Here is a 51,070-nt window from a genome sequence, read left to right on the forward strand (position 1 = left end):
CACACCCAGAAATAATATTTTACCTGCTATCTGAGCACCCTTGAGTCCAGTCAAGTTGATACATAAAATTAACCATCACAGTCATTTACTCTTTCTTCTTGAAGACTCACTCTCTTGCCTTCAGAGACACTGCATTTTCTTGGCTCTCCTCCTTTGCTGCTCTGCCTCCTCCATCTATAGTTTTTCCTAGGTAATCTCATCTATCTAGGAAATGCCAACTCCGACCTCTAAACCACAGACTAATCTTATCTAACCACCTACCTGACATCTCTACCTGGCTATCTAAGAGATGCTTCAAACTTGTCACGTTCAAAATAGAACTATTTTTTCTCAACCATTTCTTACAAAAACAACAACAATAGTCAATCTCTCTATCAAAAGACATTTTCCTTTCAGCCTGTAATCCCAGCACTTTGGGAGGCTGAGTTTGATGGATTGCTTGAGCCCAGGAGTTTGAGACTAGCCTGGCCAACATGGTGAAACCCTACCTCTACAAAAAATACAAAAATTAGCTGGGCGTGGTGGCACATGCCTGTGGTCCCAGCTACTCAGGAGGCTGAGGCGGGAGGATTGCTTGAGCCCAGGAAGTCAAGGCTGCAGTGAGCGATGATGGCACCACTGCACTTCAGCCTGGAGACAGAGCCAGATCCTGTCTCAAACAAACAAACAAACAAACAAAAAAGCTTAAGGATATTCTTGACAGCATTATTTATAACAACAAAACACTGGACACTACCACATGGTCTAACAATAGGGAAATAGCAGCCAGTTGCGGTGGCTCACGCCTGTAATTCCAGCACTTTGGGAGGCCGAGGCGGATGGATCACCTGAGGTCAGGAGTTCGAGACCAGCCTGGCCAACATGGCGAAACTCTGTCTATACTAAAAATACAAAAAAAATTAGCTGGGCATTGTGGCGCACACCTGTAGTCCCAGCTACTCGGGAAGCAGAGGCAGGAGAATCACTTGAACCCGGGAGGCAGAGGTTGCAGTGAGCCAAGATCGCACCATTGCACTCCAGCCTGGGCAACAGAGCCAGACTCCTTCTCAATTAAAAAAAAAAAAAATAGAGAAATGGCTAAATAAATTATGGAACAACCGTAATGCAACTATTAAAAATAAAGTGTTAGGCTGGGAGTGGTGGCTCATGCCTGTAATCCCAGCACTTTGGGAGGCCAAGGCAGGCAGATCATGAGGTCAGGAGATCGAGACCATCCTGGCCAACATGGTGAAACCCCGTCTCTACTAAAAAATACAAAAAAAAATTAGCTGGGCGTGGTGGCAGGCACCTGTAGTCCCAGCTACTCGGGAGGCTGAGGCAGGAGAATGGTGTGAACCTGGGAGGCGGAAGTTGCAGTGAGCCAAGATTGAGCCACTGCACTCCAGCCTGGGTGACAGAGCAAGACTCCGTCTCAAAAAAAAAAACTATATATATATATATAAAAATAAAGTGTTAAAGATTGTAATAAAATGAAACATAATTATGTTACAATGTTAATTTTTCAAGCCAGGTGGAATTAAAATACTAAGCCTGCAAAAGAGAAAAAAAGCAAGACATAAAAGCATACATACAATAGCATCACAATTATTACATTTATTTTTCTGTGTATTCCTAATTGTCTGGCCTGAACATAGATTTTTTTTTTGACATGGAATACTATTTTATTTGTATTTATGCTTTTAATTTACATGAATGGCATTGGGTAATTGGCCTCATTCTGTTTCCCTTTTTACTCAATACTTTAAAAAATTGTTAATAGGCTGGGTGCAGTGGCTCTTGCCTGTAAGCCCAACACTTTGGGAGGTGGAGGTGGGTGGATCACCTGAGGTCAGGAGTTCAAGACCGGCCTGGCCAACATGATGAAACCCCGCCTCTACTAAAAATACAAAAATTGGCCAGGCGTGGTGGTGGGCACCTATAATCCCAGCTACTCATGAGGCTGAGGCAAGAGAATTGCTTGAACCCAGCGGGCGGAGGTTGCAGTGAGTCAAGATCACAGCACTGCACTCCAGCCTGGGCAACAGAGCAAGACTCCATCTCAATTTTTTTAATAGACTTTACTTTTTTACAGCTGTTTTAGGTTCACAACAAAATTGAGCGGGAAGTACAGAGATTTCCCATAAGCTCTCTGCCCACACAAGCACAGCTTCCCCCATTATCAACATCCCTCACCAGAATGGTACATTTGTTACAATAAATGAACTACATTGACACATTGTTATCACCCAAAATCCATAGTTTATATAAAGGATCTCTCCAGGACTGTACAGTCTGTGGGTCTGGACAAATGTATGATGACACATATCCACCATTATAGTACCATACAGCACAGTTTCACTGCCCTAAACATTCTCCATGTTCCACCTACTCATCCCTTCCTCCCCTCTAACCTTTGGCAACCAATGATCCTTTTACTGTCTCCATAGTTTTGCCCTTTCCAGAATGTCATATAGTTGGAATCACATAGCATGTTTTCAGATTGGCTTAGTCATATTCACTTACATTTCCTCCATGTTGTATTTTCATGGCTTGATAGGTACCCCCTTTTTTTTTTTTTTTTTTTTGGAGACAGGGTCTCACTCTGTCACCCAGGCTGAAGCTGGAGTGCAGTGGTGTGATATTGGCTCACTGCAACCTCTGCTTCCCAGGCTCAAGTGATCCAGTGATCCTCCCACCTCAGCCTCCGAGTAGTTGGGACTACCAGTGCATGCTACCACGCTGGCTAATTTCTGTGTTTTTTTTTATAGAGACAAGGTTTCACTACGTTGCCCAAGCTGGTCTTAAACTCCTGAGCTCAAGCAATCCGCTTGCCTCGGCCTCCCAAAGTGGTAGGATTACAGGCATGTGCCACCATGCCCACCCTACCTCTTTTTAGCACTGAATAATATTCCATCACCTGGATGTACCACAGTTTATTTATCCGTTCACCTACTGAAGGACATCTTGGTTGCTTCTCAAGTTTTCAATTATGGATACAGCTGCTGTAAACATCCTTGTGCAAGTTTTTCTGTGGACAGTTTTCAATTCATTGTGGTATGCCAAGGAACACAATTGCTGCATCATATGGTAACAGTATATTTAGTTTTATAAGGAGCTGCCAAACTCTCTTCCAAAGTGGCTGTACCATGTTGCATTCCCACCAGCAATGAATAAGCGTTCCTGTTGCTCTGCATCCTTGCCAGCATTTGGTGTTTCGGATTGTTGCCATTCCAATGGGTATGTAGTAGTTTCTCACTGTTGTTTTAATTTGCCATTTCCTAATAACATACGATGTTGAGAATCCTTCATATGCTTATTTTCTGTCTGTATATCTTCTTTGCTGGGCTATCCTTCCAGCTCTTTTGCCCATTTTTAAATCACATTGTTCTTTTTCTTATTATTGAGTGTTAAGGGTTCTTGGCCAGGCACAGCGGCTCATGCCTGTAATCCCAGCACCTTGGGAGGCCAGGGCAGGCAGATTACTTGAGGTCAGGAGTTCGAGACCAGCATGGCCAACATGGTGAAACCCCATCTCTACTAAAAATACAAAAATTAGCCGGGCATGGTCGCAGGTGCCTATAATCCCAGCTACTCAGGAAAATGAGGCAGGAGAATCGCTTGAACCTGGGAGGCAGAGGTTGCAGTGAGCCAAAATTGCACCGCTGCACTCCAGCCTGGGCAACAAAGCGAGACTGTCTCAAAAAAAAAAAGAAAGAAAGAAAAGAAAGAAGGAAGGGAGGGAAGAAAGAAAGAAAGAAAGAAAGAAAAAATATTTTCAATAACAGTCCTTTATCAGCTATGTCCTTTGCAAATATTTTCTCCCAGTCATGGCTTGTCCATAGACGACTTTTTTTTTTTTTTTTAAGAGACAGGGTCTCCCTCAATTGCCTAGGCTGGAGTATAGTTGCATGATCATAGCTCACTGTAACCTAGAACTCCTGGGCTCAAGGGATTCTCTGCCTCAGCCTCATAAGTAGCTATGACTACAAGTGTGCGCCACCATGCCTGGCTAATTTTTTTTTAAGTTAGCCCTATGTTGCCCAGGCTGGTTTTTAAACTCCTGGCCTCAAGCAATCCTCCCACCTTGGTCTTCCAAAGTACTGGGATTACAGGCATGAGCCACTGCACCCGGCCCATAGATTACATTGTAATCACAATTTAAAGAGTGATATTTAGAATCAATACCAAACAAATCACCCAGGTGTATATCTCAACACCCTGAACACCTCTGTCATCTAAAAGCCCTGTCATCTTTCTGGGTCCCAGACTCTGATCTCCCTCACCCCCTCCCAGTTGCCCTGGCTAACATCTTTCCAACAGCCACTTCCTCGTCTGGCCTCTCTGAGCTCAGCAGTTTGCACTCTCTCCCTCTTTCAACCACACTCTGAGGCTTTCTGTCCTTCTCTAGGGGCAGAGAGTGAGGCTACATTCTAGGGACACTCCTGCAGCTGAATCTCTTCTGGGAGGGGACAGTGGACCAGGAACAGCCTGGGACTCAGGCACCAACCACCTGAGAGTAGAGTTTGTTTTGGGTCTGGGAGTCAGAGCGAAGGGAAGGCAGAGGGGAAGGACCACGGCAGGGATGTCAAGAAAAGACAGGCCTGGAATGAGGGCACGACAGGCCTGGAATGAGGGCACCTCAGCCCAGCTCTGCAGGACTGCTCCCTCCCAGGCAGGCCAGAACACCTTTCCCAGCACCCACAGGGCCAGGCCCAGCTCTCTCCCAAGAGAAATGAAGAAAACTGGCGGTGAGCAAGAAGCAGAGTGGTGAGGGGGGGCGGCTTGAGGAATAGAGCCTGGAACCCAGGAGTCCTCCTGGCTCTGGTCCCTGGCCTTCTCCCCTCCTGCCCTGGATTCTAGGACTGGAGAGTGGGAATAGACCAGCAGAGGGGCCCTCCAGTGGGTACCTGATTTTTTTTTTTTTTTTTGAGACAGGCTCTCCCTCTGTAGCCCAGGCTAGAGTGGTGCAGTGGTAAGATCTCTGATTACTGCAACCTCTGCCTCCTGAGTTCAAGTGGTTCTCGTGCCTCAGCCTCGTGAGTAGCTGGGACAACAGGCATGTGCCACCACGCCCAGCTAATTTTTGTGTTTTTAGTAGAGACAGGGTTTCACCATATTGGCCCGGCTGGTCTCGAACTTCTGACCTCAAGTGATCTGCCTGCCTCAGCCTCCCCAAATGCTGGGATTATAGGCGTGAGCCACTGTGCCCAGCCCTGGGTGCCTGATTTTCATCCCTTTGTGTCTTTAGCTCTTGGGGATCAGGAGTAGGTAGGGCAAGGGTCAGGGAAGTCTGCTGCACACATTACTTTGTAATGACAAAAAACAAGTCTTTTCATCTCTGGATAAGGTTGACTGCTCCCAAAGGCCTGCTTTGCTGGTCTCTATCCCCTTTCTTCGGCCCTTAGGCTTAACTCAATCTTACTGTTTCCCAGTGTAACAGATTTCTCATTTGCAAAATTGGGATAATAATTATCTCTCCCTCCTAGAGTTACTGCCACCATTAAATGAGTCAATATATAGAGTGCTTTAAACAGTGCCCGGCACATGGAAATGCTGTCTGAGTGTTTGCTACTATTCTTACTACAGCACTAGGATTCCAAGGAATGAAAGATGAAGCCGCTGGGTGCAGTGGAGGAGGTGGAGAAGCCTGGGTCAGTGAACAGGAGAGATTGGTAGTGGGGGGCACCAGGACAGGGCCGGGGGGCAAGGAAGAGATGCAAGCGGCCAGGAGAGGAGTCTTACCAGGGGCTGGGCCACAAGGCGCACTCTCACCAGCAGGTAAAGAAGTGAGGAGGCTGGCAGCTGGGAGGAGCTATGCACCATCTGCAGGACTGATCTATTTTGTAGGGCAAAGTAGGCCCCAGGGCAGACTGTCCTGGTTCTCCTGTCACTGTGAAAAGGCACACAACTTGCCCACTTAGAGCAGAGTCCCCCACTCCTGCCCCTCCCTGCCAAAGACCCCTGGACCACCCAAGCACAGGGTAAGGGGGATGGGGTGGTGGGTCAGTGTCAGCACTGGGGACGTGGATCCAAGCCCCTTCTCCTGCACCAACACCAAAGTAGGAACATACCTCAGTGAGGCTTTGGCTTTTGACAGCCTGAAGGCTTTCCACAGGTGCCAGGCGAACTCAGCTGTTTCTTGCATCAGAGGAGTGGAGACCTCCTGCCTGTGACCCCCTCCCCTTCCAGGTCATGATCCCTCAGGTCCTCAGAGAACAGAGGAGCAGCTGAGGGGCCTGTGGCAGGGGGAGGACCACAACAAAGCCACCAGGTCAGCACCCACATGAGGCCTAGTCAAGGGGTCGATGCATAAAGGAAGACACCTTGTGCTCCCTCTGGAGCCCCAATACAGGCCCCCAGCTCACCTCTGCCGGCCTCTCCGCTCCCTGTAGCCAAGAGCCGGGGAGGAACCTCATGGCAATCTCTGGCTCCTCCTCTCAGCCCTCCTCCCTGTCTCCTCTGAGATCTGAGGCCTTCGTGATGTAAGTGGCAGGATTGCTAAATGGCAATGTTGGTGCTGGGGCCACTTATCTCCCTGACCTGTGAGAGGGCCTGTCTGGGCAGGGAGGCTGGGGGCAGGGGCTGGTCGGGGACATGCTCTGTGCCTGGGGCTGCTGGGGGAGAAGAGAGGAGCCCTTCCGATGCCCTCCATTCCTTTTCTCTCTCCCCTGGTCCCCCGGCCCTCTTCTGGGTAGTGGTGGGTGGGCTGCTGGATATCTGGAGTGCAGGCTGTGCGTGCAAACATCTTGTGGTCTGCACGTTTCTGCGCTCCCCACCCCACCACAAGCGGAGCCCTGATTGTGTGGCCCTGTAGGGGTGGCTGGAGGAACCCTTTCTAAGACCTGCCTAGGAATGAGGGCTTGGGTGAAGGGGACACACCCGAAATACTAGTGCCTCCAGCTATTGTGGCAGATTGCTCAAAACACACTTCCTGTTTTACAAGGTGTAATAAGCCATTCATCAAACTCCACCCCAAATTCTGAAATCCTAATAAAGTGTCTGGATCAGCCTTCCCTGGGAATGGAGAGAGCTGTGTTCCAGTTCTGCACTGGCAAAGCTGCGAAGGCCGCTCCACTCTCCTTCCAGGCGGAGTCACTGCTGGTTGATAGGAGAGCGAAGTCATGTCTATGAGGGCCAAGAGCAGGAAAAGCTGGGAGGGTGGAGAGCCCAGAGATGCAGGGCTGGCAGAGGCATGGAAGGTGATGGGGAAGCCCAGTGGAGGAGTGCTCGCTTCATCCTGGTGCCCTGAGCAAGGCCATGCCTGGCCCCCGAGGGACCAGACCCTGCCAGGGAAAGGAGAGTGGGCAGCAACTCCCCCCATCCCCCGCCAGGTCCTCACAGCCAGTGCCAGGGGGTGAAGCTGGCGGGGGGAAGGTGGAGAATGACATATTGTGGGAGCTCCAAAGATACAAATCATTGAACAAATGCAGAGGAGAGAGGGACGGAAGTAGGCCCAGGTCCTCTAGGTCCTCGTATTCAAGGTGTGGCCATGGACCAGCAGCACCGGATGCTTGTTAGAAAAGCAGACTCTTGGCCGGGTGCGGTGTCTCATGCCTGTAATCCCAGCACTATGGGAGGCCATGGTGGCTGGATTACTTGAGGTCAAGAGTTCAAGACTAGCCTGGCCAACACGGTGAAACCTCCGTCTCTACCAAAAATACAAATTAGCCAGGGGTGGTGGCAAGTGCCTGTAATTCCAGCTACTTGGGAGGCTGAGGCAAGAGAATCACTTCCACCTGGGAGGTGAAGTTAGTGAGCTGAGATCACGCCACTGCACTCCAGCCTGGGTGACAGAGCAAGACTCCATCTCAAAAAAAAAAGAGAGAAAGAGAGAGAGAAAGAAAGAAAGAAAGGAAGGAAAGAAAGGAAAGAAAGAAAGAGAGAGAGAGAAAGAAAGAAAGAAAGAAAGAAAGAGAGAGAGAGAGAGAGAAAGAAAGAAAGAAAGAAAGAAAAGCAGACTCTTACCCCCCACCCCTGCAATCTGCATTTCAGCAAGGGGCCGCCTGCCTCACAGACAGATGTGAGCAATCTAGAGGAAACAGCAGGGTTGCACTGCCATCCCTACCCGTGTCTGTGCACACATTCGGCTGCCTTGGTGACGTGCCTTCTCTTAAGCTGGCCCAGAAAGTTCCCCTGCCTTCTGGCCAGACAGGTGTGAGTGGGTCCTTCTGGAATGCACAACAGGTGCGGAGTGGGGGCAGCATGGAGCAGCCTCTCATCCCACTCCCTCTCCACCGTCCCCCACCTCATCCCCTGGTGCTGAGTGAGCCCTGGTGACAGGCAGGTTCAGAGAAGGGAGCTCAGGAAAGGGAGGATCGGGGCAGCCCAGAACAGGGTTATCTTGATCCTTGGAGGTGGAGCTTCCACTGAAAATCTGGTGGAAGTTCTGCTCCCTCTGCCAGAAAAATGGACAGACACACAATGTTGCAAATATGGCAGGGGAATCATAGATCCTCCAGAGCCCACTCGTCCCACAGCCCACAAAATCCTCTGTTTCCTTCCACTCTGACGGTGCCTGAGTGCCTCCTCCTCCACTCCCCATGCCAGGGCCCCTCTGCCTCAGGGAGCTTGTAGGCCACACCAAGATGCAAACCCAAGGGAAGCAAGCCAAAGCAGAGTGTCCGTGGGGGAGCTCCAGGTGGGAGGGGTTTATTTCCAATCTGCGAGGCAACCTTGAGATCGCAACAAGGCCACAGACTTTGGAGTCACCTAGGCTTGCCATATGTACTGTGGGGATCCATGCTGCCCCACAAGGATGGCATGAGATCATGGTAACGTGTTGAGAACTACTCCCTCTAGTTAGGGAGGAGGTCACCATCCTAGCTAGGTGTGGCCCCTACAAAGATGTCCATAATCCAGGACCTGTGAATGTGTTACCTTACATGCCAAAAGGAACTCTGCAGGTGTGATTAAGTTGAAGGTTTTGAGATGAGGGGAGTATCAGAGTTTATCAGGTGGGCCCAATATAACCACAAGGGTCTTTATAAGGGAGACAAGAGTGTCAGAGTCAGTGCAGGTGTGAAAATGGAAGCAGGGTAGAAAGACAGGGAAATTGAAAGATGTTATGTAGCTGGTTCTGAAGACGGAGGAAGGGACAGCCACTAGAAGTCAGCAAAGGCAAGGAAATGGGTTCTCCCCTAGAGCCTCCAGGAGGAACGCAGCCCAGAGGACCCACTGTAGACTTCTGGCCTCCAGAACAGTAAGATTGTACATTTCTGTTGCTTTCAGCTGCTAAGTGTATAGTGATTTGTTACAGCAGCCAAACGAAACTAATACACTGGGCCTTGTCAGGTAGAAGCCAGAGCCTGCTGTGGGGCAGCTGTGTGGCAGGAGGGAGGTCAGAGGGGAATTTTGCAGAAGGGCAGGGCAACGGCTGAGCCTGCAATGAGAGGGAGGAGGGGCCAGGCCCCGAGTGCTCAGCCTATGACCTCACCCTTGGCCAGCTGAAGCTGCCCTGGCACCCGGATGCCTGTCAGCCTGCGCTTATATGCCTGGCTGGACCAGAAAGGGATCCCTGTGTAGCCAGTCCTGAGGCAAGGGTGGGGGTGTGACAAAGAAGTTCGATGCCAGAGAGGAGTCCAGTCAGCCCCAGGGCTGCAGAGCACACAAGGGGAGGGAGGAGGCTGGTGGGGCTGGCACAGGGCCCCCTGCTAGCTCAGTCCTCTACCTCTCTCCTACTGACAGGAAGAACCTCCACCCCACTCTTCTCTTTCCTTTCTCCATCCCCAGGCTATTCTGCCCTACCCCGGGAGAGTGGGAGGAGCAGGGACTTTGGGGCTAGAGATTGAGCCTGTGGGCCGGGCGGTGGCTCATGCCTGTAGTCCCAGCATTTTGGAAGGCTGAGGCAGGAGGATCACTTGAGGCCAGGAGTTCAAGACCAGCCTGGGCAACATGGTGAAACCCCATCTCTACACAAAATACAAAGAAAAAATTAGTAGATGTAGTGGCATGCACCTGTAGTCCCAGTTAATCAAGAGGCTGAGGTGAGAGGATCGTTTGAGCCTGGGAGGCCAAAGCTGCAGTGAGCCATAATCATGCTACCGCACTCCAGCCTGGGTGACTGAGTGAGACCCTCTCTCAAAAAAATAAAAATAAAAATAGAATGAGGCTGAGAAGCTGGGTGACCTTAGGCAAATTACTATGCCCCTCTGAGCCTGTTTTCTCGCCTGGAAATGAGGAGGATCGTAGTCCCCACTTCCCAGGGCTGTATTAAATTGCACCACGCATGTTAACACAGTGTCCAGCGTAGAGTCAACCCTCCAAGTGCCATCTTTGTGTTATGATCCTGTATACACTGTATTACCCACAAATACAAAAGAAGGTTGGTCTCCCCTGCCAGCTCCCCGGTTCCTCAAGAGAGCACGTGTCCTCTCGATATCTTTGTATCCTCGGCCTTGCTGTATACTTCCTGGTGTGGACCGGGTGATGAATATATGTTTTATGTATTCATTCAGCATTTAACCGGCATTTATGGGTGACAGCGTTTTATGGGATAAAAACATATAAGGGAAAACAAACACTCTGCATATATTTATTTATGTTTTAGAGTCAGGGTCTGGCTCTATTGCCCAGGCTGCAGAGGCACAATCAGAGCTCACTGCAGTCTTGAACGCCTAAGCGCAAGGGATTCTCCTGCCTCAGCCTCCTGAGTGGCTGGCATCACCATACCTCCCAATTTTTTTTTTTTTTTTTTTTTGTAGAGACAGAGTCTCACTGTGTTGCCCAGGCTGGTCTCGAACTCCTGGGCTCAAGCCATCCTCCTGCTTTGGCTTCTTAAAGTGCTGGGATTATAGGCAGGCGCCACACGCCGCACAGGCCAGGCTCTATGCATACAAAGAGAGAGTATGTTTGTGTTGTGTTATGGATAAAAATGAAGCAGGAGGGGCAGGGATGGGGTCAGAGAGTGAGAGTGTGTCGGGGGTGGCAAGGGGGTTCAGGGAAGGTCTAATATAATGCCCTTGAGCAGAGACCCAAAGAAAGTGAGGGAGTGAGCCACGGGGCCTGGGGTGAAGAGGAGGGCACTGGCATTGGAGGACAGCAAGGAGGCCAGCATGACCAGGACAGTATGGGTAGGGGACAAGCAAGAGAAAGCCAGAGACAGTGGAGGCCTGATCAGGAAGCACCTGTAGGCCCCAGCAAAGACTGACTTCTACTTTAACCCCAGGGAAACCAGTGGAGTGTTTTAAGTAGAGGAACGACCTGCTCTCACTTACATTTTAGAAGAATCACCTTGGCTGCTGTGTATTGAGAAAATTCTGGAAGGAGGCAACAGTGGGGGCTAGGAAAATTGGAGCCCTTTGCAGTAACCCAGGTGGAAGATGGTGATGGTTGGAGCAGCATTGTTGCAGAAGAGACTGGAGGAAGTGGTCAGACTGAAGTCAGTGCTAACGGGATTTGCTGATGGATTAAATATGAAGTGTGTGCCAAGCATGATGGCTCATGCCTGTAATCCCAGCACTTTGGGAGGCCTAAGTGGGAGGATCACTTGAGGTCAGGAGTTCAAGACTAGCCTGGGCAACAAAGTGAGACTCCGTCTCTACAAAAATAAAAAATTAGCTAGGAGTGGCAGTGCATGTCTGTAGTCCCAGCTACTCAGGAGGCTGAGGTAGGAGGATTGCTTAAGCCTGGGAGGTCAAGGCTGCAGTGAGCTATGATTGCGCCACTACCCTCCAGCCTGGGAGACAGAGCAAGACCCTGTCTCTTAAATAAGTAAATAAATAGTGAGAGAAAGTGGAGTCAAGAATTACTCCAAGGGTTTTTGTTTTGTTTTGTTTTGTTTTGTTTATCTGAGCAACCAGAGGAATGAATTTGCTGTTTTTAAGGTAGGGTAAATTTAAGGAGGACCAGGTCTGGGAGGGTGGCAGGGAGTGTGATGTTAATTATATGTGTCAACTTGACTGGCCCACAGAGTGCCCAGGTATTTGTTTAAATATATTTCTGAGTGTGTCTGGGAGGGTGTTTCTGGATGAGATTTACATTTGAATCAGCTGATTGAATAAAGCAGCCACCCCTCCCCAATGTGGGTGGCCCTCATCCAATCCATTGAAGGCTTGAATAGAACAAAAAAGGCTGAGTAAGAGAAAATCTGCTCTCTCTGCCTGTCTTCAAGCCGGGACATCAGTCTTCTCCTGCCTTTGGACTCTGGACTTACACCATCAGCTCTCCTGGTTCTCAGGCCTTTGGACTCGAACTGGAACTACACCATTGGCTCTCCTGGGTCTCCAGCTTGGCAACTGCAGGTCTTGGGACTTGTCAGCCTCCACGATGATGTGAGCCAATTCTTTATAATAGTCTGTCTCTCTCTCTCTGTCTCTCCACAAACACACACATTTTTCTTTTTAGAAAAATATTGTATGATTGGTTCTGTTTCTCTGGAGAACCCAGACTACTACAGGGAGTCCGAAATTCAGCATTGGTTATGGTCAGTGTGAGATGTGGAGTAGGCAGGGAGAGGAGAGCTCAAGGGAGCAAAGAGTAGGTAATTGAACTGGATTTGAATCCTCCAAATCTGTCCCTTGACCTACTTGAAGTCAGTTTTCTCCTCTACACAGTCCCTGGAATGGAATCCTTTCCTGCATCTCCTCTCCCCAGGTAGTCATGGATTCCAGCTTTGCGTCCTCCTTGGCAAGCTCCCCTGTCCTGAAACCGCAGAGGGGCCATATGACCTCCACAGTCTGAACTGCTATTCCCTGTCCCTCTGTGGTCCTTTGCCAGGAGAAGGCCCCACCACGAGGTCAGGGGAAACCCTGAGCCAGAGGGGTCTCCCCCTACCAGGCCAAACAAGGAAAGAGCTCAGCTGGAAGGGGCTGGATTCATTCTCGCCTCTCTCCAGCCACTCCTGTAGCTCCTGGCTTCCTCACAAGCCTCTCCACCAGCGCCCTCACAGGGCTTGGACACTTCACAGCTGCTGGGAGAAAGAATGGAATGGACCCAAGGACATCCAGGCAGGCCCAGGCCCTACCCGCTGGCGATTCGGGCAAGTCACTTTCTCTCTCTGAGTCTCGTTGTCCCATTCATCATAAAGGAACAGGCATTACTGCTATAGGGTTGCTGAGGATAAGATGCACCCTGTACAGCATAGTAATGAACGGCGGCAGAAAACAGGTCTTTTAGACTCCTCTCCCCACCTAGCCAGCCTCTTTCCTTTCTGGGAGATGAGATTAGTTTGCCCCCAAGCCCCGCCTGTCCTTCGGAAGCCAAATTTTGCTACGGATGCAGGCAACCAGGGAATGGTTGCCAAGGGCCGGGGTTTGAAAAGAAGGGCTGCTTGTTGCCTAGGAAACTGCCCCACTCCAGGTTCCCTGGGGTCCCACCGGTCGATGGGTCTTGGCGCCATCTGCCGGACACAGTACCACACTGCTTCTGAAGCTCCCAGACCCGGAGTCCCACAGCCTGGAGCAGGGAATACTCCTCTTCCCCTGCCCATTCTCCCCCACCACATCTCCACATAAAAGCTCTTTGCTCCTTTTGCCGCCAGACTTTCCCCGAGATTAGAGGCATGGGAAGGAGTTGAAGTACTGTGGAGGGTGGGAGCGATGTCCTTCTCTACACAGAAGGAAAGAGGACAGGGAAGCAGGACTCCTGGTAGCCTGAGGTCCAAGAAAGTCTCTCCCCTAATTGCTTTCCTGAGGCTTGCATCCACTTGGAAACTTTGTTTCCCACGATCTGCCTTTCCAGAGGGAGGGAGCCATGGAAATGAAGAGGTTAAAGTTGAGGTAGGAGAGTGACATGTCGGTCACCGCAAGGTCCTGATGCAACATCCCCTCCTGGGGAACCGCTCAACTCCCACTGCTCCTAGACCCGAGTCCCCTTTTCTTCTCTGGGAGAACCTTCTGACCCACCTGACAGTTGCCAGGTGAACCCCTTGGAGCCTCAGATCGTCCTGCCCACTGGCGGAAGAGGGAGAAGCAGAAAGGTGCCTGCTATGAGACCAGGATTCCTGAGTTCAATACCTGCCCAAGGCAGACCCTGGGCTGGCCACCCTGAGATCTGCCTGCCCTGAAAGGTGAAGGGGGAAGTGAAATATCTGAGGTTGGGATGCCTGGGGGTGGGGGTGTGCCTCTTTCCCTTTTAGGATCACAAGTAGAGAAACTGAGGCACAGAGTGAGCAAAAGGCTGCTCTTTACCTGTCCCAGGCTAATACCACATCTTGCTATCCAGATGTCCCCGCTCCAATTCTAGCTGGGCTGGGGTGGGGATGGGGGGCAAAGTTGACTTGGAAGCTGACACCCTGGCCCTCAGCCCAGAAGATGATGTGGTCAATGGGCTTAAGAGCAGGTGGAGCAGGAGGCTGGGGACCAGGTCTCCTGGGTCCCTGACCCCACCTGTTTTCCCTCCTGAGCTGAGCCAGAAGGGTAAGCAAGGAGGAGGCTGGCGATGATGATGCCTGCACCCTGCAGGTGAGAAGCCCTGCCCTGAGGACAATAGGTGTGATAGGTGGGGCTGGGTGCTCTGGCCTAGAAGAGGCTGCATGTGTCTGGAGGCTCCAACCTCGCCGCTGCCCTCTGCCCAGGTTCCCTGCCTCCAAACTCTCCTCAGCAGGAGGCAGGAGGGCTTCAGGGGTAAGGTGAGGTGGGCAGGGTTGGCCCCCCAACCTCCTGATTAGCTGAGTCTGAGTGTCAGGCTATAGTGGGGTCAGAGAGGCTGAGGTTGGAATGTGACCCTTACAAGCCAGAAGGGATCCTGAAAGAATAAAAAGCTCCAAGGAAGGGGAGAGGGAGGAGCTACCTCCCCCAACCCACCACGCCCCAATGGCTGGGTCCTTCCTCTCCAGCCCTGACTCCAGATGTGAGGAGAGGGGTGGAGGGAGAGACTGAGGGGAGCTGAGTGCCTCACAGCTGGGGCACTGCCCCTGCCTCCCCTCCATGCTGACTGCCCACTTCCTAACTGGCACTGGAGCCACAGAAGCTGAAAGGAGCCTCAGAGGGCTAGTCCAGTCCCCCCGAATGATTGGGTCATGCCATCTGAGGGCCCTGTTCTCAGTCCTTGGAGCCTGGGAGACAGTGAGGCCAGAGGTGAGGGCAACCCACTCCTCCTCTTGGTCCCCCAGGGGGCACCAGAGATGGCCCCAATGCTACCCCCTGTGAGGGCAACTTGACTCTCCTGCTCCACACACCTGCACTGAAGCCCAGGCCTCCCAGTCCCCTGGCTCTACCTGCTGCTTCTGTTCCTGCCCTGGCTGGGGGCGAGGCCAGCTGCCTAGGCTAAGTCCCTGCAGCTCCACCTGGCCTGCAGCTTTGACGCACTGGCTGGGAGAGTGCACTGAGCCTGGTGCGGGCTGCCTGAATGCTGATGTTGCTGCAGGGACCCTGGGGCACTGGCTGGTTGCACGCTGGCAGTGCACCCTCTCCCTGGGTGGTTACACTTTTGCGCAGATGCCGCTGCCCACGAGCTGGAACCTGGGGTACCACAGCAGCATGGTTCAGTGCCTGTGGGGCCACATCTTCGACAACCTGGTGGTGAGCAGCCTGGACTACATGGTGCTGGGTGTGTGCCAGAGGGGTGAGGGGGCACCTGTGCTGCACAGACCTGGCTGGACCTCAGGGGGGCAGGTAGTACTGCTGACCAAGGCATCTCTGATCTGCATTTCTCCCAAATGTGGCTCTGGGCTGCCTCTAAATATCCACCTGCTATGGCCTTCCTACCCAGAGTCTCTCCCTTTGTCCCACTTACACCTCCTGCACTGTGGCTGAATTTGCAACCCACAGTAAGTGTGTTGCCTGGGTCCAGACTTAACATGCGTTTATCACCCAGGCAAGGGGAGGGCCCACAGGACACAATAAGACTCATTTACTCATGCCTGTAATCCCAGCACTTTGGGAGGCCAAGGCGGGCGGATCACCTGAGGTCAGGAGTTCAAGACCAACCTGGCCAATATGGTGAAACCCTATCTCCACTAAAAATACAAAAATTAGCTGGGCATGGTGGTGGGCACCTGTAGTCTCAGCTACTTGGGAGGCTGAGGCAGGACAATCACTTGAACCCAGGAGGTGAAGGTTGCAACGAACCTAGATTGTGCCACTGCACTCCAGCCTGGGTGACTGAGGGAGATTCTATCTCAAAAAAAAAAAAAAAAACAAAACAGTAATTCTCTAACTTTAGAACGTATCAGAATTGAGGGGCTGAGTAGCAACCCAGAGGCTCAGACCCCATCCTACTATGGCAAGCCTAGGACTTGTTATTAGCTCTCCAGGTGATTCTGACATGCACCAAAATTGCAGGGCCACTGTGCTAACACCTCCTCTAGAAGGGCCATACTAATGCTACCATACCTTAAGGGGGAGATCACTGATTTACAAGGTAATTCATCCTATTGGTCAGCTCTATTAACCTACTAGGTTTAGTTCAAAACCTAGTTTTGAACTAGTTTTCAAAGGAACTTCTCCCTTTGAACCACTCACGCTCTTGATTCAGAGTGACTTGGCATTTATCTGAAAACCCTTAGATCTTTCCCATCTCAACGGCTGGTCAAGCTGCTTCCTGCATGGCCTTTGTAAACCAATGCACAAGACAAACCATGAAACCATGTTTTGATCCATCCCCTCTCATCTTCAACCATCCCCTGGGACCTGGGCATTGTCCTCCCTCCCCGCTGGGTCACCTCTGACTCAGGTGCTCATCAAGGCCAGACTCCAGGGCACAAGGCCTCCCAGGACTTTCAATGACCCCATTCACTTTGCAAGAACTCCTGGAGCAGATGTTGAACCAACTCTGAGCCCATCTGATAGTCCTGCTGTCCAGCTCTTTCCTTTTTGTCCCTAGAAGCACAAAGCTAAAAAATGATGCAGTGAAAGGCTGGCCCCTGAGCAAGTAGCTCTTTGGCAGAAGGGGCTTGGGAGAGGGCAGGTATTAGCATGGCATGGCAGCAGGGAGCTGAGGGGCCCCTCCCTTAGCCATAGGAGTATATCCAGATCTTCTCCTTGGTCTGCTCATTCCCGCCACCAGAGCATCCCCTGGCCATCTTCCCTGTCTCTGCCCACTTGAGTGGTATCTGTACCTTCGATGGACAGCTTTGTGCCCACTGCCCAACAACAGAGGCACAGGAAGGCAATGTGAATGTTCCAAAACCCCTCAACTCTAGGGGCATTCAGCAGCCCATGTGACAGTACTGTCTCCACCAGCCGGGGTTGAGGCTGGGAGGCAGGTCCTGAGCCACAAACGAACAGTGGGAGCTGACCCACTCTGCTTTGTACCTACAGGTGTGTTTCGGCAGATGAGACCACAGGCCCTGGCCATGCTGTACTTCTACCCGTGGCCTGGCTGCACCATGCGGCATGATGAGGCTGTGGAGGGTGTTTTCCAGCAGCTGGGTGTGAGGCCCCGATGCTGGAATTCTACAGCCGTGATGATCCCTCAACAATGCTGCCTGAGTTGCTGAACAGCTTGCAGTAGGTGAAGCCTGGGAGACCTCCTGACTTGGGGCCCACCTGCACCAGCACACCCCCACCCCACCCCCAGTACCGCAACACCCTCAAACCTTCCTGGGGAGGCAGGGCCTGGTGCCATACCCCCCAGCCCAACTCTGATGGGGCTCCAGCCACCCAATGGACAGGGCATACAGACAGGATGGTGGAGGCGTTGAGACCTGCTTGATTTATTCCGAGTATTTAATACACAATGACGCAACTGTGATCCCAAGTGTGCAAAGTTAAAGCCTTCAACTGCAGCTGAGGAGAAGGGAGGAATGGTTCACCTGGGGACGGTGGTGAGTCAGGAATGACAGGCAGGCGGCCATGACCAGGGCAGCCTCCTCCCCAGGGCCAGGGACAGGGGAGTGGCCTGAGGAGCAGGACCCAAGGGTAGCCCAGGGCCGGGGAAGGGGGCAGAGACCTCCCCTTGGCCTAGGTCAGGAGCTCAGAAGTGCCACATGGCTGAGGGGCAGCGGCCCGGGAAGGGCCAGAGGCAGGGCCAGGAGAGCACCATTTCCTGGGGGGCTAGGGACAGGGAGGTGCCCTACAGGAGAAGCCAGGAGGGGCTGCCTGCCCCTGGGGTGGGGGCCAGGCTGGAGCAGGCTGCAGCAAGAAAGACCTGAGGCAGGCGCAGGGCCTGAGAGCCTGGCTGGCTGGGCTCGGGGGGGCTCCCAGGGCAGCCTGGCCCAGGGAGCAGTCCTGACTCTGCAGGGAATGCCGAGTGGGGGGGGGGCAGCAGTCCCCTCAGGACTTCCCCTCCTCTCTCCCTGGAAAGGAGCTGGGGAACCCGTAGTGCAAATCTGTGGACCACTCAGTTATGGAGGGAGGCTATGCCCGAAAGTGGACACTGGGGTGCATCCCCTCCACCACTTCGGCCTCCACCGCTGTCCTCAGTACAGCCGCTTCTCGTAACTGTGGGGACAAGGCAAGAGGGGGAACAAGAGTTGGGTGTGTGGACCCTGCTCCCTCCCAAAACCCTTTCCCCAGGGCCCCTAGATGCAGGAGAGAACAGAGAGCTGAGGAGCCCTGAGATCTCAGCCGTAGGGGGCAGGAGGAGGGCCTAGAGCAGGCCCTAGGCCTCTGTCCTCCCCCAGGCCAGCGTTCCCTGAAGAACCATGCTGGGTCCAGAGATGGCCATGCTCCTTTGGGCCATCGCCATCTGAGTGGACTGTCCTCAGTGCCCAGGGTGGAGGGACAGCTCAGGCAGGCATGGCCCATCCTCATGGAGCAAACTCCAACCTGGAGCTGAACCTCTGCTGCCCGTGTCCACACCCAGCCCCAGCCCCAGCCCTGCAGGCACAGTGGCTAGGCTGCTTGTGGTCACTGGGTCCAGTCTAAGATGGGGCAGCCTTAGACCTGAGGTCACGGGCCTCTCTCTGCAGCCAGAAAGGGATATGTGTTTCAGCTGGATGAGGGGACACTGCTGGTTTCCTCCATCATGGTGTTGGAGTTAGGGGGCGGGGGGCCCAAACCCAGGGTCCACATCTCATGGTTATACCCCAGCACCCTCCTACCCCCACCCAATACCCACCCCCACCTCCAGCCCAGGTCCCACCCAGACTGCCCCTGCTCTACTCTACGCTTGGCCCGGGCAGCGCGGTTACTTACACGGCAGAAAGGTATAGCTACGGAAGGGTGGGGCGGAAAGAGACACAGGTTAGACGCCCGCTGATGCCTGGGGACAGGGCTCCTGACCAGGGTGGGGCACATGCCTGCAACTACTGCTGCCAACGAGCACTGCCCCCGCCCACGGTTGCCCCAGCACTGGCCCTGGCATCCGTCTCTCTGCCCTTGTCCCCGCCAGAGGGGTCACACCCGCATCTTCTGCCTGGCTGCCTGGTGCCACCACAGCCCCTGCCACCAGCCACCAAGCTTCCTGAGCAAGCAAGGGCTGGGAATCCAGGTGCAGTGAGTGGCCACACCTCCTGTGCCCTGCTCGGGAGAGGCCCGAGGGGAGGGCCTGCTTGCATGGGGACTAAAGGACAAGGAACAGGAGGGCTGGGCCCTGGAAGAGAGGGTGAGGGGCCATCCTGCAGCAGCATCTGTCCCTGCTGCAGGTGGTCCATGGGGTCCCTGGAACCTCAGCTTGGCCTCAGAACCCTGGCCCCACCTGCCCAACCCACTACCTGCAAGTGACAGCAAGGAGGCCACCACACTTACGAGTGCAGGCCATGGACGCCACCCTCGATCTGGGCCGACATGGTCCGCTTCTCAAACTTGAGCTCTCCTGAGTACATCATGGACCTAGGAGGAAGGTAAGCAGAGCAGGTCAGGGCCACCAAGGGTGGAGAAGAGCGAGAGAAAGGAAGCAGGAGCCGCCCCCAGTCTTAGCACTCACCGAAGGACAGACAGGCTGCGGGCCCCTATATCCTGGCAGCCGTGTTGGATGCCCGCTATGAGGTAGGGCACGAACTTCTGAATGGATCCTTTGTCCTGGATGGAGCCCGAGACACCCTGCGCGATCTTCACTTTATCCCCCTCACTGCGTGGAGGGTGGAAGACTGAGCCCAGCAGCCTGAAGCTCAGAGGACCCCACCCCACCTCTTAAGGGCAAAAACGGGATACTGCCCAGGAAGGTCCCCCAGGCCGCCCCTCGCTGGGCTCTGAGTCAGGTGGCCCAGGGACAGATCCTGTGTCTGCTACTTATGCCCTGTGCCTCAGTTTCCAGAACCACCATATGGGGACTGGCTGCCATCTGGGGAAGTCGGTGGCATGGGCGGGCCCTGAAGGGTTGTGGGCTGATCTGCCCAGGTGGGGCCCAGGGTCAGGGAACCTGAAGTATCGTTTCTGGCTGCTGCTGCTCTTCTCCATGGCATCCAGTGAGCCCATGCCCCGGTACTTCTTGAGCCGCACCCCGTCTGAGAAGAAGTACTCGCCAGGGGCCTCCGTAGTGGCGGCCAGCAGGGAACCCATCATCACTACAGTGGGCAAGGGATTAGTGCCTCCAGCCCACTAGTGCCCCCCGCCTCCAGCTTCCAGCCCTCACCTGCCCAATCCCCAGCACATTTTACCCTCACCTGTGGAGGCTCCAAGGGCCAGGGCCTTGACCACGTGCCCCACGGTCTGGATGCCGCCATCGGCTATGATGGGCACACCAAAGCGCCGGGCATACTCAGCCACCTTGTACACAGCAGTGCCCTGGGGCCGACCACAGGCCATCACTGGGGGAGGGTGGGGTGCACAAGGCAGAGAAGAGTCAACAGCAACTCCGGGGCCTGGCGCGGGGCCAGCCCAGCTCTTCCTCCTGTGCACTGCCTCTACTCAGGAAAAGGGACACAGCTGGATGGTGTGTCTGAGGCATAACATAGGTGCTGGCAAATACCACCAGGATGAGTGTCACTCCAGGGATCTGGGCCACCCCACCCCTAAGAGCATGACAGGGGATTCTGATGGGGGAACTAGAAGTGGCCTTCAGAGCCCAATGCCCCCAGACAGGTGGCCCCAGGCTCACCTGCTCTCAAGGCACAAGTTCCCCTTCAAGGCTTTCATTTGCAAAAACCGTTAGCAGGGTTAGGTACTATGGTCCCCTTCGGGATACTGATTTGCATTTCTTCAAGTCTAAGTGTCCAAGGTCCTTCAGTGTTAGGTTTTAGGTGGGGACTATAAGGAACCACACCTGTCTAGGGATGGATGCAAAGCTGGATAAACCAGAGATGGCGCCTCTCAGTTGTTTTGTCCCTACTCTACCTCAAAGCTTTGAACAGTGCCTGAGACAAGTAGGTGCCCAATGAATATTTGTTAAGTGGGTGAGAGAGGGCCCTTATTTCACCATGGTGGCCAGCTAAGGCGAAGGGCACAAACCTAAATAGCAGAGGCTCTGAGGACCAAAAGGGAGAGCTGTTTGGGGCAGGAAACGCTAAATGCATCACTCAGTGTTTTGGAGAAATTGCCCTCATGGGAGGGGCTGGGTACATCTCCTCAGGCCAAGTGAGGACCCAAGTCTTCCAGGAAGCCACCCTACAAGTCAGATACCAGCCTCCAGGGAGCAGCTCAATAACCACATGCGGGACGCATGTCAGGCTCCCCCCTTCCCACTTCATGTTCAGGAACCCACCCTGCAAAAGGGCTTTGTAATTGGGTGGAACTCCCCCACACCCAACCACATGGTGAAGCAGGTGTATAACATATCCTTATATGTTCAGGGACATGTTGTCTCTGTCTCTTAAATATCTGCCTTGTCACAAATCAAATCCAAACCCTGAGGTTCCAACAAGCCCCTTGGACAGTCACACCAGCCCCAGGCCCCAAGCCCCAAGCCCCAGGCGGAGCCCCCTTGACCGCACTCTGAGAAGCAGGCTGGAGCTCTCGCACCCTGCTTACACCTGCCTTCCCCTAAGTCAGTGGGCCCGACGGGGTGAGGCCCGTGCCTGGGTCACCCCGGAGCCCACCATGGCAGAACAGGGCCTGGCAGAGAGACTACTTGATATGTATCTGGGGAACAAAGGCGAGGCCCCGGGCCAGCGGGCACTCGCTCACCTCCTGACACCCACCTTCCTGGGTGATGCAGATGGAGCCACAGCCCATGCCCACGCGCAGCCCGTCCACACCAGCATCAATCAGGTTCTTGGCCTGGGCTGCTGTCACCACTGGGGGTGGGGATGGGGCAGAGGAACAATGTGAGGATGGGATGCCCCTGCCTGCCCAACAGCCTCTTGGGACCCCAGTCTAGCACCCCCAACCCCCCTACAGTGACCAAAGCCCATCATGCTCCCTGCCACCCATGCCAGGAGCCATACCATCACCTAGGGATGCTGAAGGACAGAAAAGGGTTACTCAGTGGAGGGGCAGGAGCAGGCGGGTGGGAGGCGACCCCGCACTCACCGTTCCCCCCAATCACCTGGAGGTGGGGGTACTTCTGTTTGATGTAATGCACCATGGCGATCTGATACACCGAATTCCCTTGGGACGAGTCCTGTGAGAAAGGACGGAAGAGCTTGGGCTTAGACAGCTGAGGATTCTCAAGGCAGGAGGGAGAGCCTGAGTGGATGAACCCCTCAAATCCTGTGAAAACTGTTATGAAAATGCTCTTTCCTTCTGATTTTTTTTTTTTTTTTCTGGAAATTCACTTGACAACTTTCAGTCAATTCTCAAAGGGGACTGCTTCCCTGAAAGGTTAACCACCACTAATGCAGTCTTAGAGTAGATAAGGCCTTTCCTATCCGTTGTACAGACTGATCCTTAAAGCAAGGAGACACTGCCTGGAGCCGTATCCTGTTCCCACCAACTCACTAACCAAATGAAATGACTTAACTTCTTTAAGCCTGTTTCTTCATCTGAAAATGGAATGGCGATTGCTCCTCAATGGGCTGATATACATAAGGTCTTGACGCAGTGCCTGGCAAACAGGCGGTTCTCAGTGAACATGAGCTAAATTATTAGGGTCAACTTATGAGCCAAGAAGGCCCTCAGAGGCGTTTGTTTGCAGTCTGTTGTCAGCTGTTGAGAGGGTGCCAGTGACCCTCCTCTTCCTCCTAGTCATAGAATACAGATAAATCTAGATGTATGGTCCAGATCGCTCTCAAGGGATCAATAAGCCTTTATCCTTATTCTACACCTCCCTTTATTGGGGGGTGGGGGGGAGTCTTGATTTGCAATTGTTGCTTGCAGCAATTTGTCTATTTTTTTTTTAAGGATTCAGTGGGTACACGTGCTTGTTGCTTAAATGGGCATACTGCATACTAGTGAGAATTGGGCTTCAAATGTACCTAATACCCACATATCGAAAACTGTGTCTGATAGGCAGTTTTTCATCCTTCGTTCCCCTCCCACCCTCTCCCATTTTGGAGTCCCCAGCGTCTATTATTTCCATCTTTATGAACATGTGTACCCTCTGTTTAGCTCCTACTTATAAGTGAGGGCATGCAGTATTTGGTTTTCTGCTTTGGAGTTAGTTCACTAAGGATAATGGCTTCTAGCTCTGTCCATGTTGCTGCAAAGGACAGGTTTTCATTCTTTCTTACGGCTGTGCCATTGGAGAATTTTAACTTGTTTGTTTTCTTTCTTTGTATCTCAGATAACACAAACCATTGTTTGTTTTTTGAGACAGGGTCTCATTCTGTCCCCAGGGCTGGAGTGCAGTGGCACGATCCTAGCTCACTGTGACCTTGAACCCCTGAGCTCAGGCAATCCTGCTGCCACCCTCCTAATTCTGACACCAGGGAGCACTCAGAAGCAGAGAGGAAGAGTAGCAAGGGAGAGGCACAGGCTTAATCACAGGTGAACCTGGGTCCTCATAAACCTCCACCCTGCTGAACCACTCATCCACCTCCCCCACCACTCAGGCGGGGGCCTTACCAAGACAATGACGTCGACACCCGCCTGGGTGAGCAGGTCCAGACGGTATTTGTCATCCTCACGGGTGCCCACAGCTGCCCCGCAGAGCAGCTGCTTCTGGGAATCCTTGGAGGCCAGAGGGTAGTCTCGGTTCTTCTTCAGGTCGGTGCGGGCGATGATGGCCACCAGCTCATCGCGATCATTGACGATAGGCAGCTTCCCTGACAAGGAATGCAGGGGTGAAATGAAGCGGGCTTGGTGGGGAGAAGTTTGGGAGATGTTTAGGAGGGTGAAGATGAAAGCGGACCACTCCAGAGATTCCACTGAAGTACTCCAGCCAGCCACTAGGTGACAGCACCCCCCACCCAGGAAGTGTGGGTCCCTAGGAACCTAGCCCTCTTCCCAAGGAACAGGGAGCAAAGAAACCTCTCAGCCCAGCAGGTTCCTGGGGGTCTGTGGATGGGCATCCCCGTGGCCTGGGATGGGCAGCCTCTGAGCACTGGCAGCCTTTCACCTGCTGGGCCACAGTGGCCGAAATCTCCTAGCCACGAGTGATACTGTCCTGCAGGGAGAAGCATGTGCCCTGTCCAATACAAACACCAAAGAACCCTCCAGTATGGACCAGGGAAGCATTTCCCAGTATAGCCAACAGGGACCTGGTGAATATTTAATTTTTCCTTTTTTTTTTCTAACAAGTGAAAGTTGGCCGGGTGTGGTGGCTCACAGCTTCCTCACTTTGGGAGGCCGAGGCAGGTGGATCACTTGAGGCCAGGAGTTCAAGAACAGCCCGGCCAATATGGTAAAACCCCATCTCTACTAAAAATACAAAAAAATTACTTGGGTGTGTTGGTGTGTGCCTGTTGTCCCAACTACTCGGGAGGCCGAGGTAGGAGAATTGCTTGAACCCAGGAGGCAGAGATTGCAGTGAGCCAAGATCACACCACTGCACTCCTGCCTGGATGAGAGAGCAAGCCTCCACCTCAAAAATAAATAAATAAATAGAAGCCAAAGTGGTGGCTGGGCACGGTGGCTCACGTCTGTAATCGCAGCACTTTGGGAGGCCGAGGAGGGCAGATCGCTTGAGGCCAGGAGTTCAAGACCAGCCTGGCCAACATGGTGAAACCCCATCTCTACTAAAAATACAAAAAAAAAAAAAAAAAAAAAGTTAGCTGGTATAGTAGCACATGCCTGTAATCCTACCTACTCAGAAGGCTGAGGCATGAGAATTGCTTAAACCCAGGAGGCGAAGGTTGCAGTGAGCTGAGATTGCGCCACTGCACTCCAGCCTGGGTGACAAAGTGAGACTCTGTCTCAAAAAAAAAAGCTAAAGTTGTTTCTAGCTGGTAAATATTATAGAAACAGCTCCAGTGTCAAATAAATTTAACTGCAGGACTTCTGAGAGCCTTTAATAAGTGAATGTGCAATTCTTTATGCAAGACAGGGGACAGAGAAAGGAGTTATTGCTCAGGATTTTTTTCTGATGAGCGTCTCATAGAACTAGTTTTGGGAAACATACTGTGAAGATGCTGCATTAGGGACAAGCTTCCCTAAGCTAAGAGAAGGATAGCAGGAGTTGTGCTCTGGCCTGCCTGAGGTTATTCGAACCTTCCCCAGGGCCCAGTCTGGTTGCTGGGATAACCTGCGAGGCTGTGAAGGAACAACGGGACTGTGGACAGGGAGTCAGGCTGGGGGAGAGTTTTCAACTAGCTCCCTGGTACCTTTCTTGCTACGCTGCAGGATCTCATTTGCCTCTTTCAACGTCACACCTGCTGGAGCCACCACCAGTTCAATCCTTGGCGTCATCACCTGTGGGGCCAGGAACATTTGCCTGCAGGTTGGCAGGTGAGAGAGAAGGAGCCAGGCCTCCCTCTGGTCCCTGGTCACAGGCACCAGTCTGAGGCCCCAGCGTAAGCGTCCTCTCTGCACCCAGCCCGGCTTCCCCTGCCCTGCAGGTACCTCACTGAGGAGGGTGGTGTGGTCCTTCTCAGCAAGAAAGTCGATGTCTCGGGAGGTGACGATGCCCACCAGCTTGCTGCCCATGGTGCCCGTCTCAGTGATGGGGATGCCAGAGAAGCCATGCCGCATCTTGGCCTCCAGCACATCGCCCACAGTGTGCGAGGGGCTCAGCACCACGGGGTCCGTGATGAAGCCCTGTTCAAACTTCTGCGGGCACAGATAGGGGGAGGAAAAGGCTGGAAGAAAGCCAGGGATGATGTCCAAGCTGGCCACAGGGAACAGAGGATGCAGCTGTGCCACAGAGAAGCCAGGACCCTCAGTGGGATGAGGAGCCAGTGGGAAAATGAGGGCTCGGGCCCAAGGCTCCACTGAGAGGAAGGACACGCAGCGAGTGTAGCAGTGCAGGGCTGGCAGGGGAGGCTGGGAGGGCCTCTGAGGTGGGGACTGCCAGGTGGCATCTTGCTGGGGACAGGCCTGGTACTTGCCTTGACCTTCCGCACCTCGTTGGCCTGGAACTCTGGGGTGCAGTTGTGGTGAATGAAACCAATACCTCCCATCAGCTGATGTAGAAGGGAAGTGTGGTCAGAGCCGGGGCCCATCCCTCCTCAGCCCTGCCCCTCAGCACAGCCCACCATGGTCAGTTCCTGTATGCCCTGGAGTCCCCATGCAGGTGCGTAACTCACAGCCATGGCAATGGCCATGTCAGCCTCTGTCACAGTGTCCATGGGGGAGGAGATCAGCGGTGTCTTCAGCGTGATCTTCCGGGTCAGGGCTGAGGTCAGGTCCTGAGGATGGAGGCACAGCCCATGTGAAGAGTTTATCACCCACTGGACACTCACTCACTGAGCTCCTACATGCACCGGCACCAGGACAGGCCCTGGGGACATGGCGGTGAACAAGGTGGATGAGTTCCCAGCTCATCTAATGGAGCTTATGTTCTACTTGGAAAGAAAGATGACAGACACAGGACACATGCTCAAGATGACTTCAGTCAGGATGAAGGCTGCAGAGAAAAACAAAAAGGCCAAGCGACCACTGGCAACAAGGTGACTGGGGAAAGCCTCTTTCCTGGGAGGTGACCCGTGGGAGCCGATTAAGTAGAAGTCAGAGGGGCTGTCACTCTCGGCTGAGGGACTGAGTGCAAACCCGCCTCAGGGTCCAATTCTTTCGGAGGCACATTGAAGAAAGAAAAAGAAGGCCAGGGGAGTGGAGGGAAGGGAGAGGCGGGAGGAAGGCAGGGGCAGCATGTATGGCCGTGAAGACCACGGACAGAAGCTCAGATTCGATTCAGAGAGAAGCCACTGGAGGGTCTTGACAGAGAAATGATCTGATTTATGTTTCAAAAAGGTCACTCATGCTCCAAGGTGGAGAATGCATTCTGGGTGACAAGGGCTGAGGTGGGGGTAGGCATGGAAAAGAGTCTTTTAGGCATCCAGGAAAGCAAGCAACGAATGGTCTGGAGCTCAGCAGAGTGGTGGGGATTGCAAGTGTCCATTTAAAAGCCACCTGCCCATGGAGGAAAGGCCAGAGCACATACCCCTCTGAGGGTCAGGCCAACAGTAGTGGATCCCAGTCCCCAAGACATTTGTGCAGACTTTGCTATGTAATTTTTTTAGATTCAAAGTCCCTGAAACCCATCACTAACCCTGGTTCAGACCTCTGGCCCCATGATCTAGAAAACACCATCTTCTCTTTCATCATGCCACAGAAGGGCTACAGCCTTCCTGACAGAAGCCACAGGACAAGGAGACCCTTGCCGGCCAGGCAGAGGTTTTTTTTTTTTTTTTTCTCTGATGGAGTCTCATTCTGTCACCCAGGCTAGACTACAGTGGTGCAATCCTGACTCACTGCAACCTCCGCCTCCCAGATTGAAGTGATTCTCCTGCCTCAGCCTCCCGAGTAGCTGGGATTACAGATGCCCGCCACAACGCCCAGCTAATTTTTGCATTTTTAGTAGAGATGGGGTTTCACCATGTTGACCAGGCTGGTCTCAAACTCCTGACCTCAGGTGATCCTCCTGCCTCAGCCTCCCAAAGTGCTGGGATTACAGGCGTGAGCCACCATGCCCAGCTGATAGGGGTCTTTTCAATCCCTCCCTTCCTAGCAGCCAGCCCAGGGTCTGACACAAAGCCACACCGGCCAGTAAACTTTGTTAAACTGAACAGCTGCACCAAGTAGGCTTCCTGGTTGTTGTCAAAAGGGAAACAACCAGAATCATTCAAATTTCCCCCTGAAAATCTGTCTGGGTCAGCTCTGGCTACACACCGGCTGGATGTGAACTTCCCTCACATGTAAGTGATCCAGGCACACTCAGGCCCTCTGGCCTTTCATGAGAATCAGACCAGAATAAATAGCAATAATAATAGCAACAGAAAATAAATGTTTTTTTTAATGTATATGAATTCATCATCGAAACATGGCACTTTTTCTTGAAATGACTTACACCATCATCACTACCCACCTTGGCTTCTCTGAGTTTATCATATGTTAATTGTTCATTGATTCGGCTCATTGATGAGCCCCTCCAGGAAAGCAAGCGCATTGCGTTTCCTTGTATTTATCCAAAATGTAACTCTTTTAAACCCTCTTGCCAGTTCTTGTACATTGTGGATCAGTGAACAAGTCTGTCTACCGTTTTCAAATCTCCATAATTTTACTGGCTTCTATCATGTCCTTGTTCAGCATTCCAGACAAAATCCAGTCCTTATGGTCTCTACGATAAGGCAGCCACTCCCAAGCACACCCCTTCCCAGGCCTCTTCTGAACCTGCCCACAGGCTCTGTCACTGACAGACAGCCACCCAGCCCTGGGCCAGGCCTCACTCAGGACACTCCTGTGTTCCCATAGCTGCCTCTGCCCCATCAGGTATAATCCTTTGATCTCTGCCAGTTACTCTGGCAACAATAAAGGCTATATCCACCCATTCCAGCTGAGTGGAATCACCCCTGTAATCACAGCATTTTGGGAGGCTGAGGCGGGCGGATCACTTGAGCTCAGGAGTTTGAGACCAGCCTGGCCAACATGGCGAAACCCCATCTCCACTTCTCCACTAAAAATACAAAAATTATTGGGGGGTTTTGGCACGTGCCTGTAATCCCAGTTACTCAGGAGGCTGAGGCAGGAGAATCACTTGAATCTGGGAGGTGGAGGCTGCAGTGAGCTGAGATCATGCCACTGCACTCCAGCCTGGGTGACAGAGCAAGACTCTGTCTCCAAAAAAAAAAAAAAAAAAAAAAAAAAAAGGGCTATATCCTATCCACCCATTCCCAAGAAAAGTCTCTCCATGCCCTGCCCCTAAGCAAGAAGTCAGCCTCTTCCACCACACACACAGCCCCCTCCCCTTGTCAAAGAAAGAGGTACTTACCACCTCATCAGCTATGAAGTCTATGAATCCTGGGAGAATCAGGAAGTCGCTGTGAAGACAGAGAAGTGAGTGTTACTAGTGGGGAGGGGTGCCCCAAAGGGGCAGAGCCTGCCATACCAGAGGAGGCAGCAGGGGGGTACAGAAAAGCCTAGAGGAGCACCATCAGGGTAGTTCCCACCTCGTGTACCCCACTAGAGTCTGGCAAACTCCAGCCCCGAGAGCTAGAGCCAAAGACAGCGAAAGGTCTGCTGGGGCGCCATCAAGGCAATAGGCCCAAAATATCCATTGCCTTCAAGTCTCAGAGTTTGTCAAGCGACACAGAAGCTCCCATATCGCCACACACAGCAGCAGACACAGTGCCTGCCTTTGAAAACTTCCCAATCTTGATGGGGAGAGAAAATAAGTAAACACTGGGAACAAACCTGAGAACAATTTTGTGGCGCTCAACACAGCATGAACATGACCCAGCACAGGACAGGCCGCACGCGCCCGTGCCTGGACTGCTGAGTCACACAGGGCTCGGAACAGCATGGAGGGACCCCAGGGGGCTGAGTGCAGGGCATGTTCTGACAGAGCAGAACAGAAATGGCCGGGATGGGAAAGGGGAGGAAAGAGGCCCTAGAGGTGGGACCAGGACACTGGGGCCCCAGCCAAAGCATGGCAGCTGCCAACACTAGGGTGGGCCACAGTTCATAGCAAACCCCGGAAGGGAAGTGCAGGCCTGCATGGGTACATCTAGGTGCAGGGTCACAGCTCAGGGGCCCCAACCTGCTAAAATCACAGCAGGCCTTGAGAGACACACCCAAAAGCAAATATCCCACACTTCAGGAACACTCTGAACTGAGCTAAGCAAAGCAGCAGGCATCCCTAGCGCAGGAAGGAAAAGCCATACGGTGGAGGGGGAGTGGGTCGTTAATCTGCCCTAAGGCCTAGAGAAACTCCTAGGCGTTCCCCTAGGGAGTTCTCCTAGAAGACTTCAATGACAACTGTATCAAAGGTGGGCTCTCAATCTCATCACCAAAGACCACCAAAGAAACCAAGAATTTCGGTTGCTCCCAGCCTTTGGCAGCCCTTCCTCTGTAGAGCAAGGAGGCCACAAAAGAAATGCTGGAGTCTGGGCCTCGTAGCATTTTCTAGGTATTCTATACACCCGTCGCCTACGGGCAGGCAGGAGGAGACACTCCTCAGGAGTGACTGGGTATCCTGGTGTTTAGGGAAACTGCTGGCCAAGCAGGAGTGCTTAACAAGCCAGGACAGGGCTGGCAGGAGACAAGGCAGGGATGCTCTTGACTGGCCAGCATCCCCACTCTGCCCCTTCTGATGCTCCTTCCTGGCAGGGGCACAGTCCTGCAGCCAGGAGGCAGAGCTAGTGCCAGGCCTGCAGCAGGCAGGGCAACTGGCCCAGGGCCCACGAAAAGGCAAATGAAACCAGAGGCAGACGGGTAGGTCTGTGTCCTCCTCCAAAACCCCATGTAGGGTGGGCTTAGGGGTGGCAGTCACAGAATAATTCGCGCCTTGGGAGGGGCACCAATACCAACCTGTGGGCAGGGAGGGACACAACTGGGAAAAGCGCTGGACTAGACAGTTGGAAAAGAAGCCACCCCAACCACCTGGCTGGGCCTCTCCTGGGGCCACGCGGAAACAGCTGCTTAAGCTTGGCTCCAGGGACCCTCTGCCCTCGTGGTGAGGCTGGGAGGGGGCGTCCTGGACCAGCGGCTGGGAAAAGTCTCCCCATAACGCCCACATCTCCAGTTCCCATACGCCCGAGGGCCCCTCCATGCCCCTGAGAGGAGGAAGGGGGCAGGCCGAGCCCGGATCTGGCCAGAAACGGGTCAGGGCTCTGAGGGCCGCGGTGTCGCCGTGCCACGTCCGTTTGCTCGGCGCGGGCCTCCTTCCTTCCCGTGCCCAGCCCCCAGCGCCCACAGCAGGCACTCGCACCGGGCCGGGAACGCCGGGGGAGCCACGCACGTGCAGGGCCGGCCCGGGGGTCGCGGCGCGTGGATGCGCGCACCTAGGGGTACGAGCCCCCGCGCTTACTTGTAGGTGAGGCCGTCGGCGCTGGCGAAGAGCTGCTGCGCGGTGAGCCCGTCCTCGGGCACGTAGCCGGTGCCGCCGCTGATCAGGTAGTCCGCCATGCTGCCGCGAGACCCCGCGACCCGACATAAACACCCGCGCGGCCGCCCGCCGCTGCCGCCGCTGCTGCTGCTACTGCTGACGCCGCGCCGCGGCCACGCTGCTGCCGCGGGCCGGGCGGGCCGGGGGCGGGGGCTGCGGCAGCGGCGGGGCGGGCCAGGGCGCCGCCCTCTCCTCCCGCCCCTCCCGCCCTTCTCGCCCCTCCCGCGGAAACCGCCGCCTCCGCCCGCGCCGCACAAAGGGCTCAGCCGCGCCGCGCGCACGCCCCCAGCTGCCTGCAGCGGCGCTGCGACCCCGCCAGCCCGGACCTGGTAGGAGGTGTGGGGCCCGCCGGGGAGAGGACCGGGTCAGGCCGGGACACGCCCCCTCCACCGCTCCACATCCAGCCTCCCAGGACCCCCAGCAGAGGCCCCACCGCCCCCCACCCCCGAGTTCTCCCCCAGCCGGGGCCATCCACCTTGCCCTTCTCCCCAGCGCACCTCTAACACGGTTCTGCCATTCCCCAATCCCCAACACTCTTCCGCGGACCCTGATCAAGGCCCGGAGCCCTGAGAAACCGGCCTGGGCTCTCAGTTCCCCAGCACTAAGGACTTTGAGGTTGGATCGCTATGCCCCATCCTGACATCCTAGGGAGCGGGCATTCTTCACAATGACACTCCTTGACCTTTGGGTGGCCTTGGGGCCCTCTGCAGTTTACAAAGCATTTTTCATAAATGAGCACATTAACTCCACAGTCTATTAATTGCCAAGTATTGGGTACCCATTCCCTTGACAGAGGCAAAATCTACAGTTCGGAAAGGGAGGGAGGGGTACTGCTTCTGATTCATGGCCCGGTGCTTCGGCTCACCGCCCTATCTCCGGCTGAGAAAATGGTGTTGGTACCAGGGCTTTTAACCTCAGAGAGCAGTTTGTTATTTGGGAGGGTCCTGCGGTGGGAAGATGGGGGAGGATCATAAGCCTGGCTTAGACAAGTGTGCATACAAATAAGAACAGGGGCTAGGGAACTTCTGAAAAATCCCCAAAGCAGAAGTTGGTGGCCCTGGGTGCCCAGCAAGATCCAGATTTCTACATGGGGGTAGTGACTGGGTACAGATTGATTCACATGGGGAAAGGTGGGGTGGTAGGAGGTAGATCCTTCCCTCTTATGGGACCAGAACTGCCAGTGCTCTTCCCAGACCAAGAGTGGGTCCCCCCACCCAGACTCCACAGCCTCCTCCCTGTGTCCTCCCGTGGCTCCCACAGCTCACTTGGGGAGAAGAGAATAAGGTGGCGTGGGACACAGTCCCCTCCCTGGCATGGTAGCTGGCTGTGGCCCTGGGAGGCTGGGTTTGTTTACCTCTCAGCAGTGTGATGGCAGCTAGGCCCAGGGGAGGCTTGGCCTCCAAGCCACGAGGTTCCCTGGGATGCCCAGCCTCCCCCATTGATGCCCCCCCGGGACCCTGCCAGGAAAACACAGACTGTTCCATCTGTGTGCAGAGGGGAGGCTGGGGCCAGATTGCCAGCGATGCGTGGGAAGCACCTCTGAACCTTCAGCATTCACGGGCTCACGCAGGGAGCCCGGGCCACATGGGGGACCAGGGGAGCGTCCTGAGGAGCACCAGCACTAGGACCTTTCACTGGCCATGTGGAGCAGAGCAGTGAGACCAGCCAGAGAAAGTGCCTGACCATTCAGAGCTGCTCTGGGGTACCTTTCTGGCCACAGAAGAACAGAGCTATCATGCCAACTGCAGGCACAGGGCAGAGATCAGCACACAGCAGAGACTGGCCCAGTGGTCTCTCTGGGTTACTGGGTCACTAAAGGACCTGCTCTGGGTCACTGTCCCCTACAGTATGGGTCAGGAATGGCTAGAGTACTATTCAGGATTCGACCAGAGCCGGGGCCCAGGAGAGCAGCTGGATTTGACCATCTCAGGTGACCTGACTGTGACATCTGCCCCAGCCTTCTTAGGCTGCCTGGCTGAGGCATGGGGAGGGTCACCTTCCCAGTGATTACAGACTTCATGGCCCCACTCCCCTCTCCTGCTCCCCTACGCACCTCCCGCTTTGACCTGTGTTGGGCTCCTCATCACTCTAAGCTGCTGGGCTCAGCCCTGGGTTAGGCTGTGCTTTTCCAGAGACTCTGCTAATCCACCCTCAACCCCCGCTCTCATACACCCTCTTCCTGATCTTCCCCAGCTGCTTCCTCCATGGGGAGGAGACACCGAGGCAACCAGTGGGCCTCCGAAGCCGAGGAAGGGCTGTTGTCCCCTGAGACCCCCACCTAGCGGCTGTGGGGATAGGAAGGCAGGTCCAAGCCCCTTCCTCAGGGTAACAGGGTAACAGTGCCCAGCTGGGTACTGAGGTCCAGGCAGGGAACCCTGAAGGCTCTATCAGGCCTGGGGCTGTTTGAAGGAACAAGATTTCAAAACACTCTTGAGGGGAAGATGGGGGAAGGGGAGAAAAGGTAATAACATTAGCACTGTTGAGCTGGGACGGGGGCATAGCCTGTCCAAGTTCAAGCCAGAGAGCAGTAACACTGGATTCAAACCCAGGACTGCTCACGGAATCCTGTCCTCTTCCCACAGCTCCAGGTTGGCAAAGGCAGGTGGAGGTCTGGCCAGCAGGTTTTGAATCTCACTACACCACCTGGCTGGGGCTCAGATTTACACAGGCTCCCTGAGCCCAAGTTGGGGGTGTGTGTCGGGTTGGGGGTGGGGGTAGGGATGGCCCCTTGATGCAGAAGTGCAGTTTGGAGAAAGGATGCACTCACATGGCTCCGGCCTGAGCTCTGAAACATGTTTGCAACCCCTACTCTAACCAAGCACTGCCTCTGTCAAGCCCCAACCGGCTCCTTCAGCCCCTGTGGCCCCTCCCTATCACCCTGCGGCCTGAACCCCAGGAGTTGGATTTCTAGGATAGGAGAAAGGCTGGGGGTTGCCTAAGCCTGAGTCAATTCTAGAGAGGCAGCCTGCCGGGACGGGGGGCCTAACTCAGCAGCCCCACTGCTGAGGAGCCCCTTAAGCCGTTAAAAGTTCTTACATAAGCGGCCAACCCCTGGGCAGAGCTGCTGGGCTAATTCCCCCAGACCACCCCCCTCAAACCCAGCTGCCAGGTCACCTCCCCAAGCTGCTGAACACCAGCAGATGGGCAGAGAAAGAAGTCCAAATCCTCTGGACCGGAAGGACAGTGGGATTGCATTTCAAGCTGCGATACAATCCAGAGATTAGCCGCTGTCTCCTTTTCAGCCGGTCCCCCTGGGGCCCAGCTCACTACCCTACTCTTCCTCCAGTGTCCCTCATTCCTCTACAGACCCCAGCATGGGGGCCTGCGTCTTCGGAGAGACCTTGAGGTGAGCTGCACTGGCAGCCTCATCAGATCTCAGTGCATGGTGAGGAGGGGAGAGTGTCCTCACCTAGCCCTGCGAAGGCGATCCATCTGGACACCAACACCTGCCAGTAAGACCACTGAAGATAGTTCTAGGAGGAAACAGCTAAGGAGGGGTAAGCCAAGTCGGACAGGACTCCAGCAAGCACTGTTTGAACCCCAGGAGTTGGAGCCACCTGAACGGGGTGTCGTCGCGTGTGTAGCGAGGTCCAATCTAGGGCTAAGATTTTAGGGAAGGTTTTTACGACCTGTTCCCTCTCCTCTGCTCCCCCGTGCAACGAAGCACCTAATCCTTCACACAGTGCCCGTTTGCATCCCCCAGCCAAAGCCGGGAGGGTGGCGTTTCGGGAAGTTAGAGGCTGAGGCGGTAAGAGGGGAAGGGTTTGTGGGGCCTGCCCCTCCCCTCCCCCGCAGCGTCGCCGGGTTCCCGGAGCCGCCGCGCCCTCCTCGGCCGCCCGCCCCGGATGCGCCCCGCGCGCTCTGCCCTGGGCGTCACCTCTCGGGCTCGTAGCCGGCCTGCAGCAGTCGGGCGCTGTACCGCTGCGCCGCCGTCTCGTGTCCCGGGTGTTGCCGGGCTCCGGGCTCCGGAGCAGCGGCGGCTCCGCCTCCCTGCAGCGGTGGTGGACTGAGTGGCCCCTCCATGCGGAGGCCGCAGCTCAGGGCGGGCGGGAGCCTCTCCGCCTGGAGGCTCCCGGGGCCCCGGCTGGGCAGTGAGCGCAGCCCGGTCGAGTCCCGAGGAGGGGCGGGGCCGCCGGGGCGGGGCCTCGTGCCGGGGCGGGGCAGGGGAATCCGGGAGTCGACTGGGCTCCGCCCTGGGCTCTCCGCTCTCCCCGGCGCTGCTACGCAGATGCCTAGACTCGGTTCGTCTCTCCCATCCCGGATTCAGCGAGGGTACATCGGGGGATGAGGGGGAGAGGTGTCCCTACACGTGTGGGACTGGAAAGGACCCCGTCCCTTCCCTGCTGTCCGGACCTTCCAGTGTCTCCTGGCCCCTTCCGAAGAAAACCAGAAGAGGAAAAGAGCGGGGCTCCGGAGGCAGGGCTTCTCCTTGCGTCTCGGGTCCGCTCCTCTCCTGCACACCGACGATGCCAGGTTCCCTGGAGCGCCTCCTACCCGCAGGCCGCAGACCTCCCGCGCTGGGGCGAGAGAGTCGTGCTCAGCCGACTCCACGTTAGAGAGCAGGGAGAGGGATTTCCACAGCCTGTAATCTGCCAGGGAACGAACAGAACAGACAAGGCTGCGGGCTCCTTAAGGAACAGGACCTAGTCTTGCCTCGTTGTGGAGGTACTTTGCCTTGTTATGTTACCCCGTAAGAAGGAAGTGGGGCAGAGCAGTGTACTCAAACTTGTTTGTCCACTTACTAGAAGGCGCACTTTTTCCTACTGTTATCATTGTAAACAGTGATTGAACACCTAGCAAAAATTGCAAAGAAATGTAAGAGTCCTTGCCCTCAGGCAATTTATTTCAGGAGACAAAGTAGATGAAAATAAACAGCTGATAATTATGAGGCCATATACAGATGGTCCTCGACTTACAATGGTCGACTTAACGATTTTTCAACCTTACAGATGGTCCTCGACTTACAATGGTCGACTTAACGATTTTTCAACCTTACAGATGGATTTATCCTGAGGTAGCCCCATCTTTAAGTCGAGAAGCATCTGGACTTTTTATTTTATTTTATTTTTTATTTTTATTTTTTGAGACGGAGTCTCTCTCTGTCGCCCAGGCTGGAGTGCAGTGGCCCGATCTCGGCTCACTGCAAGCTCCGCCTCCCGGGTTCACGCCATTCTCCTGGCGCAGCCTCCCGAGTAGCTGGGATTACGGGCGCCCGCCACCACGCCTGGCTAATTTTTTGTATTTTTAGTAGAGACGGGGTTTCACCGTGTTAGCCAGGATGGTCTCGATCTCCTGACCTTGTGATCCGCCCGCCTCGGCCTCCCAAAGTGCTGGGATTACAGGCGTGAGCCACCCTGCCCTGCGCATCTGGACTTTTGTCTGACAAGTCTGAGGGAACAAATGGTAAACACTGCGTGATTGAGGAGTGCTAAGATGTATTAGGGGTCAGCCTTTCCGCAACGATTTCACAAAGGAAGCTGAATTTATGCAACAGTAAGATCTTGGACTTTATACTTCATCGTGCCTCTTCCTATGCACATACACACCCACTCCCCAGAATCAGGATTCTTTTTTTTTTTTTATTTAAGTTTTTTAAAATTTAGGTTGGGCGCAGTGGCTCATGCCTGTAATCTCAACACTTCGGGAGGCTGAGGCGGTCAGATCACCTGAGGTCAGGAGTTCCAGACCAGCCTGGCCAACATGGCGAAACTCCATCTCTACTAAAAAATACAAAATTAGGCTGGGCGCGGTGGCTCACACCTGTAATCCCAGCACTTTGGGAGGCTGAGGCTGACGGATCACGAGGTCAAGAGACTGAGACCATCCTGGCCAACATGGTGAAAGCTTGTCTCTACTAAAAACACAAAAATTAGCTGGGCATGGTGGTGCGCGCCTGTAGTCCCAGCTACTTGGGAGGCTGAGGCAGGAGAATCGCTTGAACCCCGGGGGGTGGAGGTTGCAGTGAGCCGAGATCGCACACTGCACTCCAGCCTGGTGACAGAATGGGATTCTGTCTCCAAAAAAAAAATAGCCAGGTATGTTGGTGCACGCCTGTAGTCCCAGCTACTCAGGAGGCTGAGGCATGAGAATAGCTTTAACCCGGGAGGCTGAGGTTTGCACTGAAGCGAGATCGGGCCACTGCACTCTAGCCTGGATGACAGAGTGAGACTGTCTCAACAACAACAAAAAAGCTAAAATTAATTCATTGATTATATTCAGTGTCCTCTGGTACTTTGTATTTTGTCCCTTTTTTGGTGAGGGGCCCAATAAATTGATTGTGGACTCACCATTTAAAAAATACTACCCTAAAGACAAAGGTTTCTGTTTGGAGATAAGCAGATAAGGTACCCATATGTGTTTATAAAGACTCTGAAGGAGAAACTAGTCAAAACCAATCACTCAACAGATGAAACTTAGAACTAGCTATAGCCTGAAATTTAAAGGATTGTCTGTAAACATGTTAAACTGCAGAGAAAACCCAAATCCACATAAAGTTACCAGGACAGTAAAAATGACATGAAAGATAACTGTAACATAATTAAATGCATTATAACACAATGAACAATGTTGTCACATGAAGGCAATGTACTGAAAAAAAAGGGCCACAGAGCAAGACTCTGTCTCAAACAAACAAACAAAATTCATGGAAAAATGGAATTAAAAGATAAGAAAAAATAAACTGTATTTTTCAACATACGTTCCATCAAATTCAAGACACATTTGTAAGCCATGATACCAGCCATTTAGTCCATCTCTAAAGAACTTAAAGTCTTTGGAATTTAAGCATGTCAATGCAGTTTTTTTTTTTTTTTTTTTTTTTTTTGAGACAGAGTCTCACTCTGTCACCCAGGCTGGAGTGCAATGGTGCGATTTTGGCTCACTGCAACCCCTGCCTCCCAGGTTCAAGAGATTTTCGTGCCTCAGCCTTCTGAGTAGCTGGGATTACAGGTGTGGGCCACCATGCCCAGCTAGTTTTGTACTTTTAGTAGAGGCAGGGTTTGCCACGTTGGCCAGGCTAGTCGAGAACTCCTGACCTCAGGCAATCCACCCGCCTCAGCCTCCCAAAGTGCTAGGATTAAAGGCGTGAGCCACTGCACCCAGCCAAGGTTTTTGTTGAGATTAGGAAACAAAACCAAATCAGAAGGAGCCAAATTAGGACTGTAAGGTGGATGCCTAATGATTTCCCATTAACACTCTTGAAAAATTGCCCTTGTTTGATGAGAGGAGTGAGCAAGAGCACTGTGATGGAGAAGAGCCCTCTCTGTTGAAGCTTTCCCCGGGGCATTTTTCTGCTAAAGGTTTGGCTAACTTTCTCAAAACACTCTCACAATAAGCAGATGTTATCATTCTTTGGCCCTTCAGAAAGTCAGCAAGAAAAATGCCTTGTGCATCTCAATTAACTGTTGCCACGACCTTTTCTCTTGACCAGTCCACTTTTGCTGTGACTGGACCCACTTCCACCTCTTAGTAGCCATTGCTTTGATTGTGCTTTGTCTTCAGGATCATAATGGGAAAGCTATGTTTCATCTCTTATTACAAGTCTTCAAAGAAATGCTTCAGCATCTTGATCGCATGTTTTTAAAATTTCCATTGAAAGCTCTGCTCTTATCTGTGGCTGCTTTGGGCACAGACCTCCCAAGCTAGGGCAAGATAGGTGGAAGATACCATCCATAACCCTTTGCCTGCTCAACAGACTTCAACTTAGATGGGAGAAAAATAGATTTTCCACATCCCTTACCTGCCATTGAGGAACAGTTTTGGCACCCATTGAGTGGAAAGTTTGCTCAATTTTAATTTTTTTCAGTCAGAATTGTGTAAACTGAATCAGTTGAGATGTCTATGATGTTGGCTATTGTTTTTGCTATTAATCATCAGCCTCTTCAGTTGTGGCACAAACAAGATTAATTTTTTCGTTGCAAATTGATGTGGATGGTCTGCTGCTTTGGGTTTCATCTTCAACATCTTAGCCCTTCTTAAAACAAGTTATCCATTTGTAAACTGCTGATTTCGCTGGAGCATTGTCCCCATAAACTTTGTATAAAGCATCAGTAATTTCATCATTCTTCCACCTAAACTTCATCATATATTTAATGTTTGTTCTTGCTTCAATATTAGCAGAATTCCTTTGCTTTGATAGGAGCTCTTTTTTTTTTTTTTTTTTTTTTTTTTTGAGACAGAGTCTAGCTCTGTCGCCCAAGCTGAAGTGCAGTGGCGCAATCTTGGCTCACTGCAAGCTCCGCCTCCCAGGTTCACACCATCCTCCTGCCTCAGCCTCCTGAGTAGCTGGGACTACAGGCACCCACCACCACGCCCGGCTAATTTTTTGTATATTTAGTAGAGACGGGGTTTCACCGTGTTAGCCAGGATGGTCTTGATCTCTTGACCTCGTGAGCTGCCCGCCTCGGCCTCCCAAAGTGCTGGGATTACAGGCATGAGCCACCGCACCTGGCCAATAGGAGCTCTTTTCAAACTGATGTCTTATCCTTTCAGTGCCTCAAACTAGATCCTGTTCAGACACGTTATAAAAAGTTAGTATGAGTGTATTTTGTTGCAAAAAATTGAAGTCCAGGCATAGTTTTTTTCATAATATACATGTTCCATGAACTTTTTGAAGACCCCTCATATATCAAGGCAGACTAGGGCTAGATTCTGCAATTAGGTGGGCCTTGGTCCAAATCTGGGCTTACTATATAATTACCCAAGTCATGAACTCTCTCTGAGCCACAGTTTCCTCATCTTTCAAATGGAGCTAATACTGTCTATAAGGTTGTTTTATAATTAACAAGATAACACATGTAAAGTTCTTGGTACATAGTAGGCTCTTAATAAACACAAGTAATGATTATTGTAAACTAAGTAAGCTGTAGCTAACTTCTATGCTTTTGACTCCCAGCTAAATACAATACATAATTTCTATTATATAGCCATTCAACAAATGTTTATTGGGCACCTCTCATGTGCCAACTAGATGCTGGGAGTATAATGGTGAGCAAGATGTTCATTGTTTTTACTGTCATGGGCCTTAAAGTCCAGGGGGCTGGGAGATGAGCAGGCAACTAGAAGACAATGTGGGAAGGGCTCTGGCAGAGAAGGACACCCCTCCACACAGCCCAGACACCCAGGCAACACACAGACAGGGCCAGATGTTCTGAGAAAGAAATGCTTTGGGACTACTTTAAAAGCTCCTGGAGGTAGGCAGAATATAACACATAAATGAACACACATCCATAATGAGAGTACTCGAGTAGTGGCTGAGACCTGGCACGCAATACAGAGCAGCTCTGCCTTATCTCCAGAGCTTGTTGGCTACAAATGAGATTTGCTAGCAAACTATTCATTAAAGCAATCATATTGTAATGGAATAACCTGAGGGCCTCAGCATTTCATATGAAGGGATTTTACCTACAGTAATGGCTAAGCCGGTAGTTCTCTGTGGGACATTTGGCAATGTCTAGAGACATTGTTTATTGTTATGGCATCTAGTGGGTAGAGGCCAGGGATGCTGCTAAATATCCTACAATGGCTTTTCACAATAAATAATTATTTGGCCCCAAATATCAACAGTGCTAAGATTGAGAGGTTCTGGTCTAGAGGAACTACTAGACAAAACTAGAACTAGACCTGTGCAGGGGCTCACGCCTGTAATCCCAGTTCTTTGGAAGGCCAAGACAAGCGAATCACATGAGGTCAGGAGCTTGAAACCAGCCTAGCCTACATGGTTAAACCCCGTCTCTACTAAAAATACAAAAATTAGCCAGGCATGGTGGCGCACACCTGTAATCCTAGCTACTCAGGAGGCTAAGGTGGAGGATTGCTTGAACATGGAAAGCGGAGGCAGCAGTGAGCTAAGACTGCACCACTGCACTCCAGCCTGGGTGACAGAGTGAGACTCTGTCTGAAAAAACAAAAACAAAAACAAAAAATTGGAACTAAAGCAAACTATTTAATCTTCTAAAGGCATGAGGACAATAGACTGTTTCAATCTTTTGTACATGAAAGAGCTATGTATCCTCACTGGGCCTCAGTTTGCTAATCTGAGAAATGAGATTATTGGATTAAATAATGCAGAAAGTTCTTTCTGGCTGGAAAAAATATATGAGTCAAGTATACCTATAGGATTAGAATGCAGGCCAGGCATGGTGGCTCACGCCTGTAATCCCAGCACCGTAGGAGGCAAAGGTGGGAGGATCACTTCAGCTCAGGAGTTCAAGACCAGCCTGGGCAACATAGCAAAACCCCATCTCTACAAAAAATACAAAAATTAGCTGGGCATGGTGGCACACCCTGTGGCCACAGCTACTCAGGAGCCTGAGGTGGGAGGATCACTTGAGCCTGGGAGGTTGAGGCTGCAGTGAGCTGAGACTGCACCACTGTACTCCAGCCTGGGCGACAGAGTGAGACCCTGTCTTAAACAAACAAACAAAAAATCAATTAACATGGGCTACAAGATTGAGGGGGTGATAGTCAGGTCAGTCCAAGTGCTAGTCTGTCTGTATTCCCTCACCTTCCAGACTTCCTGGAGTCAAGAGCTGTGTCCTTTCATCAGAAATGCTCGTGTATGGAGCTCCCACTATGGGCAAGGCACTGTGCTAGGTGTTAGAGGAGTGCAAAGAATGAGGGGGATGGAAAAAGCAAGGATAGCTATGAGACCAACACTAATGGTAGAAAGAAGACCAATGTCAATTGAGTATGTATGTGTCAGACACAAGGAGAGGCACTTGGTATACTTTCCTCATTAATCCTCACTGCATTTTATTATGTCTATTTCTCAGGCAAGGAAACTGAAGCTCAGGAAGCTTAAGCAGGTTTTCCACAGTCAGACAACGATGATTGGTGGAGGCCGGGTAAGACCCCCAGCCTGTTTACTTCAACTCTTGAGTCTTTTCTAACAACTTCTACTGCCTAGGCAGTGCCAAAAGAGGGCACAAAGGGCTCTTACGGTCAAAAGGAGGGAGATAGCCCAACCTGGAGAGAAAACAAGAGAGATTTCCTGGGCAGGTAGACATGCTAATCATTCTTTTAAATATATTCTTACTAACTCTCCTCTTCCAGCGTGCAGAACCTAACACATCAGCAGAGAATCTAAAACAAATCATAGCCCGTTGCAGTGGCCTTCCAAGGATGGTTCCAGTTATTTTGTGATTCAGAGTTCAATCTGAGTAAATATCACTTGAAATAAGTGGGTTTTAGCTTGGAAATATTTTTGTTGTATATTACACTTATTGTAACAGAATTTCTGCAGTAGACATAGCAAAATTCCTTGCTAACAATTGTTCCCCGTAATCTGATTGTGGGAAGACAGTGAACTAATGTTTTAGAAACAAATATGAATGTCTCCATCTCATATAGTGTAACTTAGGCCTAAGGTAGCTGTGATAACTTCTACTTGCAATTTTTTTTTTTTAATGGAGTTGCACTCTTGTTGCCCAGGCTGGAGTGCAATGGCACAATCTTGGCTTACCGCAACCTCCGCTTCCCAGGTTCAAGCGATTCTCGTGCCTCAGCCTCCTGAGTAGCTGGGATTACAGGCATATGCCACCACACCTGGCTAATTTTTTATTTTTAGTGAGACAGGGTTTCTCTATGTTGCTCAGGCTGGTCTCAAACTCCCTACCTCAGGTGATCCACCTGCCTCGACCTCCCAAAGTGCTGGGATTACAAGTGTGAGCCACTATGCCTGCCCTTTTTTTTTTTTTTTTTTTTTTTTTTTTTTTTTTTTTTTTTTTTTTTTCCAGATAGGATCTCGCTCTTTCACTGAGGCTGGATGGAGTTCAGAGGCACGATCATGGCTCACTGCAGCCTCAAACTCCTGGGCTCAACCAGTCGCCTCAGCCTCCTGAGTTGCTAGGACTGCAGGTGCGCACCACCATGCCCAGCTAATTTTCTACTTGCACTTTTAATGCTTGAAAAGAGTATACTGATTTGTTTAACAGATAATCATGGAGCATATGACATGTATAGTGTGCTAGGTACATGAGGGCATACAAAGAAATCTGGCCAGGCAAATGAAACATTAAAAGCTAAATAACAGGCCAGGCGTGGTGGCTCACACCTGTAATTCCAGCACTTTGGGAAGCCGAAGGGGGAAGATCACTTGAGGTTAGCAGTTCAAGACCAGCCTGGCCAACATAGTGAAACACTGTCTCCACTATAAATACAAAAAAAAAAAAAAAAAATTAGGTGGGCATTGTGGTGGGCGCCTGTAGTCCCAGCTACTCAGGAGGCTGAGGCAGAAGAATCACTTGAACCTGGGAGGTGGAGGTTGCAGTGAGCCAAGATTGCACCATTGCACTCCAGCCTGGGTGACAGAGCGAGACGCCATCTCAAAAACAAACAAAAAGCTAAATAGCTAAATAACAATATAAAGTAATGATTCTCAGCTAGGGGTCATTTTTCCCTCAGGATTTATTTGGCCGTGTCTGAAGACATTTTTGGTTGTCACAACTGGAGGGGTGCTGGCAGCATCTAATGGTGCTGCCGGACATCCTACAATGCACTGGGTGACACCCTACAACAAAGAATGATCTAGCTCAAAATGCCCATGGTGCTGAGGTTGAGAAATCCTGACATAAGAATTACATGCTCATTGAGTAGTGCCAACTCTGAGTGTTATAGAAGTTGAAAGTAGAAACCCAACACTATCAACTGGAGTAGTCAGGGAAGGTTTTATAGAGGAGAAAGGATTGGACTGTGTTCGAAGAAGAGCTAGGATTTAGGAAGGGAGAGGGCCCAGAGAGAACAGTCCAAGGAGGGAATATGGGCAGAGTGCTGGAGGGGAGTGAGCTGGGAGGTTTCTGGGAGCAGTGAGCAGGCCGTCCTGGATGGAGCATTCTCTCCACTCCACAGCCTGAGGGGTGGGTCAGCAGGTGACATTATCTCCACATGACAGATGAGGAAACCAAGTCACAGAAAGCTTGAGAGAGGATCCTGTGATTGTCTCTGAGCTACAGCTAGAGGCCAGTCCACCTGTTGCCCAGGCCCAGACCTTTCCCCAGTATAATCTACTTCACCTGAGCTTTGAGCCCACCCTGTGCTGATACCAGCCACCAGGAGCCAAATGAAACCTTCAGGGGCATTGCCCAAACAAAAGCTTTCTTCTACCCCAAATCCAGCAGTCCTACTCTGGAACCTCAGTGTTTGTTTATTTGTAAGGATATCCTGTAGAAACTCCAGCACACACACACACACACACACACGCACTCTCTCTCAAGCAAAAAATACAGAGGCAGGTAGAAAATGGAATCATGTTCCGAAGAGCACAGACACACAGTATGGAATACCAGTTAAGAAAAGAATCTGCTGGTACAGAAGCCACAGAACAGCTTCTGGCCGGTGAGGCACAGTCACTGTGAATGGAGATGCCAGCAAGCGTGGGAGAGTGGGGGGAAGGAGAAGCGGGAGCAGATGGGTGTTCAGCATTGCCAGAGCAGGAGCAATGGGGAGAAACCTCACTGGGTGGAGTGAAGGGGTAACTGGGAACTTCCCACTCAGACAATCCCAGGAGACAGAAGAGTAAAGGCCCGTGCGCATCTGAGAAGGAGGGAGCAGTCAATGTCCCTAGGGAGTTCTTATACAACCTCAGTTCCTGAGAGTCTGTTTTGACTGCCAGGGGTCCCTCCTCTCCATTCTACATTTAGGGACCCCAAGGTAAAGCAGCCTGGAGCATGGTCAGAAAAGGGTGGAAAGGAGAATAAAGGGCAGAATAAAAGAACAAGTAATTGGAGGTGTTTTAGGCCAGAAGGGGATGGGATTTGGGGAAAGAAAGAAGTGGATTGCCAGGGGCTGCCCTGACTCCTGTGCCAGACATTGAAGAGCTGGGTGAAGTCAGTGGAGAAGGTGCAGCTGGGAAGAGCCATGCAGGAGGTGGAGCCCCAAACCTGGGTCTGTCTTCCCACCCCTGCCAGCCACCCATGTCCAGGGGATGGGGGTTCATGGGAGCAAGCAGGGACCGAGGCACCAGTGCTATGACTCTTCTCCCTCACCCCTCCTCATCCCAGCAGCCCTGGCCTCTAGGGCTGAAATACAGTAGTCCCCACTTATCCTCAGTTTCACTTTCTGAGATTCAGTTACCCACGGTCAGCTGAGATTCAAAAATATTAAATGGGAAATTTCAGAAAAAAAGAAAAGTCAAGTTTTAAGTTGCAAGCCATTACCAGGCATGGTGGCTCACTCTGGTAATCCCAGCACTTTGGGAGGCTGAGGAAGGAGGACCATTTGAGTCCAGGAGTTTGACACCAGCCTGGGCAACATAGTGAGACATTATCTCTAAAAAGAAAATTCAATTTAATTTTAAAAAATTAAATTGTATGCCATTCTGAGTAGTGGGATGAAATCTCATGCCATCCCGCTGCACCTGCCGGAGAGGTGTAATCATCCCTTTGCTCAGCGTATCCACGCTATTGCTACCTGCTTTAGTCATTTAGAAGCCATCCCGGTTATCAGATGGAAATAACACGGTATATGTAGGGTTCAATACTATCTGAGGTTTCAGGCATCCACTGGAGGTCTTGCAATGTATGCTCTGAGGATAAGGGGGACCACTGTAATCCAAAAGCCTGGCTGTGTTTCATCCAGCTATGCATGCTTTTCAGTCTCCAGGGAGGATGAAGTTGGGGTCATGAAGAGCTGGTGCAGTGGTGGAGATCTCCAATCCAGGAAACATCTAGGCCGAGGCTATGGCAATTCCTCCCACCCATGCCCACAGCTGCTTCTGCCCTGGATCCCCACCAAGATGCCCTTTCCCTCACCCCCAGGGAAACAGGGGGCACCAAGAGTGTGTCTTTAAGGATAGTGTGCTCACCCTCCCTCGCTTTCATTTTCAACCATTTCCTAGCCTGGCCTCATAAGAAAAATGTAAGCAATGTGCAGACTGCACATTTCTCTTGCCTGAGAGGCCCTGACATTATCAGAACCACAACAAACCCTGGCCTTCACCCCAACCCACTCCTGCCTCCAGCCCAGGGCTTGAAAGCAGAGGGACACAGGGTGCTGGTGCTAATGTGTGGGACCAAGGCAGGCCCCCATCCTGGTCCCTGCATTGCCTGGCCTGGAGGAGGTGCTGCTGTGGGTGATTTTCAGTCTGAAGGGTGCAAATGGGTCAGAAGTTATTCTGGTCCATGTTCAGGAGGGCAATTGGGCCCCAAGTTCAAAAAGAGCCCCACCCTCCCTCCCTGTAGCCTAAGTCCCTGCCTCTTGGCAGGTCATAGGGTACAAGCAGGCTGCTGTGTTTCACAACAGAGGGCAGGGTGCAGGGAGGTGGACCGGGGCTTCCTTCTCAAGGTGGGAAGGAGGGAGGAGAAGGGTAGGGTCCCAGCCATATGACAGGTAGTCACAGGCCCACCTCATTCCCCCAAGCCTCCCTCCATCCCCAGGCATCGCCTCCCACTTGCCTGATCGGTCCAAGGGCACATCTGGAAGTGACACCTCCCCACCCTACTTCCAGGCCTTGAGACCTTGTTGGTTCCCACAGCTGTTCTATCTCCGTCCTGCCCAACCTACTCCCTCCCAGGAGCCCATGCCTGGAGAGGAACTCCCTGTGTCCCTGTTTCCACCCCTCAGTCCTCAGGGTGGCTGTGAGTGTGAGTGGGTGCCCAGGGTTTCTTGCTTGGAGACCTGGGTCTCTTGGCTGATCCCCAGACCCTCCTGACCTAGGCCTCCAGCCCCATCTAATTAATTACCTGCGGCCGGGAGCTGCATCCACAGCACTGCCATCCCCCCAGCTCAGGTGCCTCTGCAGCTCAGCCCACAGCCACCTGTGAAGCAGGGAGGGCAGGCAACACCTCTATCCCCTTGAAGGTACAGAGGTGGGCCTGATGACGCCAGGCCATGTGAGATCTCGTTGGGAGCACAGGAAGCACTCTTCACTGCTCCTTGTCACCCTTCCATTACAAATACCATGTGGTTTTTTACTCTATCCCACATCAGGGCTATGGAACCCTTGACATAATCCTACCCTACCTTCCAGGCAGGCCTAAAAGTGTATGTGTGTGTGTGGGGGGGGGGGTGTGTGTGTGTGTGGGTGTGTGTGTGTGGGGGTGTGTGTGTCTGTATGTATGTGTGGGGGGTGTGTGTGTGTGTATGTGTGTGGTGTGGTGTGTGTGTGTGGTGTGTAGGGGTGTGTATGTGTATGTGTGTGTGGCGTGTGGGGTGTGTGTGTGTTGTGTGGTGTGGTGTGTAGGGGTGTGTGTGTCTGTGTGTGTGTGGTGTGTCGGGTGTGTGTGTGTGTGAGAGAGAGGGATAATGGATGCTCTAGGGCTTCCTCTCCCTGCATACACTGAAAAAAAGAGAAAAGGGCTTCATATCTGCAGTCTTTTTCGTTTTCGTTTTTGTTTTTGTTTTGTTTTGTTTTGAGACAGAATCTCCCTCTGTTGCCCAGGCTGGCATGCAATGGCACGAACACAGCTCACTGCAGCCTCAACCTCCTGGGCTCAAGTGATCCTCCTACCTCAGTCTCCCAAGTAGCTGGGGCTACAGGGACACACCACCATTCCCAGCAATTTAAAAAACTTTTTTTTTTTTGTAGAGACACAGTCTCACTATGTTGCCCAGGCTGGTCTTGAACTCCTGGGGTCAAGCAATCTGCCCACCTTGGCCTCCCAAAGTGCTGGGATTACAGGCGTGAGCCACTGCACCTGGCCTACTGTAGTCTTGACATGCTGTGAGATACTGTCCTGTTTAATTTCTAGCCAACAATATCAAAAAGAATTCTCCTCAGACTGAAAGCGGATTTAGGAAGAGGTTTAGAAAGCTTCTGTCACCACCGACCTGCAACAGAGCAGGTGTCTGTGGCCCCTAGCATCCTGAGCCAGCAGGGGAGGGTCTGGGGTGGGATATGTGTGATAAGCCCACTGCATGCATAGCTACTATGCCACTGTGTCCCTGAGTGCTGGCATGGGAGCCAGGCCTGGCACCTATCCTGGCATTGGCAGGCGGGAGGAAGGAGGCCTCGTGAGCAGATGGAGGCTTCTGCAGCAGCTCTCTCTCTGCAGGGCCCCTCTGCATGAGTGTGTCAGCTTCCCCTGCCCTGGCCCTGACCCTGTCACATCTCGGCCTCAGTTTCCTAGTAGTTTACACCCTTTTTTCTGAAGATTGTCATTGCAGTGGAATATATTAAATGCTAGGTGAGGTAACCAATGAAGTAAGTTACTTAAAAGTGCTTTGAAACATGTCAACAACTACACAAACACAAGTCATTATTCTATTTTTTTTTTTTTTTTTTTTTTTTTTGAGACACAGTTTCACCCTTGTCACCCAGGCTGGAGTGCAATGGCGCAATGTTGGCTCACTACAACCTCTGCCTCCCGGGTTCAAGTGATTCTCCTGCCTCAGCCTCCTGAGTAGCTGGGATTACAGGCGCCCGCCATCACACCCGGCTAATTTTTGTATTTTTAGTAGAGATGGGGTTTCACCATGTTGGCCAGTCTGGTCTCGAACTCCTGACCTCAGGTGACCTACCCGCCTGAGCCTCCCAAAGAGCTGGGATTACAGGCATGAGCCACCGAGCCTGGCCAATCCATTCTCTTTCTACCACACCTACTGCTCCTTAAATGATTCATTTACTCCACCTTAACTCAGAGCACCGTGCCAGGTAGCTAATAAAGCCACTCTACCAGTTGGATAGCCTAGGTTATGCTGCAGTAAGAACAGCAAAAACCTAACTCTCACTGGCATAACATAACACAAATTCATTTCTCATTTACTCTGCATGTCCATTGTGGGTCAGATGGGGCTACTCTAAAACCCAGGCTGATGGAGCAATCACTATCTGGAACCATGCCATTAGCTGTGGCAGAGGGGAAGAGAGCTCTGAAGGTCTCACAAAGTCAATAAAATGCTCCAGGACAGCAGTGATACCATCACTTCCACTTAATCCCATTGGCCACAACTACTGTAGTCCATGGCCACACCCAGTCACAAGTGACCAGGGAATACAATCACGGGGACCAGGGAATACAATCCTATCAAGTGGCCAGAAGGCAGAGAGGAGGAAAAATTTGGTGAACAGCTTTAATGTGTACCATGTGTATTACTAATTACTGTTGATGATTTAGAAGATGCAGGGCAACACTAAGTGAAAAGGGTGCTTATAAAAGGTTGCATTATTATTATTATTATTTTGAGACAGAGTTTCACTCTGTCACCCAGGCTGGAGTGCAGTGGCACGATCTCGGCTCACTGCAACCTCCGCCTCCCAGGTTCAAGTGATTCTTCTGCCTCAGCCTCCCGAGTAGCTGGGACTACAGGCGCATGCCACCATGCCCAGCTAATTTTTATATTTTTAGTAGAGATGGGGTTTCACCATATTGGCCAGGCTGGTCTTGATCTCCTGACCTCGTGATCCGCCCGCCTCAGCCTCCCAAAGTGCTGGGATTACAGGAGTGAGCCACCGTGCCCGACCATAAAGAGTTGCATTATTACAAAGATTAATCCCATCCAGGATCTTCAACAACCTCTTCACAGTTGCCACAGAAAGCCCTGGTGGGGTGCAGAGGCCTAGCAACTACACAGGCCCTTCAGCTGTCCTTTCTTCTAGATTCAGGAAGAGCCCACATGGTTTACAAACATAGTTCCCATTAAGTCCAGCAACAAACAGGCTGGAAATCCAACTCTTATGCCCCTTACTCCATTCCTTGGATTCATATTCTTATTGCAGGCATGCCCTAATTCCACTTCTGGGAGTAGGTGGCAGGTCCCCCCCGGATCTCAGGTTCATCATGCTGTAGGGCAGATCATGTGGGATGGAGCAGGGAGCTGTGGGAAAAGATATTCCTCCATAGTCCTGCCTGAGGCTTTGGAGTAGATCCCAGAGAGTCCCTTGGCTAAAGTTATTGGGACTAGCTGAGTGATATGGTGAATGTCCATGAGCCTGGCAGACAGAAGCCTGGCTGAAACCCTTAGTTCACTACTTCCATATTAGCTATATGACCATGGACAGGCATTCTGGGTTGTTTCTTCCTCTGGAAAATGAGGATGATAGTGACTTCTGTTAACATGCTATGAGGAACAGCAGTTTATTAATATTAAGTAAACACCTGGCACATAGCAGCTGCTTCATAAAGCTATTATTACCATGATAGTTGAAGCCAAACAGCTGCCCTGAGCATTTTCATACACACTCTGCAGACATGAGCTCTGGCAGCCTGAGACTTGGTTTCACTTGACCTCGGGCTGTGTTCAGAGTGAAAGGATGAAGTATTATTGTTAATTCACTAAAACTAGTGTTTTATCTCCAAACTATTGGAAGGATTTCATTGTTATTGTTTTCATTACATGTGCACACCTAACTTGCATGGATGAAATATAAGCCTAGTATGAATACAGATGTCATAATCAAAGTCAAAATGGTGATTAAAAAGAAGAAATCTAGAGAAATTTTTTTGCTAAGCTCTCTTACCAAAGAACCTTAAGCAAATTAAAAATCAGCTTTAGGCCAGGCGTGGTAGCTCACGCCTGTAATCCCAGCACTTTGGGAGGCCGAGGCGGGCGGATCAACTGAGGTCAGGAGTTCGAGACCAGCCTGACCAATATGGTGAAACCCTGTCTGTACTAAAAAATACAAAAATTAGCCAGGCGTGGTAACAGGCACCTCTAATCCCAGCTACTCAGGAGGCTGAGGCAGGAGAATCGCTTGAGCCTGGGAGGCGGAGGTTGCAGTAAGCCGAGATCGTGCCATTGCACTCCAGCCTGGGCGACAGAGCAAGACTCCATCTCAAAAAAAACAAATCAGCTTTATTTTTTTAGTTTTTACAACATGGCCCTAATTTTAATCTTGAGTTTGTAATTACTTTGTGTACCATGGTACAGTGGCTAATAAAAATAAGTTAAATCTGTAAACAGTCACATAAACTTTTTCAAAGCAAATTGGCTTGGATGGTTGCACCTGAATCCATGTCGGGGGTGCTGAGACAAGACTGCCCCCTTCTGGGACTCTCCAATACTTCAGTGACTCCTTGCTCAGACAGGCTCTTTGCCTTCC

General features: G+C 52.1%; 1 protein-coding gene and 1 long non-coding RNA gene across 10 annotated transcripts; one reads left to right on the top strand and one right to left on the bottom strand.

Annotated features, from left to right (window-relative positions):
• Positions 1–13,117: 13,117 nt before the first annotated feature.
• LOC112134344 (uncharacterized) lies at positions 13,118–17,616 on the top strand. Its single transcript, XR_008527241.1, has 2 exons — positions 13,118–13,984; positions 17,178–17,616. It is a non-coding gene; the product is annotated as an uncharacterized LOC112134344 (long non-coding RNA).
• On the bottom strand, positions 17,546–35,552 carry IMPDH1 (inosine monophosphate dehydrogenase 1). Of its 9 annotated transcripts, XM_054559759.2 has the most exons (17): positions 34,973–35,216; positions 34,505–34,696; positions 31,018–31,116; positions 28,981–29,029; positions 26,300–26,401; positions 26,102–26,176; positions 25,617–25,823; positions 25,379–25,466; positions 23,682–23,881; positions 22,209–22,299; positions 21,878–21,973; positions 20,405–20,548; positions 20,161–20,305; positions 19,726–19,869; positions 19,548–19,631; positions 18,996–19,012; positions 17,546–18,299 (listed from the first exon to the last, which is right to left on the bottom strand). In XM_054559759.2, exons 1-17 carry the CDS (start codon positions 35,116–35,118, stop codon positions 18,199–18,201), a joined length of 1,980 nt encoding a protein of 659 aa, XP_054415734.1. In that variant the 5' UTR covers positions 35,119–35,216; the 3' UTR covers positions 17,546–18,198. The 9 variants fall into 9 exon arrangements, with proteins under 9 accessions (XP_054415734.1, XP_024105814.1, XP_054415737.1 ...); XM_024250046.3 differs by lacking the exon at positions 18,996–19,012 and having other exon boundaries at positions 34,973–35,232; XM_054559762.2 differs by lacking the exon at positions 34,505–34,696 and having other exon boundaries at positions 34,973–35,226.
• Between the last annotated feature and the right edge of the window lie 15,518 nt (positions 35,553–51,070).

The sequence above is a fragment of the Pongo abelii genome, chromosome 6 (genome assembly GCF_028885655.2).
Source record: "Pongo abelii isolate AG06213 chromosome 6, NHGRI_mPonAbe1-v2.0_pri, whole genome shotgun sequence".
Taxonomy (NCBI): Eukaryota; Metazoa; Chordata; class Mammalia; order Primates; family Hominidae; genus Pongo; species Pongo abelii.

Coding starts and splice junctions, on each gene's coding strand:
- IMPDH1 (XM_054559759.2), bottom strand. CDS start 35,118: ATGGAGGGGCCACTCAGTCCACCACCGCTGCAGGGAGGCGGAGCCGCC. Junction 29,030..31,017: donor GCCGACGGCCTCACCTACAA/GTAAGCGCGGGG, acceptor CTGTCTTCACAG/CGACTTCCTGATTCTCCCAG. Junction 19,632..19,725: donor CGCAGCCTGTCTGTCCTTCG/GTGAGTGCTAAG, acceptor CCTTCCTCCTAG/GTCCATGATGTACTCAGGAG.